Below are 72,089 nucleotides of genomic sequence, written 5' to 3' on the forward strand. Positions count from 1 at the left end.
GGTTTTTCAAAACCAAAATCCTGTGAAGGATTTCAAGGCAAGACTAAGGAAGTGATAGCCATTTTACTATCTATCTGACTTAATCAAAACAAACAAAAACCCATGTTCCTTTCCCAACAGAAATGCTTTCAGATTGCAAAAAAATCAGCTTAAATAAACACATCCCGAATCAAACAAGGCCTACCGGCAACAATCATAAAGGTTCCATCAAAATTTTACCCAACAACCCCAAACAAACCACAAGATTGAGAAATAATAGTTACAGGAAGAAACATTTCATTTCAATGTATGAGGGAAAATTCGTTTTAATCAGATGTTAACTTGTCATTAAGTGACATTTGAAAAAGACACAAATGCCCTTCGAGTGTCATTTAATTTTCTTTATCAACCATCTAAATGTTACAGAAATTTAACGGTCTCAAATCCTTGCCTCTTCCATTCAAGAAAGTTGGGGTTACGTTTGAGTGGTCATTCTAATGACCTCAACTCTCTTGAATATAAGAGGAAAGGATTTGAGACTACTAATTTTTTGTCAATATTTAGATAGTTGATAAAGAAAATTGGATGGCACTCATAGGGCATTTGTGTCTTTTTCAAATGCCACTTAATGGCTGGTTAGTAGCTAGTTAACGGTAGGTACTGGATTGTCACATTTTAAAAGCTCGGGTATTGAATTGTTGCATTTTAAAGTTCGGAGACCAAAGTGGCACTAAACCCAAAGTACAAGGTACTAATTGTGAATTTTCTCAAAAAAAATGAGACATTTCAATTGCATGTATAACACGTGTCCTCTCTTTCTTTCCCCTCTTTGTCTCTCTCTCCTCTCTCCCCCTTTCCTCTAATTGAACAAGATAACTTTGCTAGAAAGTGTGAAGGAAAACCCTGCAACTTCAGAGGTGTTGCATTTCTCTACAACAACCCCCACCTCTCTACCCCGTCTCCACCGCTTCTCTCTTCATTTTACTCTACAACAACCACACTTCCTTTTCAGGGTTTGTCCAGAGAACATAGACATGGTGATTATTAACAGTCTCTATGGTAGAAGGCACCAATGAGTTTATCTTCTTGCCATGACTAGGAAATGTTGGGATTTTGGGTTTTCTTACAAGTGAGAATAAAAAGGCTAATGGGTTTTATCCCCTTTTCCTCTCTTATCAATTTTCTTCTCTCTAATTTTCAAGTAATGGGTTTTATCACCAGTTAAATTGCAGTGCATATTGAGCTTTCCAATGTCCACCTCAATACCTAACCCTAATTCCACGCTCTTATTCATCATCTCAAAAGTCAGAACGGTGTCTCATTTTGGGGGATTTGGTCCTCCAGATATTAGAGACACCTATTATCTTTTTGTTCTCAACATTACATTTAGTAAATATCTCGTATTTCTCTTAATTTTGTACTCTGCCATCTCCATTTCAAAAATTATGTTTTTGAATACTTGCTTTCAATTTAGCTTCACTGGGAACCATTGCAGATGATCTTTTCCCTCTTTTAGATAAGTGCGGAAAGGGCGTTGACATCTTTAATGTGACAGAACCGGAGAATCACGTGGGTTGCATTTATTCAATATAAATATGCAGATGAAGCAAAGAAGGCGGTGGACAAGATGGTGAATTTTGCTCCCTCTGTGTGTTACCATCTTATATAAGTACCGTTTATATGACATTGGTTGGTGGGCTGTTTTATAGTTCAATTTGCAAATGCCAAACCCCATGTAAGTTTTCTGTTCTCAGTTAGGCTATTGTTGATGAATAAGTAGTTGTTAAAATAAGTATTTTTTTTATATGTATTTATTATAATTACTTGTTTTAACAACCATTTAAGGTTGTTTGGTGATCCACTTGCCAAATTACTTATTGTGTTTGTTAAACGCTTATTGGGGTGGAGATGTTTGGTGAGCTAATTTCCCCATAGGTGCTTATATTGACATAAATGACAATTTTAGCCCTCAGTTCACTCATACATATAAACAATATACATTTCAATGAAAAATTATCACATCATGACACCAGAGAGCCCATGTGGGCCCACATGTGGAGTGCCACGTGAACCTAATTAATAATAATGATAATAATAAGAAGAAGAAGAAGAAGAACAACAACAACAACAACAACAATAACAACATATAATAAATATTATTGATAAATAATAACAATAATTGCTAGATGGCTGGGTGAAATTTCAAAAATTTCCTAATCCTTTTGGGAATTAAATTCCTTGTGTTTTGAAAAACTACATTTTTCAGAATCAGTCTTGCACTGAACCGAACCAAATTTAAAACTAACCAAAGAGGGAGATGTACACTTGATATGGATACCACAAATGCAAATCCCAAGATGGAAGTTTATGCCCAAATCAGTCCTAAAACCAGCCTCCATTGAAGATGGCGCAATGTGTAGGTGAAGATGATTCAGTAACATAGTTTTTAGCAAAACCGCAACCCAACTGCTTAGATCGAACTGGGAAAGGTGAGCCTGAAATTCCTCTGAATTTTTCTTGAAAAAATCAGAAGAAAAACCAATCTTTATCAGTCCTTGGTAGCTGAGGTCGAACTGGGAGACAAAAGGGTGTAGAGAGGAGCGGAAACTGCAAAGATATGAAGCTATCTCCTAATTAGGTTAGGAGATAATCCAGATCTAAACCAGATCTGGACTCTAATTAGAGATATACCTTATCTTCTCATAAGTTTAGGTGCTCCATACCCAAATTCGCCCCGTATCACATGACAAATTCAGGTGACAATTTAATTAATCATATAAACTATGGGCCTTAGGCCCATCATCTATGAGGCTCACGACTCAAGGGTGTTGCATGGCCAACTTAGGCCTGATTTGTATGGCGTTGAATCCCACAATGACCTCACATAAGTTCACATGCGTTCGGCCCAACCTCTGTGAAAAGACTTAGCCGAATTCACTACTAAACGCAGTGAATCCCTGAACACATCACTATGGGCTTAATATGGGCCCAACATTTACACTTAAATGATCATTGAATTCAGCCATCCTATAAAGACCCAAAGATAATGGACTTAAGTAAGATAAAGCCCATCAGGTAATCAACCTTTAATGGTCTCTTACACTTAATCTCTCGGCCCATAATGATAACAACACTACCCGATAAGGAAAGACATCTCCCCTAGTTGCAAGGTATAATGTCACACTCTCTACTTGGATGGATCACAGGAATTAAAATCTTTTTGCAAACATTTTTCATATATATATATATATATACCTTGTCCAACAAAAGGGCCGATCCTATCACTATGATCACTCACTTAGATGAATTATCAGAATTCCCCAACATACCCAGGTTTTGATACTCAATGGATCTTACTAATTGGCATATCAAAGACAACCCAATCCAACACCTAGTGCAGTACCATAATCAAGTCTAGGGGTTACGTGTAACTTTCCAATTTTGCCCATCAATCTCCAAGGTCTAGGGCATAACTGGAAAATGGCCCGGGTTCAGTGTTTCAACCAAACACACACCAGACGTGCTTTGGGTCTAACCCTAGTAGTTGAAACAAACTACCCCAACTTCCTTGGCAGGATAAACTCCCCAAGTCTATCAAACAGCTGAGAACATTCTAAACTAACACGAGTCTCATAAGTGCTTAGTTTAAGGGGTAATTTCACAGAAACGTACCAATATCAACACGAAAAAATAATGTACTTTTATTCATTTACAATAAATGTATCTGTACATCAATCTGATTAGGGCTAAGGGCATACACTGTCTAACAATAATAATAATAATAATTTAACAAATATTGAATAGTATTTCTAAAAAGTGCTTTTTAGGCGCAATTTTCACAAAATACTTCTAGAAAGTGCTTTTAAGGCGCAATTTTTACAAAATACTTCGAGAAAGCACTTTTAAGGCGCAGTTTTCACAAGATACTTCCAGAAAGTGCTTTTAAGGAGCAGTTTTCACAAAATACATATTAAAAATAATGCAACAAACGAAAATTCAGATTATTCAAAAAAAAACACAAAAAGGATCACTAATACCAATGAGAATTTTAAAAAATAAAATAGGATAATACATATTAATAATAATGCAACAAATGAAATTTTGGATTATTCAAAAAAACACAAAAAAGATCACTACTACCAATGGGGATTTAAAAAATAAAATAGGATAAAATTTATTGTGTACACATTAATAAGATTGAAATAAGTGAAATTTTGGAATATTCAATTAATTATAAAAAAGCCACCAATATCTTATTTAAAATAGTAAAATAGGACAATATTAACTATACATATTAATAATAAACCAACATATTAATAAAAACACCAATACCAATGAGAATTTAAAAAAGTAAAATAGGAAAATTTAGGTTATTCAAAAAAATAAAATTTGGGTTATTCAAAAAATTTGAAAATTTGGGTTATTTTATTAAAAACATCACCAAAAAAATTCATGAAAAAATACAATGTGAATTTAACATCACCAAATAATATTTACTAACAAAACTTCACCATTACACTTAACAAATAAAAAATACAATCACAAGTTTCCAAAAAAAATCAAACATTTAACTAATTATTAATCACAATAGCATATGCAAAACATAACAAATATTCATATAAAAATAAAGAAAAATGCAATCGCAAATCAACAATACATGTAAACATTTTACTAAATATTAATCACAACAAAATATAAAAAAAAATCACAATTATACATATAAAAAATAAAGAAAAAATGACATCACAAATCAAGAAAAATATAAACATTTAACAAATTATTCATACAAAAATCAAGAAAAAAAAAACTACAACCCACATATTTCAGCATTTTTTTTGCATGATTTTTAACAAAAGAACACAAAAAATATTCTACTTGTGCATAAGAACCATCACATAAAAAAAGCAAATATTTCAGATTTCTCGCTTGAAAAATCTAAAAGAAAAAAGAATCCAGACAAATATTCACCCACAAATAAACAAGAAAATAACATTAAACAAGGAGGGGAGGAGTTTGGGTGAACTAACCTTCGTTCGCCGGCGACTGGATGGTCGGGTGTCATCGTTAAACTTCCCCAATCACAGATCTATGAATAGGGAGAATAGAGACATTTCAGTCGTTAAAAAATCCCTTTAAAGTGCTTCAAATTGAATAAAATATGCACAAAAATAGTCAAAACAACAAAGCGACAGGTTTGCCAACCATATTTTTTACACCGTTGATCATCGTCGGTGGACTTGTAACTAGAGTTCACCGCCCTCTATGTCTACTGTGTTCAAATAGGAGGAGAGGGAAGAAAACCCTCGATTTAGGGACTAAATTGTCCCATTCGATTTGAAAAAGCATTTTTTCATGAAGTGCTGAAAAAAAGCAACTCTCAGGTCACTTCTTGGTGACATTTTTACCAAACACACAAATACTTCTTTACCACTTGTACAAGCCCCACACATTTTTAGTGTTTACTTAGCTATATGCTTTTCTTGTAAAGTTCCCACCTTTTCTCGCTTTTTGGCCTTGGGGGGTGTGGTGGTGAATTACCTATAATTAACAAATTTGCAATCCAACTTCTTGCATATTGATTTGGATATTGGATGATTTGCACATTGATTTGTTCTTTTCTCAGTCACAAGGAAAGGATAGTTGAAGTATTTCTGAGGACAAGTGGGAGGTCAAGAAGCCGCAATCCCCACCGAAGGTACGAATCATTGTTCTAATAGCACCCAAATCCTTGAGTAATTTAGTAATGAAATCAAGAATTTATATACAAACATAGAACTCTTGAGGCACAATTTGTCTCAACTTTCTAAAGCTTTATTCTGTTGGGATGCACATGTGAGTAAGTGTATGGAATGAGGAATGAAAAAGAGTCCCACATTGGGAAGACACAAGAAGTGCAAAAGACTTATATACAAGAGTGACCCATAACTCCATAGCTTAGGCTTTTGGGTTGTAAGTGGTGTCCATCTCTTGTGTACAAGTCTTACACGCATGTACGTGTATGAAGCCCCCAATTGTGGCAACTCCTCATGGTCTGTGACCCCCTTCAAGGCCCAACAAGTGGTATCAGAGCTGAAGGTTCGGCTGGGTGCAAGTGTTGACAGATGAACATGATGATGATTCCCATGGCTTTGCTTCCTTTCCCCATGGTTGAGTAGTTTGCATGAGATGGCTCTCTCATGGCTCTACTGGTTCCCCATGGTCGAATGGATTGGTTGAGAGCAATTGGTGAGCGATTTTCAAGAGCATGTACTGGTTCTCAAGATACCACCCATGGTTACGTGTGTTCGGATAGGTAGCAAGAGGTGGTGGGCACCCTATGGTCGTGAACAAGGGCTCTTGGTGTTGTGCATGCAATGCAGTATGGTACATGTCAAGCTTGGTGACCGACTTCCATTCAAGGGGGAGTGGTTAAAGAAACTTACATGTGAGGGGAAGATTGTTGGGATACACGTGTGAGTAGGTGTATGGAATGAGGAATGAAAGAGAGTCCCACATTGGAAAGACACAAGAAGTGCAAAAGACTTATATACAAGAGTGGCCCATAACTCAATAGTTTAGGCTTTTAGGTTGTAAGTGGTGTCCATCTCTTGTGTACAAGTCTTACATGCATGTACGTGTGTGAAGCCCCCGATTTTGGCAACTCCTCATAATCGGTGACCCCCCTCGAGGCCCAACATATTCCTAGGGATTGGATACATGATTCCTGCTTAGCTATTTCTCTCTATGGACTATGGACAATTTGTCTATTCTTATTACTATAATGTTCTACCAAGATGAATGCTTTATGTATAATTTCTGATTTGGGGATTTTAGGGTTAAAATTATTAAGTTGACTTACCATGGTGTGTTACATTTCAAGAACATACAGATCTTAGAGTATGTGTTCTGTGCACTCGTGGGTGCACTGGACACGTGAAGCGAAAGGAAAAATGACATGTCGAACAGGAATGTTAACGCGCGTTTGAGCGTTAAGGTGGTCTAGTCCAGTTCACGCGAACACAAACACGAACTGGTCTAGAACACAGACAAGCCCCATTTCTTCGATTTCTTTCTTCCATTTCTTTCCCTACCCATACAACAAACCCTTGTCCATTGGCAGTGACAAACAACCCTCCGGTGGGTCATTGACAGCGACATATTCTTCTTATCCTCTCCATTCTTCTTCTCTGGCGGGTCATCGTGGACTCAGTCATACCACTGTTGGTCACGTAGTCCTAGATGTAAAGCCCTATTTCAACAAATTCATATTACTACTTAACTATAAAATAATGCATCAAATGTATTCCAGCAACTGTCATCTAATAGGATGTGTTAAACAAATTCTCTATTCAGATTATTTGACACCAACTTTGTGGAAACATCTTCCTTATCAGAAGTGCAACCACCTGAACCCACATACAATCTAAAAATTAAGGATGATTTGGAGGGTTCTAAGGCATTATCATGCTTGCTAATGAAGGGTTTTTTGGCAGCACCCTATTGTTCGAACTACTTCCAGGTGACCGATGACTTAGAGGCCGAAGTGGAGGATTTTTGTTAGATGAGGACTTGGATGCCAGGCTGACTAGGATAAGCCGGGGGGGGGGGGGGTTGATTGGGTACCGAGCTAGATTGATTGCCGAGATATGTAGCTTTTTCAGGGAGACCTGCAACATCAGAGGACTCGAGGTGGCTAACCCGGTGAGGTCACTCCGATGCTTAAGTTAGTACTCTTGTAGTTATTGCGAGCTAGAAATTAGAAAGTGTGAGAGCTAGAATGTACTTAATCGCCCGTACCCTCCTTGTGTCATTGGGGTTGGTGCCTTTATATAGGCATTGTTTGGTGTGGACTTCACGCACTGTATCCGAGATTTCCGGGAGGTCGTGCCTAACCAGTCCGAGATCCTCAGAGGTAACCGCCATGCATGTTGACCATTCTCCAGAACGTTCGATTCGTAAGCCAATTTTCGAGAAACGTGGGAGTGTCGGGATGTGCATGTCGAATTTGTCGGCGAGCACGTCTCGCAGGTTGCCACCTAGACCTTAATCAGGTTGGCACGCCCTTGAGTGAGGTTGCTCCTCGCGTCGAAGTCACTTTGACCAGTAACGAGGTGCTACAGGTCGGCCCTGGACAAGGTGCTTCTAACCAACCTGAGTTGTGGTCGAGGTCACCAAGTTGTTGGTAAAGTCAGGCCACTAGGTTAGGGCAAAGACGAACTACGATTTAGAACTTCAAATCATTGCCTAAGTGGCGTCTGAGTGTTGTCCAACTATTTCGGGATGCCATGTATCACAATGTCACTGGAGGACCAAATCCACCCTCGTCACTTACCAATAGCCTATGCTTTTCAGGTTGTTTTGTGACCGTTAACTAATGTCCCATTGACTTGGCTCCTCACAGATGGTTATACATTTCTATTTTTTTTTAAATGACAGATACATCTTCAACACCTTCAAAATGATGCTAGGGAAGGACTATTTTTCATATTTATTCAACGACAGAGACATCTTCAGTACCTTTGGGATTTGAAATTTTATTCATATTCCTTGTTTTCTTTCACATAAATGATGGACTCATTTCTCATATTTCATGTCTTCATCTTAAGTCAAAAGAAAAATGATTTGTTTCATTGTGAAAGAAAAAGAAAACTTGAGTTTTAGTGGGATCAGGTTTTATATTCTGTACATGTATGTTGTGACATCGGTTAGTTCAGGTTTGCCTTAGACTTTACTGAACAACAGCTTTTGCAATGGTGTGGGTCAGAGTATGATGGTGTTTTGGTTTCTGATGAGTTACTTGATGCATTTTGAGATTTAGTTGCAGAATATTTGACTGCCTTGTATTATCCACTCTTTAACTACTCTTGAAAGTAGTTAATGCTTTTGCATCGGTTGCACTCTTTGCCTTAATTAAATTTTAGATTCATGTTTGTTGTGTATTGGTGGTACTCTCATGGGGATCTTTTTCTTTAAGATCTCCCATCCGGATAAGGATCTAGGAGTGATCACCCAACAAAAGCAAGGAGTTCCTGGTCCCTTATTTCAAGTTTGCTTCAGTCAAGTGAAGGGGATAGTGGTCCATAGATATCTACTGATGGAGAAGTGGTTAGTTCCTGGTAGCAATATGAACTCAACCAATGATGGAGATAGGAAGAGAGAATCTCAACAGGAGGAGGAGATGTCGTTATTGCTTTACGTCTAGGATTGCAAGACCAACAGTGGTATGATCGAATCCGCGATGACCCACCAGAGAAGAAGAAGAATAATACGTCGCTGCTGGAGCTTTATCGCCATCGATGGAAAAGGGGTGTATGGGTAGGGTTCGGTGGAAAGAAATGGAAGAATGGGGCTTTTGTCTGTGTTCCAGATTCATGGCCGCATGAACTGGATCAGACCACGATAATGGTCAAACGCGCGTTAACATTGCCTTGGTCAACGTGTCATTTTTCCATTCGCGGGTTCATGCGTCCAATACGTGCACCCGGGTGCACAGAACGCGGACTCCGAATCTTAAGCCTCTTGAATTGTCAATTTTCCTTGGATGGAGCTTTAAATTTAGTGAATTTCGTTTTTGTAATTCTATAGCTGCAACTGTATGCATGGTAAAATATTGCCAGAGAAACATTTTATCACTCAAACTCGACTGATTGGCCTTGCTTAATGTAATTCAAAAAAACTTTATGCTTCTTTTGCAACATTCTGTTACTGATGATAATATTTTTAGGTATCTAGATGATTACAGGGACAGGGATTATAAGAGAAGAAGCCGTGGTAGAAGCAGAGGCAGATAGGGTCTGGTCTTCCCACTGTTGCATGCTCATTTTTAACATTTATCTCTTCCTTTTGTCGCACATTTTGGTTTGCCTGGGTTGCCCTGTTCATGAGTGGTGAAGCAAGGGAGTGGTATTTTGGGTCAATGTAAGATCACTTGCAATGTGAGAGGTAGGAAACAAGTAATCTCATTGTAGCCACAACTTTCTTTCAATTTCTTTGTTTTCGATTAAGACACTGAAAAGATAATTTTTTGGAGAGAAGGCTATGATTTTGACCTTTTGGGGCTAAAACTTGCCTCATTGATATGTTAGTGTTAGAGCCATTTGGTACCCTTGGGATCCAAACATATTGCTCCATACAAACATGTTTCCCATTCAAAAACTTTATTTATTTCAAACTTCACAATATAATCGCAAACGACAAATTTCATGAACAATAAGTATAAGTTGTGGACATCTGTCTCCAAAAGCTTTCATTTTGAGAATTTAGGAAATCTCTTTGGGAATAAAGGTCATTCAACTTTTGCTCATCCCTGAGACTAACTTGCTCAGTATAAAGAATTTGCTCATCTACCTTTCTGAGTTGGGTTTGGGGATCTATGAACACCGTTTTCCTCCATTTGATCAAATAGATTTTTATCCTATCCATTTTGGGGGCAAGCTTATAAGCAGCATATCCACTTATTTGCATGTTCCATAAGTGGATTCATGTTTACATAACTAATGATGGATTCACATTTGGGGAGGCTATTGCTCTATCCAGCATCCAGCTTAAGCATTACCACCGTTCTGCTTATTCGACCACGAAAGCCCCCCTCCTTTAATTCCTATCTCTGAGAGATTCTCTTAAGGCTAGTGATGAAGGGTATTTTGGTCCTCCCACACAAATAGTGATACATGAACGTTATCGACAATATAGTGCCAAGTCAGTGGACCAGCTCGACAGGTCAACTAGGAGCACCTAGCACAGACCGACCGTGACCTTGGCAAGGCGAGCCGGTGGTCTACTAAAGCCACGGCTGACCTGACCAGGGAGACAACTGAGCTGTGAGCTTAGGCAACTAGCGAGGCGGGCTCACCTAACCGTTCGCGCACCCCGCCCTCAAGGGTGCCAATGTTGTGGCCATTGGAGCAGCTCGCCAAACCGTACGCCGCAATCCAAGCAAGCGAGCCCCAACCGTCGTGGAAATCTCATAACTGACACCCTACACACCTCATTTTACGGAAACAGTACTGCTGGAAGCTCAGGAACATTACCAGAGTCCCCTTGAGCCCCCAAAAACCTATAAAAGGAGTAAGAATTCGCCTAGGGAGGTATGTGCACTGATATATTCAAGCTCTCTCACACTCTCAAGAGATTTCCATACCGTCTCTCTAACTTAAGCATTGGAATGTTCTCCCCGGGTAAAAACTACACAAGCACTCTCACCCTTCTTTCCCTACAGCTTACTTTAGCTCGGACGTCCAAACATCAGCTCAGCCACACAGCTCAGCCCAGCCATATTGATGCACAGATAGAATCTGAGTCACAATACACGAGGGAGTGTCCAGATCATGCATCATCAGCTAGTAATCAAATTCCTGTACTGTCTCGAGGTTCCTCTGTGCTCTCAGATCTAGGACCTCCACTGGAGCTCTGTCATTGAAGTCTCCTATTAAGACATAGGGGAGATTAAAAATCTCCAGCCAGGACCTCAAAATAGCCCAAAATCTATTACATTGGGCTTTAACAGAAGGGCCATACACAAAGGCAATAAGCTAATCTTGCAAGGGAGGAGACGAAGAGACCTTAAGGAAAACATAAATGACACTTGCCAAAAAATAGACACTTGGCAGCCACCCTTCCAAAGAACTTCTAGACCTCCTGCTCACCCTTTAGGAGGGATCAAATATGAGTTAGAGTACTTCAACATGTTACTAATTCTATCAACTTTATCATTACGGATTTTGATCTCGCTCAGAAAATGAAATCCGGATTGTGGTTCTTAACCAAATCACTAAGAACTTGAACTGCCTTGGAGCAAACTGCTCCATGGCAGTTCCAACTTAAAATTAATATTGGTAGTGCCGTGGATGTTCCGGGCCAGCCACCACCGTCCTTAACATTAAAATTGAATCAAAAAAAGGAGAAAAAATACTTATAGGAGGGCCCTGATTGGAATTGGAATCAGGGGTTACAGAATTTTCCAAAGCCACTAGACTCTCACTTTCCACATACATTGGACCATCAAGATCAATAACTCTATTAAAAGTAGTATACGTTGAAGTCTCCAATCTCTCAAAGATAGAGAGGTCTGGTCTCTCATCCTCTATCTATAACGAGGAAACCAGGTCGATCCTTGGCCTTTTCCACAACCTGGCGTTGGAATACTTGGGAGACTCAAAGAGAGCAAGTTTGAGAGAGAAGTTTGCATGTGTAAAGCTAGGCTGAACTCTTCAGTGGAAACCCTTACAAGAGAGTGATCAGGGGCTCTCTGACCACTCTTGTTGGTTCCTTGGGACGTAGGGGACATAACCATGTTAGCAGTAGATTGGTTCTGATTCAGAGGCGCCTCTCCTGTAGCCAAAAAGGATTTTGAGGGTTTTGCTGCGAAGGGTCTTGTTGCACCTGCTGATGTGGGGCCTAATCCATTATGTGAACAAAGTCCCAAAACTGGGGCCGCCTCCAATTTCTGTGCATAGCTAGTAGCTCTACACGTAGCCAAGGTTCAAGAAGGTTCTAAACTAATGACCTACTCAGCGACACAGAAAATAGACCCAAGGGAGATCTTTGTATATGTAGGTTACCTACTGGTTTTAAGAGGGGCCTCCACCGAAACTTTCACCTACACTCTTATATACTTTTTTTTTATAATCTAACGATCCATTAGAAGCATCAAGGATACAAAAGGATAAGACTGGTTTTTTTGAGGCAGAGGTCTAGAAACAAAAAGCTGAGTCCTATTTACATTTGCCCTTGTTGATATAGCATGGGCGGTGCTAACATCCTTCCTATTTACATACATTAAGTTCAAATCATCAAAAAAAAGTAAGAATATACTTAATGTGGTCAAGCAGTGACTGTTCATTCCACCTAATGCTTCCATTGGTTCCTTTGAGCTTCAACAAAAAGGAGTGGGCAAGGCCGATTCTTTTGACAATAGGTCTTCCCACGTCCTCCTAGAGGATTTCAAATGGAATGCCATGTAACTGGACGCAAACTACACTCCTATTGTGGACATCCAGGGACTTGGGGCTTAAGGATTATCCACTAGCCATTCAGCTGCTAGGAGCCACCATCATCGTCTTCAAAGAGAAAGTGCAGGCGAAGTGTCTTCTTTGGAACGGAGCTATGAATAATCTGTTTAGTCCCAACCTCTAGAGGTTATAAAGCCCTTGTTCCAGTTCATTGAACTAGTCTATAAGTCAAGGGTATAGGCAGCAAATGAAGAACTTCCAGAGGTCGTAGAGGTAAGGAGAAATATGAGCATGGATGTTAACAAGATCAACCCCCAGCGGGTTCTCAGCGTAAAGCATATTCTGGAAAGCTTCATTTAGGGTATTGAGATCCTCCATAGCTAAGAAGCATGGAAGTCGGGAGAAAGCGAGCACTCCGGATTCGGTGCATTTAGACTCGTATGGATTTTCTCTTTGAATCCACTAAAATTTTGACACGCCAATCCATGCTCAATTGACCATCACCTGATATCAATAGTTTTTTTAATAAAGAAATTAATTTTATAATAGAAATTTCTAAAACCCTCACATTCTTTCTTCTCACACGCAAACCTGCTCCCCCAACCCAACCATTAACCTCTCCATCAACACCTCAACGGTGTTCAAACTACAACTGTGAGAGATTCATCCCTTCACATTCAGATTCCCTAATGTCATGCCCCTCAAATCTAAAGGCCTACCACCATTTTTCTGTGAGGAAAAATGCTCCAAAATTCACTATGGAAAAGGATCTTTTGCATTTGAAGCCTTCTGAACATGATATACTAAGGCCATCCCATCTTTGTGTCCATTCTCGTTGACAAAGAGGTAAGAAAGCATGGCCGTAATGGGAAATATAATGTGTAAAATTCAACCAAGACATCTCCATTTGGAAAGAAGACAAAAACTCTGCCCCTTCATCTCCAACGACAACATATTTGCAATAACCTTCATAATCCTCAAATAGCAATACGACCATAGATTTCTATTCAAGCTTCACCGTCAACAAAAAACTGAAACCTCTCTGATCTGACCAGGATGGGTTGTACTTTGTCACAGAAACCCCTTTACCTCTATTTCCCTCCCAAGTTTTACCTTGAAAACCCCCCATCTTTGACCTCTTTCAACACCCTACCATCTCCGTTTCCACCATGAGTCTTACTTTCAAAAGCCTTGCCTCACTGAAGACCTGCCATTGAAGAACCGCCAGTACTAATTTTATTCTTTTTTTTTTTATTACAAAACTCCGCCAGGCAGCTATTCCATAACATTACTGCTTTCCATCTTCCTCAGCAAACACGCCTGATATATACCCTTTAATATGCCCGATATATTTCTGTTCAGTTGCGGCAGTTTAAACATCGTTGAAGGAGAGGGTAATGGTTGGGTTGGGAGAGCAGAGTTTGTATGCGAGAATAGAGAATGTGAGGGGTTTAAAATTTTTATTATAAAATATTAATTTTTATTAAAAATATTGTTATCAGTCATAAAGTTTCAATCGGTTGCAAGGGATGGCCAGTTAAGTATAGATTAACGTGTCAATATTTTATTGGACTCGAAGAGAAAACCCCTTTGGGTCTAAACGCACTGGATGGATGCGGTGTGAGCAAGAAGAGGAGAAGGATAGGAAGGAAGCATTAACAAGACGGTAGAGAAGCACCTTGAAATTGAAAGTCCAAATTTTACTGACAGTCTGACATAAGGCCGAGAATGGCCACCTCTTTCTCGCCAAGTGGCTAAAAGCACCGTAGTCCTCTAGCGAGAGGGCCGAGGTGAAGGATTATAGTGCTGAAAGACAACACCCCGACAAGACTTCTATCTAAACCCCACTCCCTAACACACGAAAACAAACTACTCGTCCAGAAGCTACCTAACCCAAAACAGAAGATAGAGAGAGATTAACCAGAGATGTACCGAGAAACTAACAAGAACAAACTAACTAAACTAAACTAGTTAAGATTAGTGGACTTTCCTTTCCAATCCGGTTGAGCTTCCTGTCCCTTTGCGAACTATGGACCAACTAATCGGAATCATGCATATTTCCCCTCCGGATGGGCTTCTCGCCCCTTTGCAAACTACGAACCAGCTACTCAGATTCATGCATCTCATTAGGATTTCACATCATCAAAGATCTTTGCTTCCTCCTCTTGGAGTTTGAGGCCTCGATCTCTACGGACGAAAATAAACCACCGATTTACCAATCAGTAAACACTTGTGCTAGTTCATGTTGAAGTTAAAAAATCTGAACTTGGTAGTGTTTAATGGAATAAAGGACACTCAACATCATCAAAAAGATGTGGAACTGGATTCACTGATCTTCAGTTAAGTGCTCTTTCTACTAGTTCACTTGAGTTGCTGATATAATTCATGTTGATGCTCGGATTGGACGAGGACAATAAAGAAAATTTGTTCTGCTTACTGGATGAATTGGCTAGTGGATGGATCTGAGGGCGTGCTGAGGCCGAGGGGTAGAGGAGCCCGAGGTGCGTTGTGATTGAGGGCTTGCCTGTTTTCGAGGTCGGGTGAGGCCGAAGTCGGTCTTGCAATAAAGGGGAACATCAGAGGCTCCGAGTGCTAACCCGAGGTGGGGACTCCAAAAGTCAAGTTAGTAGGGCATAGCAAAGAGGACGGACGGGGTCGCCAGAAAGCTAGAGAGCAAGGGAGTTTTGAGAGATGAGAGTATAGGGGCCTTTACCTTGGGAGAGTCATGCCCTATTTATATTTGAGGTTGCCTGAAGGCGAACGGATGTGGATGGTCAGGATGCGATCCGGCCCTGGGCGGGTGGTCATCCGGGCCCGCCGCGTGTGGTTGCACCATTGGTCCCGTGTTGGGTGCTGATCTCTACATTGCTAGATGCATTGATTGGCTCTACACTTGGCCACGCGTCAACGTGTCGGAGGCTTGCCTAAAGTGCCTACATCATTTTCCCTCCACTCCCGAGGCCGTGGTGGAGGTCTTAGTTGAGGACCTCAGCTTCAACCGAAGAGAGTGTCGTTCTTGCTGGGAGGTGTTGAGTGGCCTTCTATGGAGAGGACCTCAACTATATCTAGGCTTGAGAGAGCGGTCTTTGGGTGTGGAGGTGCAGGTCCCGATTTCGGAGTTGCTGATGATAGCTCGGCATGGGAGCATGGAGATGTCGGCTACGGCCGAGGCCTTGTTGGAGGTAGTCTGGTCTATGGGCGTGTGGATGTCGTCCTCGACTTCGAGGGGCTTCCAATAGCTGTCGTGTTGATTCTGTTCCTTGGGGAGGTTGTGAAGGGCCGAAGAGCACGAAGGTGTTGGTTTTGGCTTCAGAGAGCTTGGTACCGTGTTTTCTACAGGTACGAGGTGTGCGTGCCCCCAAGTCGTGTGCTTCAGATGAGCTGATGAGTTCGTACGTGGGCCAGGCATCGACTTCTGGCCGGTCACCACCATGTGAAGTGCAGACGACGAGTGGGTGTGTCGTTACCATGCATGAGATGAATTCCGACATCTTGTATTGTCCGCACGTGTGACGGGTCTCGACGTTGAAGGTCTGGACCGTGCCCGAGGTGGGCATTGGGTCGTGACCGTATATGAGACGGTAGTGGTGTTCCCTTGTATCTAGTGCATAGGGTTGGTCGTTTAGGTCAACTTGGTGAGGAGCCGAGCTGAGCCCTTAGTGGCGGAGGAAGCTTTGACACGAGCTGGTCTCGACTTTGCTGGCCTAGGTAGGAGCATTCTTGTTGTCGACCCGACACGTCGGCTCACTTTCTCGTTGATAAGCATCAGTTAGCTCGTGCTTGCGTAAGGGTGTCGTTGAACGCCAGGGACATGTTGCTTGAGTAGGCGAAGTTACTGGAGAGGGTCCTAGGCAAGGGCCAGTTCGGCGAACAGGTGTCAAGAGGGTGCCTCAGCTAGGAGGGCGCCTCAACCAGGTCAGCCGTAGGGTGGCCGAGGTGAATATTTGCTCTGTTGCATAGAGGACTCTTTTGTTGACGATTGCGCTTCCGCTATGGGTTACTTGTCATGCCGTCAGCTTGCTGCATTTGCGCGAGGAGGGCGACGGACGTAAAGCTGTCAACGTCTGAGGTGACGCTACCCCGAGATGAGGAGGGTGTGTGTCCGTCGAGAGGTAGGCAAAGGGGGCTGCCAAGGTGGGGTTGTCGCCCGAGGTGATGAAGTGTTTGTGCCTGTCGAGGAGGTGTGACCGTCCGAGGGTCTGTTTGCCGAGGAGGAGTCTACAACAGCTGAGGTGTTCGTGCGTATCGTGTGCCGTAGAGATCAAGGCCTCAAACTCCAAGAGTGTGAGAGAGCTTGAATATATCAGTGCACATACCTCCCCAGGCGAATTCTTACTCCTTTTATAGGTTTTTGGGGGCTCAGGGGGACTCTGGTAATGTTCCTGAGCTTCCAGCAGTACTGTTTCCGTAAAATGAGGTGTGTAGGGTGTCAATTACGAGATTTCCACGACGGTTGGGGCTCGCTTGCTTGGATTGCGGCGTACAGTTTGGCGAGCTGCTCCAATGGCCACAACATTGGCGTCCTTGAGGGCGGGGTGCGCGAATGGTTAGGTGAGCCCGCCTCGCTAGTTGCCTAAGCTCATAGCTCAGTTGTCTCCCTGGTCAGGTCAGCCGTAGGGTGGCCGAGGTGAATATTTGCTCTGTTGCATAGAGGACTCTTTTGTTGACGATTGCGCTTCCGCTATGGGTTACTTGTCATGCCGTCAGCTTGCTGCTTTTGCGCGAGGAGGGCGACAGACGTAAAGCTGTCAGCGTCTGAGGTGACGCTACCCCGAGACGAGGAGGGTGTGTGTTCGTCAAGAGGTAGGCAAAAGGGGCTGCCAAGGTGGGGTTGTCGCCCGAAGTGATGAAGTGTTTGTGCCTGCCGAGGAGGTGTGACTGTCCGAGGGTCTGTTTGCCGAGGAGGAGTCTACAACAGCTGAGGTGTTCGTGCGTATCGTGTGCCTTTGTTGCAGTTGCATTTCTTCTATGTAGGGGTCGGTGCCCCCTTCCGAGAGGTTGCAAGTTCCAAAGATTCATCGCTCAATAACCCATCTACTCAAGCACCCAGGTGGGCAAGGCCGAGGCCGAGCTTCGCCGCCGAAAACACGGGGCCCCTATCCTTAGCGAGAAGGAAAGGGAGGCACATGCCATAGCTCTCCTGGCTGCCCTTCCCATGGGGGACAGGGTGCGTAAACCCATGCGCAACCAAGGCTACGTGGAGCTCGGCCGGTGCTGCGGACCACTTTGGTCTAAGCGAGGTGGCGTTGTTCCCTTCAACATGTCTGTTCTGCCATAAATTGTGCCAAGCAGAGGGTCGATGCCACCTCTCGAGCATGGATGATAACTCGCTCGCTTGGAGGGTCTCTCTGAAGTTGAGGCAAAAATCAAGGGCAACCCCGTCAGTTGCAACTGAGGTCCGTTAGACTCCCTGTCAAAAGGGGTGAGTAGGCATTTGACCTCCAGAAGGCCGTATATCTTGGGCCGACATCCGGTCCGGGCATGTAACCTTGGTGAAGGTTGTATGCTGCAGCCAGTCAATCGTCCAAGGGCATGTGGTCTCTAGAGGGTCATATGCCTTGGGTCAACGTTCGATCCGAACATGTAACCTTGGTGAAGATTGTATACCGCGGCCAGCTGGTCGACTGAGGTGAGGGACCTGGAGACTAGGCATATGACCTCCAAGGATCATGTGCCTTGGACCGAGGTCCAATCCGAGCGTGTAACCTCGACAAAGGTTGTAAGTTGCGGAAGGTCACTCAGTCAAGACAAGAACGTATACGCTAAGGGTTTGAGGCGAGGTAAGAGAAACTTGTTTTATTACAAAATGTTTACATGGTCTGCCAAGGCCGAGCTCTTGTGGTTACATGGTCCAACTGGTGAGCATTCCCGAGGCCGAGGTGTCAATAATGAGCAACTAACTACAACCGTTGCTACTGGGGTGAGGTGATGAGGTTAGTGTCAATGTACTACTTTAGATATCCGCGGCGGATGAGGGACTCGATCTTGTCCTAGAGGTCATAACAGTCCTCAGTGTCGTGGCCGGCACCGCGGTGATATGCGTAGTATTTTGCTAGGGGTGGTCACCCCTCTTTGGGTTCCTCTTTCTCTTCCTAGGCCACTTCATATACTCCTCCCCTCCTACTTGCATGAGTATGTGTGCTCGGGTGGAGTTGAGTGGTGTGTACTAGTCGTAGGATGAGGCCGACAGCTTCTTGTTGTTGTCGTCACCGCAACTGTCTTCATGTCAGTGGTCACCATGGTCGCGGTTGGTCTCTCCACCTTGGTGATCACCAACCGAGGCTTCATCGGCAGCAATGTACTTCTGTGCCTTTTTCAAAAATTTCACCTTGGTTCTGGGCGGTGTCTTGGCGACAAAACACTTAAGGGCCAAACCGGGGAGGAGGCCTTCGATTGCTACATCCATGGAGACCAAGGGGTTAAGGTCGTGGACCTTGAGTTCTTATTTCTTGAAGAGGTCAATGTAGGACCGTAGGCTCTCACCATGTCATTGTCAAACGACAATGAGTGAGGCGACGCTCTTCTGGCATCGTCGACTACTGATGAAGTGGGTGAGGAAAAGGTTGGCGAATTGGTTCCATGAGCTGATGGAGCAAGGCGGGGGCTCGGAGAACCAGCACTGAGCTTCCCCCTTGAAGGTCACCAGGAAAGCTCAGCACATCAATGCATCGGAATACCCGTATAGGAGCATGAGTGCCCGAAAGCTCTCAAGGTGTTCGTCTGGGTCCGAGGTGCCATCGTAAGTCTCCAGTGCAAGAGCTTTGAAATGATGCGGAAGAGGTTTTGAGGTGATGGTGGCGGTGAAGGTGTCCCTCCTGGTGGAGGGGTACTGACTTGCCGAGGTGTCACCTCGGCTCTCCTTGACTTACCGAATTTCAACCTTCACCACGCCGAGTTGCACTTGCAAGTTGGTGATCTGCTGGCCGACGGCTACCTCAGCTTCGTCCTGACCTCCTCAGCAATGGGACAGGCCAGCTGTGTCTCGGTTCCTTTTGGCCCGTTGGTTGTCGAGGTAGTCTTGGAGGTCCGAGGTGCAAGGTGGAAGTGGCATTTCTTGTCGACGGTAGTGTCCTTGGCTTCGGTGTCAGTTGCAAGACCGTACTGATTCATTCTCCCGTCAGCAAGGAGGTTGGAGGGTTCTTAGTGGCTGACTTACACTTTGGCCACTTCCGCTGGACGTTGAGGGGTCAGCTCAGTAAGGTCCGACAAGGTGCTTGGCCGGTGGAGCCCGCGAAGGGCGTACACGGCGATGCCCTAGGTTTCAGGCGGGGCGGTTGCCCTACAGGCGGCCTCCTGCCAGTTGCCCCATCTCATCCAGCCTCTGCGCGAGGTGGTCAAGTCGGTCGAGGACTGTTTGGAGTTGGTCCCTGGTGACCAAGTTCTGTGTAGTTTTCTTGTTTCTTGCCATTCCTTTGGAACCTGAGTTGTAGTGTTGGGGGAAAGGCTTAGCAGTCATTCCCACAGATAGCGCCAATTGTTGATGCTCGGATTGGCCGATGACAACACAATAAATTTGTTCTGCTTCCTGGACGAACTAGCTAGTGGATGGATCCGAGGACGTGCTGAGGCCAAGGGCTAGAGGAGCCCGAGGTGCACTGTGACTATGGGCCTGCCTGTTTCTGAGATCGGGAGAGGCTGAAGTCGGTCCCGCAATAAAGAGGAACGTCAAAGGCCCCGGGTGCTAACCCAAGGCAGGGACTCCAACGGTCAAGTTAGTAAGGTATAGAAAAGAGGGTGGATGGAGTCCGAAGAGCTCAAACAAGGTCACGAGAAAGCTAGAGAGCAAGGGAGTTTGGAGAGATAAGAGTCTGGGGGCCTTTACCTTGGGGGAGTCATGCCCTATTTATACTTGAGGTTGCTTGAAGGCGAACGGATGTGAACGGTCAGGATGCAATCCGGCCTTGGGCAGGCGATCATCCAGGCCTGCCGCGTTTGGTCACGCCATTGGTCCCGCGCTAGGCGCGACCTCTACCCTGCCAGACGGCTCCGACCTTGGCCATGCGTCCACGTGTTCAGATTCATGCATCTCGTTAGGCTTTCACATCATCAAAGATCATTGCTTCCTCCTCTTGGAGTTTGAGGCCTCGATCTCCACGGACGAAAATAAACCACCGATTTACCAATCAGCAAACACTTGTGTTAGTTCATGTTGAAGTTAAAAAATCTGAACTTGATAGTGTTTAATGGAACAAAGGACACTCAACATCATCAAAAGAGATGTGGAACTGAATTCACTGAACTGAAAACTTGAGTTCAGTGTTCTTTCTACTAGTTCACTGAACAAAGGACACTCAACATCACCCCTATGTGCAACTCTTTTTTTCCCATGTCGTTCTGAATAAAATTCTTTCGCAAGACCGTGGGAAACAGCCAACCAGGTTGGATATCATATCACCCCACATGGACAGCCTATAAGCTATGTTTGGTGAAAAATCTGAATACCCAAAATTGGCCGTCAATTAGTCATTTGAAGGGTTATTTGCTTCAACCTCATTGAATAGCTCATCGGGACACTTTCTAACCAGTTGAATCAGCTTAGCTGAATCTTCATAACAGCCCTTCCAAACGGATCCTATTTTTTTTTTTATTCCTTTCTTCCGGATTATCTGTCTCACCCCCAAATTTAGTGCTCTGGCTTGATTTTAAGTAGTTTAGTTTGATCAAGCAGAAAAACCCTATATATAAGGGCAAAAAGAAAACCCTTTTCAAAAAACAAAGAAAAAAATAGCCATTGTAAAATCCCAGTAGGCTAAATTGGATTGGTGGACATCTTCCCTGGCCCTGCAAAACTGATTTAACAATTAGTCCAAGGCCATCAGTCCGTGGTCCGTGCCTATGGCGTGTTATTGTTAGCTATAAAAATTATTAAAGAGATAAAGCACATCACAAGAAAGGTGATTAAGATATCATCGACAAGAAAAAAAAAAGCCCTTAAAACACCCCAAAATCATAATAAAAAATAGTTAAATTTATTTGAACAGGGCATTTGAGAATTGAAACAGAATTTTCATTTAGTAAATGCTGAAACTTTCTGAACCATGATCATTTTACATGTACTACACAATTCAATCACTCTGAACCACGTTTAGATGGTAGAACTTGAGACTCAAATGATCACATTATCAAGCACTCTGTACATTGAATCGTCTGTTCAAGTTATAGCAGATCAGGAATGATAGAATCATAAATGCTGAATGCTTAGTTGATTAGATGTGGAACTTAGAAGAAACTATGTCATTATCAAACCCTCCATAATCTACCAAAGCTGGGCACAATTTCTATTCTTTCACTACCAAATTCACTTATTCTTCATGCCTTAGTTCTTGATAATTTTGCCACCTTGTGCTGTTTAGATAGTATCTCCGCAATAAGTTGACGCCCAAATAGATGCGAGTTTTTCAGGATTAGGTTTCTTGAAGATGAATCCACAACATAACCTTGACCTGGCATCCATTGCAGCAACCTTAAGAGCAGCTCCTTCTTTTCAGGTTGCCCTATATAGCGCAATATAGCTTTCTGGAAGACCTCCTGCGACAATACAGATGACTGAAGTCTAACTTTGAAATGGTAAATGTACACATTTATGTATGCATGTATTATGTAATTGTATATATATATATATATCCTGGAGTGTGCGTTATCTGGAGATTCAGATAAAAAATAGTTCATGGAAGGCTAAAGAGTGACATGTTTCAATTACAGATTTGCTAATATAACTGTGGCTCCTTAACTGAGTAATTGAATCAAACCTCTCTTTGTTCACAGGAAAGAGAGAGAAAACCGATTAACAAGTTTATTCACTGGGGTGAGAAGTTCCAAAATGATGAGGAAACAATGGTTGATGTGGAGAAGATGAGAAACAAACCCAAGAAATTAACTAGTTTGAACAAAACAATTAACAGCTCTCTGTTTGAAGCACTTAGAGCACATGAATGGACTTATCAAGCAATGCGCACATCTTAAATCTGGATGTAGAATAGTTTATTTCATTCACTTCCCAATACACACTGTGTTTTCTCTCCCTTATTCTATTATTTTCCCCTTTTTTGGTTGGGTGGGGAAGGTGTAGAGTGGGGTGCAGGATGTACATTAAGCCTTTGCTTCAGTGGAATTCAGAATTCTGCAGTGGGCTGCAGTGTACTTTTCCTTATTTGGGAGAATGACTGTTCAGCCCACTGTCAGAATCCTTAGTCCCACTGTACAGTTGGGGAAGGTGCCAGCTCAGAATTGATGCCAATACACGGGCGGGTATTGGTGTTTAGGGTGGGGGTGCTTGACATTTTGAATTGTTGTAGGTCTGCAGTGGAATTCAGAATTCTGCAGTGGGCTGCATTGTACTTTTCCATATTTTTTATTCAAAGCCCCAACTTCTTTGTACTTCTTTGATAATGTTAGATGTAAAGTCACAAGAATAAAAGAAAAAAGAATGTTTCAGTTAAAACTTTGTTACCAAAAAGAAGACCTAAACCATACCTGGTCAATTTTGTGCCCAGAACTGTGCACAGCTTTCACAACATCATTTATCAAGTTAATATTACCCGATTTCATAAATGCCACAGCAAACTTCTTTAAAGTTGCCTGAGAGATGAACCTTGAATTGTCCTGGCCAGGTAACATATGTGAGAAGTGATAATCCATCACTGGCAGGATAATAGCCAAAAGATGACACTAATGTCAAAACAAAAATAGAAAAGAAAGACTATGTAACCTAGAGGAGAATTCTCAGCAAAACATGACTTGTGTACCTTTGCTACAACATAGGCATCTTTAAGAAGCCCTCCTGCTACTAAGATGTCCAAAACCTTCCCATGAAGAGCTTTACACATTGTTCTCTTGCTATACCTCAACATGTTGTAAACAGAAAGCGCTTCTGATGCAGCACCAACTTTTCCCAAATGTAAAATTAAGGATGAACACAATTCCTGAAAAAGGTAGAAAATGTCAGGCTTTCGTAGTTGTTTCTTCTTTTTTATTCTTCTTAGTTGACAATGAAAACTTTAATATAAAGACAAGAGAAGGAAGATGAGAGGAAAATGTGAAGAAAACCACCACACTACACAAGGATTATAGCACCAAAAGAATCCTACAAATGGGATCCTCAGATAACTCATCTCCCATGTTGTTTTCTCAACCTTGGCACATAAGAAAATGGAATGCTCACAGAATAAGCAATGGCTTGGACCTCCAAAATGACGTAAAATTGTCTCCAAGTCCCCATCTTGGAAACTTTTGGATTAGGTATTTCCAATTAAACTCTAGTAAGATAAATTTTATAATTAGAAGAGAAAAAACATATAGAGGAATCCTATTAATCAATCAAAGGGGCCAGATTGAATAAGAATTGCAACGTTGCAAGCAATCCTTGCATTTGTTTATGTATTATAATCTCCAAGGACATTATTGCAATTCCATTTTTTTACAAGAAATGGTAACTTTCATTGATTAGATTAAAAAAAAAAAGAGTATAACTGTGACCACCCAAAGAATGGATGGAGAAGCCTAAAAAATAAGCAGTCTTACAAACAAGCCCAAAACATGGTCTCCCTATTGACTCCTTGCTTAGCCAAAGCATCAGTCCATTTGCTGACCTTCTAGTCCATCTAAACTGCACTCCAAGCTCCCTTCTAAGCACATAAATTCTCTTAGAGGTTGTCTGAAGGACCACGTTCCCAAGCTTCCTATTTGCATCTAACCTATGACCAGCTTGGAGTCTCCTTCCACTTCTAACTGTTGCAAACCCCATTGTTTTGCCACTCTGAGACCTTGAAGTAAGGCCTTTATTTCTGCCCGTTAAAAACCTCCCACCCCAATTGGGCCCGAGTAAAGGGCCAGCACTCTTCCTCATCTGAAGACACCTCCGATTCCTGAATGACTTGGCTTCCCTATGAAGAGGAAACAACTACAACACTCCAACCTCTAATAAAATCAACATAAGAGAAGTCATTGAAAAGACCCAAAGCCTTCAGCCAATGAATGATCTTGATGGTAATGCCCTCGACAAGTGCTTATTGGATTTTTCTTGCCCTTAGAAGATCCTGTTATTTCTTTCTTCACAAATCGATCATAGGACAGCAGCTCTTGTTGTTATCCACATCACCCTACCCCTCTTCTTTGGTTATTAAAAGGTCGAAAAAGGTTCACCACACATGATGGAAGATTCTACGTGCAACCAAAGAGAGAGGAGAACCATTCCCAAACAAAAGAAACAAAAGGATAGGAAATTAAGTGATGAGTCACTGCCTCACCACTCCTCAAGAAAAGGCTACAAACATGTGGGAAAAGGCACAATTTGGCCTTTTTCCTTGAAGCATGTCCATAGTATTGATCTTTTCGAGAATCATTTCCGAGTAGAAAGCCCTAACCTTTGGTGGAACAAGAGTACACCACACTTCATTAGCAAGAAAATAAACTAGCACATTAGCAAATTGGAGTAAAGCATTGAATAACAAAGAGAAACAGAAGAAACCTGAGGACTCTTACCAAATTCTATTATTCAAGCAAGACTGATCTAAGATAACTTAACTTAAAAGAGAGAACAACCTGTCTACAAAACCCACTTTTGAGTCCCTCAACCCTCTCCTCAGGCACAAATCCCAAGAACCCTCAGAAACACGAAAGGAGGAGATGACCTTGAATTTATTTAAAGAAAGGGAATACATAACTAGGAACCTATCCTTAAGGAGAAAATTCCCAATCCAAATATCCTCCCAAAACAGAATTTTGTTACCCAAGCAAGCATCATACCTGATGAAAGGTCGAAAGGCAGGTAGGACTCCAACAATGGCTTTCCAAGGGGAGAAGTGAGAAGCCCTAGGGTTCAGACCAGCATCCCATCCATTTGCTACCATTCTGTGAATACTTACTACTACCATGTGCCACAAACTTCCCTACTCCAGGGGAAATCTCCATAACTACTTCCCTAACAAGGTTAAGTTTATTAACCTAATATTACCAAATGCTTAAGCCCACATGTTGCCTTTTCCTAGAAACTACTTCCCACTTCACTAGATGGTCCTTTTCTTGAGTCTCCTAGTTCCCAAAGAAAATCTCCCATAAGCTTTAAAATCTCATTTGCAACCTTAACATGTAGTTTGAAGGTGGACAAGAAACACACCGACAGGTTGGCCAAAGTATACTTGATTAAAGTAATTCTACCCCCTAGTCAGATGTAATTTCTATTCTACCCAACTAACGTCTTTGCGAATCTTTCCAAAACTGGGTACTAGAAGCTTCTTGACCTAGGATTTCCCCCAAAGGCAAGCACAAGTAAACCATAGACCAACCGCTTAGCTCACAACCTAAAGATCTAGCCACAAAAAAACACCTCTTCTTCCTACCTATTTACTCCTGCCACACAACTCTTACTCCAATTGATTTTCAAATTCGAGACCCTCTCAAAATGTATCACTAACAATCTCAAATTATCCATCTCCTTTGGATCCCCTTCATAAAGAAGTATTATGTCATCTGCAAATTGTAAGTGAGTGACAATTACTTCTTGCCTCCCAACACTCCAACCTCTGATTAAATTCCTTGAGGTAGCCTTGGAAATCAAGACACTTAAAATATCATCTACTACCAAGGTGAAAAGGAAAGGGGATATAGGGTCTCCTTGTATAAGGCCCCTCTTAGACATATCTAAGAACAAATGACTCAAAGCAAAAAAAGACAAATGACCAAACCAAAAGTGACATAACATGACTTTGTCAACAAACTCTGACAAAACTGACTCCAAGGCAACTCCATGAGGTGGTCTAAGACTCTATCAGGTGTGTCCAGCAAGTATATTCCATTCACCTCATGGCCACTCCCAATCATCCTTTGAGATTGCAGGTCCTGAAAAACACAATGAGTGTGAAAGAAGGTTATGCTACAATTCATGGATTTAGTTAAGCTGCTAACAGATAAAAGATTTATATTAAGTTTAGGAACATTAAGGACAGAGGATAAATAAAGGGTGTCAGAGGTCTTGATATCCCCCTTGCCAGAAATGGGAGCAGGAGACCCATCAACAAGGGAGATTTTCTCTCTACCAGAGAGGAGGTGGTATGAACAAAAAAGATTAGACAAGCTGGTCATATGGTCTGATGCACCAGAATCAATGATCCAAGGGATTTTATGATTACCTGAAACTGAAGCATGTTTTGCAGAAGCACAAATACCTAAGTGAGAAAATGCTGATGATGATGATGATGATGTGTCGCCTGAAGAGTGAGATGTAGAAACAATAGCTTCCAAGTGATTTAACAACCTTCCATATTTTTCAAAATCTGCCTTCATTGCTGCCAATTGTTCCATGGTTGACTTCTCTTCACTCTCCTTACTTCCTCCCTTAGGTACTGTGGCAAGATTAGCTGACTTGGGCTTTCCTGTTTGACTGGTCTTCTTAAAATTGTTGTTATTCTTAAACTGGTCAGGTAGAAGATCAGGATGAAGCTTCCAGCAAGTGTCCTTAGTATGCCTCGGTTTCTTGCAATATTCACATACCTGCTCCTTCTTCTCAATTGGACACTTCGGCTTTATTCCATCATGTGCAAAGTGTTCCGTAGGTGGACTCTGTAATTGAACCTGCCACCTACCCTCCTCATTGCTTACCATAGCATATGCCTGGGCAAGAGTAACCTCATCTTTGGCCAGAATATTCTGCCTAATGATATCAAACTCAAGGTTGAGTACTGTAAGAAACTCAAAGACCCTGTTTCTTCCACCAACTTCCTAAAAGTTTCTACATCCTTCGTACTCTACCATACAACTGTCTCCAATAACATCAATTTCTTGCCATAGGGATTTCAACATAGAATAGTAGATTGCCACTCTCTTCCCCCCCCTGTCTTAGGTTCTTCACATCACTTTTCAGCTTGTAGACTCTAGCCATATTCAACTATTGTGAATAGGTTTCAGTAACACTGTCCCAGATCTCCTTAGATGAGGACATCTAGAGATAGTGCTGACTGATATGAGGCTGCATAGAGTTGACCAACCATCCTATGATCGTATAGTTCTCCTGCATCCATTTCTCAAATTCAGGGCCTGTCTCTTCGGGTTTCACCTTACTACTTGTGAGATACCCTAATTTTCCTCTACTACAGACATAAATCCTTATAGACTATACCCAAGCAAGATAATTGGTTCCATCTAGCTTAATTCTGGTCACACCGGTCAAAACGGAATCTACCGAGCCAAGCCTGGAAATAGGCACCTGCTTAAACTCACTTCCGTATTGCTCCATTAATCAAACGAAAATAAAAAAACTAGAAATCTGATCTTTATAAACTTACTTGAAGTCAAATCAGTACCCAAATGCTTGAAAACTAGGGTTTCACTACGCCCGACTATCGAGGAGAAAGAGAGAAGATGCAACCACTCCTATCAGAGCTTCCCAATCTCTTCCAAAACTGAACTGCCCTCTTTTAGAAGTCAAAAGGCACCTCCCAAGCACAGAGCACCACACCCAATGCTTCACTTTTATCTGTAACTTCGAAAATCGCTAATCGGCTAGGGTTTTGGGCAGAAACAGTACAGCATCACTTCGTGGCAGTTTCTGGCCAGAATACAACTCTCCAAACCCTCTATCAACTAGGCAAAAGGTCCTCTGAACTATAGAGAACCTATCTCTCCATACATTCTCTTAATCGAGAGGTGTATGGGAAAAAGAGAAAGAAAAAGAAGGAAGAAGAAACCTGCTCTGATACCAAGATGTAAATCAGTCCTGTAAAAGTGATATAAACTTGGTAAAATTTAGAGAAAAAGAAGAAAGAAAAATAGAGAACAGCAGCACAAAGGAAGAAGATGGAGAAAAGAAAAGGAAGAAGAGGAAGAGTTCGAATATCTCTTTCCTCCCTTCTCTAATCCTTCTGTTTAACTTCAATCTTAGGTTAATTACAAGTATACCCTTAAGTGGGCAGCCAGCTAGGCAGCAACATAAAAAGAACTAACAAAAAAGAAATAATAGGCCCATAAAGATAGGCTCTTTAGCTAACAAATAAATAAATAACATACTACAAGAAAAGATACTAGGGCCCATTCGGCTCAGTCTCTCTACATAATGGTATAGTGATCACAGGTGACTGGAAAGTTGAAATTCGAAGGCTAAAGGACCTCTTAGCCACTCAATTTGAGGTGAAGGATCTAGGTCCCTTACGGTATTTTCTTGGAATTGAAGTGGCCCGCTCATAAAAGGGGATCTTCATTTCTCAAAGGAAATACATCCCATATCTGTTACAGGATTCAAGAAAACTAGGGGTTAAGCCAGCAGACTCCCATAGATCCAAATCATAGACTAGGTGACTATTGTGGTGAGATTACCAAGGATGTAAAGCAATTCCAAAAGCTTGTGGGAAGGCTCTTGTATTTTTCCATGACCTGGACAAACATTGCTTATGTCGTGAGTGTTCTTATAGTTCATGCATGCTTCTAAGACCACACACTTAGAGGCAATTGAGAGAATCATCAAGTATCTAAAGAAGTTTCCAGGAGTTGGTTTACTATTCTAGACGAATGGGCATTTGAAGGTTAAAGTATATACAGATGTTGACTGGGTCGAATTAGTCAATGACAGAAAGTCCACTAGTGGGTATTGTACGTTAGTGGGAGGAAACCTAGCCACATGGAGAAGCAAGAAACAAAGTGTTGTGGACCTTGTGGTTAGGTCTAGTGCTGAAGCTGAGTATAGAGAAATGTGTCATTGAGTGGCTGAAGCTATGTGGATAAAGAATCTATTAAGCAAATTGGGTTTTCCAATTGATAGCCCCATGTTCTTGTATTGTGATAACAAGGCTGCCATCAACATTGTACTCCATATGTTAGTTCTAAGGAGCAATTTGCAAACATATTTACAAAGGGCTTACATCACTTGCGGCACAATGACCTATGTGACAAGTTGGGCATGATTGATATCTATCTCCCAACTTGAGGGGGAGTGATGAATCTATTAGTTTTCTTTATGTTAGTGTCATAGGGGCACATATGTAATTTTCTCCTCTTTTATTATTAGAGTGGGTTGCCCTAATATAAATACCAAAAAGCTGGCACCGCCAGCTATAGATCTTGATTCCAAAACTTTCTTCTCTTCTCTCTTCTTCCTTCTCCCTTCTCTTCTCTCACTATTCTGATATTTTACTGTGTTTTTACCAAGAAAACACAGCCCATAAATATATGGCAGCTTGAGGCTGCCTGAGGTTAGAAAGATACCAATGCAACAGATAAAAAAAGATCATTACTCAATATTGATCCCAGATATATGGGGTCTTGGAAGGGGTGGACTGGATATGGTCCTAATGTTTGGCCACACTTATTTATTTATTTTGCTAGTGGCTGCTCTCGGACTTGAGCTTGCGCTCTCTCAGCTTCTGGCCTGAGATTTTACAGTCAAACTAAGCAATAACCCCATAAGTTTTAATTTAACAAGTTATCATTGTTAAATTATCTACTTAAGTTTTGAGCATTTCTAGATACAGGAGATAAAATATAGTTCATATGCATAATCCAGAAATGTCTATGATAAAATAATGTATTGATTTGATATATCACGACTTATTTAATGTGTTTTTTATTAAATAACACAGGCATAAACTATTTAAGAATATCCATGATGTCTCCACATTTTGTTAATTTACTTTATCCAGACTTTAATAATTTATTGATAATATATTTAATATATCCATCTATCTTTTATTCTTTGAATATTATTAATACAAAAGAATATTCGTCTAGTTTGTGCCTTAAAAATTGCACATCCATCACCGATTTGAAAATAATGTTGTCCAAGGCATTGATTTTGAATTATTAAGATAAAATAGTGTTTAACTTTTTATATATGGAGATAAAACAGGATAAATACCTCATCTGGTTGATGACCTTTACTGTGCATATCCTCCATTGTCCGATACGCAAGGTGGTAGAGCTTCTCCTTACAGAAATACTTGATTAGGATGTGAAAAGTATTCCAATCAGGAGATATTCTCAATTCATCCATTTTTCGCAATATCTGCATTACACTCTCCATCTCACCTGCTCTGCAGAATGCACGTAGCAAGGTATTTGACATAACCAAGTCATATTTATCATATCTGGCTTCATAGTCCCTTGCAAGCTGTTTGGCTTCCTTAAGTTGTCCAACTCGACAAAATGCTGAAATCATGATGCTATGGGAATAACCCTCTGCACGCAAAATGATAAAAAATAATTATAGTAACTAGGTAGTCAATAGTCATCACACTCCTAATGTGCATAATCAACACACATCAAGCAGCAAGTGTTGCAACACAAGAAGATGCACTTTGTATCAGAAAAAGGAGCATAGTAACTGAAATCATGTTATGCTTATATAGTCTCGCAAACTTAGCAGTTTGATCTGAATTGAATAATTAAAAGCAGTGCTAAAAGGCAAATATATAGTGCAAAAGGTAACAAATTATTATTATACAGGAATTCTGCTTAGGCAAAACAGTCAACTTTCTAGTAGCAGAGGGATTATTCTCTCCCAGAAGTCAGATGAGGAGGGTGTAGCCATATCCAAGGCCACAAGTGGGAGTAGCTGTAAATAAGTCCTTTTGAAATCTAATTTTCAAAACAATCCCTTTTCATATCATGAGAATGTGGATTCGAGCCTGACAGCAACTACTTTGTGCAAAACATGGCATAGGTTGGGTCTGTATCCAGTCCACACGACCAAGACTGGATAGTGGCCTTTTGTCCTCTAGTCTCTACTATATGGATGAAAGAATGTGGTAAAACATGGCCAGTAAAGGGTTATCATCTTAATCACAAATAACATATTTATTCTAGCCCAGTAGCCCATTGCTGCTGTTAGTAGTTGAGAAGTTTGGAAGTCAAAAAATCCATCAAAGTTTGAAAGTCCAAAATTTAGTAAAAAGTAAAAGGAGGTTATTGATATTTGTCCAGAAAAGCACAAGACAGCATATGTTACCTGATTTCACTTCTTTTTTCCTCATTTCGTCAAAAACTAATATAGCTTCATCTATATGTCCAGCCTTTGCAAGGCCATCCATTAATAAACAGTAAGGCATCTACATGTTAATTCATATTTGGTTAGATAAGAACAGATATTACAGGAAAGATACAATAGAAGAAAAAGGAGGTTTCCCTTAATCAATCTTACAGAAAACAGATATTAGTAAATATAAGCTAAGTGTATTATTAGCTTTGGCCATAGACCATTATATTTAAAATGATTCTTATGTGTGACTAACACATCAGAACAAGAAACTCAGTAGGTTGTTCAGCCACCAGGCACCTCAGCCAATATAAAACAATATTACCTAAGAAAACCACTGGTTCAGGATGCATGTGATATAATTTGTGAGTACCATTATAAGAAAAAAGAAACAATTTGGAATACAACATGCATATTCCTCTTTTGTCTATACCAATACTTGTATTAGTGACCAAGAGAGATTTTATAAAGGGAAAATAAGGACCCCTAAAGAAAAAGACCCAACCAAGAGAAAACAACACCTGAAAAGAAACAAAGCAAACTAGTATGGACTTAGAAACCAATGATATAGACATTCCTTTTGAGAAAATATGAGCTAAGCATTTCACTAGTACAATGATTCAATCATTGTAGTAGCAAAAGAATACATGGAGTAAAAGTCAGTTTTCTCTCGAATTCTTATCCAGTGACAATTTCATGACTATTTATTAGGTTTTTTCTAATTTAAGTCATTTTTAGATGTTTAGGAGTTTTCCTATCTTATGGGTACAGTAGGAATAAGTGTAAAGGATCAAATAGTTTGTAGAGTTTTTATAAGAAAGTTATTAAACTTCTAAAAAAGTTAAAGTTACAGGTTCATAATTTTTTTACAGCCTAAATTTGAGAGGTGGAAACTAACCAGCAAAAAGGGTGCAATACACAAGATCACTGCATCATCATCATCCAAACCTTAACCCAACTATATAGGGTTGGCATACAAGATCGCTGCATAAAATTCTTTTTTAACTTATTGATAAATTCCGTTGTTCACAGTTTAAAAAAAAAGTGGAAATTCATTCTCTTGGTTTGATTTTGATTTTACTAGATAGGTTTTCCAGTTACCTATCTAAAGAGATGAAGATCTTGTGAATCCAATTATAGCCATTGTCATGGGATTTGGGTACTTATATTTTCTGGTATATCTTGAAATTGTTTTTTTTATTTAGTTGTAGTTGGATTAGTAGTGGTTATTTCAATCATTTTTCAAGTCTAAGGCAATATTTAAGCATCTTTATTGGCTTGTCTTTGTAACAGAATTTATAATTGTTTCTGGTCCATTTTGACACCAAAAAAGAGTCTATAAAGGGAAGGTGGACAAGATGGTGGACTCAAATGACATAGAGAAGACTGCTGAGCTTAGCAAGAATAACAAGATTTTTTTTTAATTGGTCAAGAAAAATAGGATTTTCTTAATAGGAGAAGATGAACAAACTTGTATTTTTTAGAAGGCTTGACAAAAGGGACAAGACTAAGAGGGAGGAGAGATTGGATACATTAGTTTCAAGCAGAGAGTATGAGGTGGAAGATGTGTTTTTTATTTTTTTATTTATTTTTTATATCTTCTGAAAGGGCTACACAATGGGGGATAGCCCATCCCCCAACCCAGGTGCAAGTGGGATTCGATCCCAAGTCTCCGCTACGACCACTAGGAGACCTTACCAACCAGCTGGTTGGCACCTTGCGAGGTGGAAGATGTGCTTCACTATTTGTTATATTGAGAAGGGATGAAAAAAGTTGTAAATCACACCTGCAATAATCTGAATTGAAAGAAATATCCCATTCACCTCATGACCACTCTCACTCACCTTCTGAGAGTCCATGTCTAGAAAAACACAATAAGAAGGGGAAAAGGTCACACTGCAATTCAAAGATTTTGTCAAATTACTAACTGAAAGCAAATTAGTATTTAATTTTGGAACATGAAGGACTGAGGATAAGGTGAGGGTGTCTGAAGCTCTAATGTTTCCCTTGCTAGAGGTAGGAGCAAGAGAGCCATCAGCAAGGGTGATCTTATCTCGGCCAGATAAAAGTTGGTAAGTAGAAAATAAATGGGACGAACTAGCTATATGGTCAGAGGCACCAGAATCAATTATCCAAGGGATCCTACGATTACTTGAGATAGAAGCATGATTCGCAGTAGCATGAATACCCGAATGGGCATATGCAGATGAAGAGGGAACTGTCTCTAATGAAGTAGGTGCTGCAACAGTAGACTCTAGGTGACTAATTATTCGGTCATACTTCTCACATTCAGCCCTGGTGGCTGCTAGTTACTCTCCCATTGACTTCTCACCACTATGCCCTTGTTCGCTCTGTGGGGAGGTGGTTACATTTGCATTTCCACCCTTCCTGTTCCCATTCCTTTTCCATTGTTTGCATTCTTGAGTCTGGCAGGTATAAGCTTTGGATGCAACTTCCAATAGGTGCTTTAGTATGTTTAGGCTTCTTATAGTATTCACAAACAACATCTTTCTTCCTAGTGCTGACCTTCGGCTTCATCCCAACATTAGCATAGTGATCCATTTGTGGCTCTACAAACTGAACCTATCTCCTGCTCTCTTCACTACTGACCATAGAATAAGCCCGAGATAAAGTCACCTCATCCTTTGCCAAAACATTATGTCTCGCAATATCATACTTTGGGTTGAGTCCGATAAGAGACTCAAAACCCCAATTTCTTTCCACCAACTTCCTATGTGTTTCAACATCTTTTATACACCCCCAAACCATAGTCTCCATCAAATTAATCTCCTACCAAAGAGATTTTAGCATGGAGAAGTAAATAGATAAGGGTTTCTCCCCCTGTTTTAGATTATTCACATCATTCTTCAATTTGTAAGCCCGGGCAACATTCAATTTTTGGGAATAAGCCTCCATGACACTATCCCACACCTCTTTTGTAGTTTCCATCCAAAAGTAGTGTTGGGTAACATGTGGCTGCATAGAATTCACTAACGAACCCACTACAGTGTAATTCTCCTATATCCACCACTCATAGGTAAAGTCATCCTTGCCCGGTTTCTTCTTGCTCTAGGTGATGTAACCCCATTTCCCTCTACTACACACATATATCTTAATAGACTGAGACCAGACTAAATAATTGGTCCCATATAGCTTCATAGTGGTCATTGCTCCAAAAAGATTCTCCATTGACCCCTTATGTCCAACCCAGAATCTATGGGATATTTCGTTTCTCCTCTAATTTGCTCCATTGAATGAAACAAAGATCAAAATAAGTCTCAACTAAGCTAGAATTGCTATCCCAAGCAAAAAAAAAAAAAAAACTCTTCAAACAACCAAATCTAGATTTTCACAAGACCTGCTCGAATGAGAAAATAGGAAAAAGTTTCAATTGCTCCTACCAAAGGTTCCAAAACCCTATACAACTCAAATCGCCCATAATGAAAATCAAAAGGCTACCCTTTGATCCCCAAGCGCCAGCTTCAAAGTGTCTCTAGGACCTATAACTAGTTTTCTCCAATTGTCTAGGGTTTTCAAGAAAAAAAAAAAACTCTAAGAACTTGCCTTGGGCTTGGGGATGAAAAACTTCACAAAACCTCTCCAATAACCCTCCCAACTAGGCTACATAAGCTACTCTCTAATCAGCCAATCACTTCTCCATACACACCGTGTATAGGCAAAGAGAGAAGAAAGAAAAGAAGGTGAAAACATGCTCTGATACCAAGTTGTAAATCACACCTGCAATAATCTGAATTCAAAGAAAAAAAACAGGCGAAAAGAAGGAGATTGAAGAGAGAGAGAGAGAGAGAGAGAGAGAGAGAGAGAAGTGATGGGGGAAGAAGATGGAAGAAGAAGAAAGAGTAGTTGAAAACCTCCCTTCAGCCCCCCAATGATCTCTTTTATTCTTTTGTTGTAAAACATAAGGACAATTACATGAGTGCCCTTAGTAGGGCGTCCATCACTAAAGACAGCAATAAAAAACAATAAAAACAAGAGAAAACAGGCCCATAACTAAGGCCCACTACCTACTAACACAAGTCATAAACATAACTTAAGAAAAACAAAGAAACTAAGGCCCATTTGGCCCATTATCTCAAAAAAAAAAAAAAAAAAAAAAAACTCCATTTCCAAGATGAAAGAAAAAAGGAGATTCTGACATGGAGGAAATGCCATCTTCAAACGGAAAAGATAAGAGGCAATTGCTTGACCATAAAATGCATTGGTGGATTTGGGGATGTAGAAGGTTAGAAAGAATGATCGAAACATCCAGACCAGGAAAACAACAACAACAAACATAATAACTAGGGATATGGATGTTAAAATACAATGGGTGCAAAGAATGGCACACAGCATGTCTGATTCTTTGGCAAAACAAGGGGTTAGGAGAGATCATCTATCTGGGCTCAGTTGTAAACTCATAGGTTTTGGAGATAAGCTCTTTTATTTCCAAGTACTTTTGTACTCTTTGTATTTACTGTTATTTTACTTTTAATGAATGTTACAGTTATTGATAAAAAAACAGCATAATAACACCAAAAAGAGATGAACCAACATTGATCTTAGATCTGGTGACTTCAGTGTAGACAATATTAAAATAATTTTTTTGATAGATAAAATATCATATTTGCATTAAATCAGAAACAAATTACATAATCAGTCCCTTGGGAAGGTGCAAGATGTCGCCTCTCCAAACATGAAGCAAATAAAATCTTAAAACACAGAATCTAAAGCAAAATGTACATGTGTACTAAAACACAATTACAGCTCAGCCCAAAATAGTGTTTCCTGAGTTGTGCCCTGTTTTGCCAAGCTATCAGCCAAGGCATTAGCTGATCTCCTCACCCACTGTACTGTAACAGTCATATTCCTTGTCAACCATTTGTATTTCTTTAGCTCATTCTTGTGACCCCACACAACATTCTCCGGATTATTTAACCACTCCACCACTACCTTAGAGTCCCCTTCAATCAGCAACTACTCCACACCCAATTCTTTTGCAAGGAGGACCCCTTGCATAGCAGCTAGCAATTCTGGCAAGACACCTCCCATCCCAGAGGGCTCCGGGTTGCCCTGGCTACTCCCATCAAAATTCAGCTTCAGAAAACCTTGAGGAGGGGGGGGGGGGGGAGCAGTTTGTAGAGACCCTTTCCTTTGAGGATGAATAACTTGCTACTGCAAAATTGGTGAAACAGTTCCATAGTCTTTAACCACTGTATTGCCCTATTCAAAATGCAGTCTTTTAGAGCCTGGCTGCTGCTCCCCTTCTCTTGGAAGATTCTTGTGTTCCTTTCTTCCCAAACTGTCCATATCAAAGCAGCTCTCGCACACCTCTACATTCTTCTTCCTCTTTTATGGGGCCAAGAGAGAGTAAACGGGTTAAACAACATGCTTACTTCTGCTGGCATCTCCCACCTGCACCCAAACAAGGAGAAAAGCCAAACCCAAAGCTCTGCAGTGACACTACAAGATAAAAATAAATGGTAACAGTCCTCACCATGTGATCTGCAAAGAGTACACCAGTTAGGTGAGATACAAAGAAAGGGTCTTCTCTTTTGTAGGTTATCCATAGTGTTAACTTTCCCATGGTACACTTCCCAACATAAAGCCATAACCTTAGGGGGAACTGGCCTACAAAAAAACTTCTTTGAAAGGGAAAACCTGTTGAGAGGGCGAGTTGCAAAGTGACTTATGAAAGGAACCACAGGAAAAAAACTCTTTTGGATGAGGGGCCCAAATCCTCTTATCTGGCTTTGAGGGGTCCAACCAAATCTTTTCAAGGAGACAAAGAAAATTAGACAAACACTGGATTTCCTCATCCCTTAACTTTCGCGTCTATTTAAATGAGATATTAAGTCATGAAACCAAGGCACTAATTGATAATAGAATATCTGAGAATGAACCATTCATATCATCTTCTTCTTTTTTTCTGTTTTTTTTTTATTTACGGAGGACCAGGAGATTTTTCCTTTTTTTTTCATTAGTTTCAACAGAAAAGACTTGTAAACCCTACAAAGTACAATCTTATGACCTGAATCCAGAAATTGCAGTCTGTTTTGATTTTGACAAAAACATTTCACAAACACTTGGCTCATAAATATAACTCCATAGAAAATGGAACTACAATAAGAGTGAAAAGCCCAGATTTTTTTTTCTATACTCAAAGAAAGAATTTAAATATACCTCATCCCCAGCATATCCAAGAGAATCCAGCTTAACGAGTAATTCTCTTGATTTTTCAAACAAACCACCTCTTACATAGACCTTTAGTAAGGTAGTCAGAATAACCTGCAGGAATTTGCAGTAATTTGGAGATCAGAGGTGCTATAACCACAAAGCTTGACAAGCGAAAAAACAGCTAATAGTAAAGCATCAAGGACATATAACAAGTAAAAGAAACGGGATCATACAAGGATCCTAGTCCTTCAGTTCAAACATCTGGAAAGCCATCATAAAAAATAGATATATGTTATCACAGTTTACTTCAAACCTAGAAATGGTGAACAGATCTACTTCTGAAAGGATATTCGATATGGGAGAAGGTTATTGTGTGTCCCTTATCTCAACATGTTTCATTCACACAGGATAAGGATGCAACAATAAAAGATTGCTATGATATTGTCAGGGACCAAATTGTCTAGTCTCCAAGATTAAGGAGGAATCTGGCTCATTGGGATGCCAATGATTTACTATCTATGTTGGAGGATATCAATCAAATTACTTCTCCAGCTATCTCTTCTAGATCACAGAAGGTGGACTGGTGATAAATCAAGTCTCTTTTAGTTAGATCATTTTATGAGAAGCTGATGGTTTTGAGTAGCAAATATATCCTAGGGGTTTTCAGATTTGGTTATCAAACCGAAAACCGAACCGAACCAAACTGAATAAGCTAATTTGGATTGGTTAATTCAGTTTTTGGTTTGATTCGGTTTGATGATTTTAGAAATATTGGTTTTTGGTTCAGTTTGAGACAAAATTCAACTGAATCGAACCAAAAACCAAATTAACCAAAATAAATACATATATTTATATTTTAAGTATAAATATTAATATTAATATTAACATTAATATCACTATTTATATTAATAACAATACATAATATGCATTTTAATTATAAACATTGATATATTTTAATAATAATTATTAATAAAAACATAGCATACATATATATTTTATATAACCAAGTTAACCAATTTAAAACCGAACCAAACTGATATATATTCGGTTCGGTTTGGTTCATGAAAATGGCCTAACCAAAATGTCAGTTAGGTTCTATTTCCAAACCAAATCGAGCCAACCAAATGAACACCCCTAATATATCCCATGGAAATGGATTTGGAAAGTTAAAAATACCTTCTAAAGTGTCATTGTGGACTGCAATCAAGGATAAATTTCTTACTATTGACAATACGTTGTCTAAACTCTAAAGGAATGGTGATCAATAATAAATGTTGCTTGTGTGGTGACAAAGAGAAGTCAGTTTGACACGTACTGATCCACTATAGGTTTTCTTATAGCATCTGGTTACATCTGTTGCAGTTATTTGGAATGGGTGGCCCCACGAGATTAATCAATCCTAATATCCACCTGGCCCACAAAAGGCATTAGTAAGCATCACAATATCCTATGGAACCTTGTACCACTTGCATTAAGCTAGCCAGTTTGGTGCAAACACAACAGAATATTTGAAGGTAAGTCTGACACCAAAGAATCTGTGAATGATAAAGTGGAAGATATCTAACTCGGTGGGCTAGCATCCTCAAGGTGTTTGTGGGAATCAAATATCATTACTATAGTAATCAATGTGATAAACTAATCAGGATAGACAACTTTGATACTTGAATGGTCTTGTGAACAGAATTGAGCATAGCTGCAATTTTTTGTTTTCAACATTCGTTTTTTATACTCAGAAGCCATTTTTTTTTTTGATGAATTACTCAGAAGCCATTTTGAGAAGATCTTTTATACTCAGAATCAAATATCATTACTATAGTAATCAAATATCATTATTATAGTAATCAATGTGATAAACTAATCAGGATAGACAACTTTTCTCTCTTTGAGGGAACCTCTCCCTCCTATTAATATAAATGCTTCTCAAAAATATCAGGGGAGCTTAACAACCTTCATGATAACGATGCAATGATCCAAACAATTAAGATTTTTTTTTTGGTAAACAACAATTAAGCTATTAAGATTTTGAAATATTTTATTTTTTTCAGAATTTAGACTTGGATTTTCTTATATATTAATATTTTCTTATTTTTTGCAAAAGTGGCACCTCGCTTTGTTCAGGAATGCACTTCACCTTGTGCCTCTGGCCTCAGGCTCAAGGAAACCTTGACAATCTTTGATTTTAAAACACCAAATGTAAGCACAACCTCAGCCCACCTGAAGCCCTACACAAGGGGGGAGTCCAAACTGATGTCATGGAAGCTTTAAGGATTTTCACAACATAAACTCAGCTAGTCAATGTAAAATAGAAAAAAAAAACAAAGTAAATAAATAAGAAACTTAATGGATTTACAGAAATTAATGATCTTTTAATACCCCCTTTTTACCATGGGATTGAAACAGAACCATTATTTTAGTAGAGAGATTGGGCCAATGGGCCTTAGTTTTGTTTATTTATTTTCTCTCTTTATTTCTGCTGTTGTGGGCTGCCTATATGGACCTTAATACCTTTGTGTGTGTATGTATGTGAGTGTGTGTGCCTTGGGTCAGCCGCCTAACTAGGGGCACCCATGTAATTTTCCCTCCTTTTTATTTCAGCATATATAAAGTAATTAAGGGATAGAGAGAGAAGTTCAATTCAGCTCTCCTCTCCTCCCTTTTCTTCCTCCTTCTTTCTCCTGAACAGCTTCTTCTTCCTTCTTTCTTTCTTTATTTTTCTGTTTTTATAATCAAGATATTGTTGGACTGTATTTCTTCTATCATACACACACACACACATATATATGTATGTATATGTATATATACTTGTGCCAGAAGAAATTGGAGAACAATAATAGATAAACAGTTAATGACAAAATCTATAACTCTTTTTCAAGAATATTCAAGAACAAAAGTAGCTCTACTGACTCAGTTTTTAAGAAAATTGTGGGCAAAATGTGTTCTTGGCTCTCTGTAAACAAGTTGGTTGAGGACAGAAATTATATCTCTTTTTTGTACATCATAACTTTTTTGTAAAACAGGATTGGAGGGTATAATACTGCATGGGCAGTGTTTGTAAATCCCTGTGTACAGAAGCTCGTTGTATATGTTTATCTTCTTTTCTCATTAATGACATTAAACTTTACCTGTTCTCAAAAAAAAAGACAGTTGAACATGAAAACAAACCTTGTTTGGTACTAACCCTTCAGATCTCATATCTTTGACCAACTCATCAGCCTTCATATAGTTTCCATCCGCTGAATATGCATTAAGCAAAGAGCTATAATGGAAAACATTAGGAGAAAAACCTTCATATTTCATCTGCTCAAAATAGGCCTCTGCTTCTTTGATTCGATTGTTTGTAGCACAAATGGCTATAAGTGTTCCATATATTACATCATCGGTGTGCAAACCATTATATTTGATTTCCTGAACTAGCTGCATCGCTTTTGAGAAGCCATGTTTAACTTTAATGCAACCTGCAAGCAGCTAAAGTGACGATAGACAATAGTGATGAAGGTGGACCCAAAAGGAAAAGTATGAGAATAAATCAAAACAGAAAATTTTCAATTTAGTCCTATAATAAATTTTTCTATTGTAGGTAAAGAGTCATCATACAAAACAAACTGATCAGATTAGTTACTGTAGCTTACAGAACTATATGTTACGGCATCTGGCTGTAGACCACTTTGCTTCATCTGATCGAACAACTTGATGCTACTCTCAAATTTCCCATTCTTGATCAGACAGCCAAGAATTGAATTGCAGACAGAGACATTTATTTTGGTCGATTCATCTTGAATGCTATTGTAGACTTCTATAGCTTTTACTGGATTATGGCTCTTCCCCATGAACTTGATATAACTGCTGTATGATGCAACATTTACTTTTCCATGCTTCTGCATCCAATCAAAAAGCTGCAGCAACTCCACCCATATATGTCATGACAGTCATTATCAGCAACTACAGAAACTGGAAATAAGGAAATTATACAAAACAAAGAGACAAAAGGCTGGTAAAGAAGCAGTAGTACTGATGCATCAAAAAAGAAAAGAAAAAGAAATTTAGAAACGTGAAAAGCTAAGAACATATAGAAATTTTTGGCCCAGAGTGTATCAAAGAAACACGCAAAGGAAAAAAAAAGGCTGATAAATAAATCCATATTCTTAAATTATGTGCTCCACTGGAAAGGTTTCAAGTAATGTTCTATCTTGATGGGATATATAGGGGCATCACTATAGAAATTTATTCTTCTTTTCAACTTCTTTATCAGTAAGTAGGTATTCTGCCAAATTTTAGTTCAGTAGTTGAGTGTTCAAAGTATCCAATCAAAATTGTCAACAATGACTTCGTCCACGAAAAACTATAGTTCCATATAAGAGATTTTGGTTTTCAACATTGCAATGAGATAGGTAACTTTCTAAAAAATTCTCCAAACAATAAAATACCAATATGCCAAATTGACAAATGAAGCATGGATTCAATAATTAGAAGCATCAATATTTAGTATGCTGGTCTATCAACAAAAGTAAGGCAGCTTTCAAGAACAGGCACCTGAGAGACATACTGCCATCTGTCTAGCTTTCCAAAATGACGCAAAATAACATTCAAATCCTGCACTTGCAATATCTCTCCTGACCTGTAGTTCAATGAAGTGTCTCAATTCTCTGATGCTTAAAACAGTTAGAGACTATCATATATAAAGAATAATCACAAGTAAAACAGAAGATAGGAAATTAATTTTCAAATATTCAAATAAGTTGAATAAGAATTACTATAATATCAAGAGAAACTGATTATAAGGTACACAAATAGAAAATGCAGTTAAACATATTGAGACATCTAATAACTTCTAACATGTGGTCCAAATAAAATTTACAGTCAAAAGCACAACAAGTTGCTTGGAACCTGCATAAATTATACTGAAACATGTCTGTAGGTGCTAGATTACTTAAGAGTTTTTTTCTTCCCCATGGTTCTCAATTTTTGCTTTCTTTATTGATCAATTCCTTGGAAACTTGCTGATATTTCTCACAAGGTATCACACTTAAAGGGAGTCACCAAACTTGCTGAATTCCTAGGATTACATAATTTCAACAGAATATTGCCAATGTCTCTGCTAAAATAAGTCAATATTTTTGCAAAATATTTCAAGAAACTAGGAAATTACATGGTAAACTAGTTTACTTTTGGTGGAAACAGGATATATGTTGACTTAAATCACAATAATAAGGACATTATTTTGAATGCCGAACGGATAAAGCTATAAACCTGGTTCCTTGTCACGCTCCATTTGTATTGTCATTTTGTACTATTTTGGCTGTTAGACGTAAGCAAATTAACAATTTTTTAAGTTATACAAAAGAAGAATCTAGTTCCCTAAACCCTTGAACTGGAAAACTATATGCCATCTCAAAATTCACCACTGCACTTCCCATTTTCAAAATATTGAAATTTCCACTTCAATCAAGGTTGAGAAACTATTTCAAAACAAAATTAAAAAAAAAAAAAAGGTATTTGGAACACAAACTTACCTTCCTAACCTAAATATGAAAAATTACTCATGCAACCAAAATGTATATTTCCCTCTTCCTATATAAAGAAAAAGAAGGGGAAAAGGTAAAAGAAACAAAGACAAAATGGATGTCACCGGGTATAATGATTAAGAACGCAGGGTATAAAAAGATTAAGAAACCATCGAGTAACCATCTTCTCAAGCATCTCTATCTTATCCACCGGATATAAAGATTAAGAACGCAGGTGATGAAGCAAGTTATGAAAGCATAAATTAGCAAGTGAAATTGAAATCCTTGTCGTGCACAGGAAATGTTTGTAAAATTTACCAATCCGTTCAGTCTATGTAGATTAGTCAAAGAAGAAACAATTAGTGAAATAACTAAATAGAACTGTAATGTTGAACTTGGCAAAACTATGTTCCGAAAATTATAAAAAACCAACCCAGCAATGGAACCCAAAATATAATAGATATGTTGGTTCAAATTAAATGGAGAGAACCTTGCTAGTGCAGAATCCAAATCGGTACAGTTCTGTACATCGACTACCGCAGCTCGTCTAGCCGAGTAGAGTGTCGAGTTGGTCTTTCTGACTGTTGTGGAAGCAGGGGAGACGTGAGCAGGTTGCATATCCAACTCACTGAGAGTAGCGCTAGCACAGACGAGTTGACGATTTTTCTTGGCATTGTCATAGTTGCTGGTGGTGGCATGAGAGTTGATTATGGGCGACAGGCGAATGTGGTAATGCTGAAACCCAACGCCCACTGCAGAAATCTCCATACCTCTCTCTCTCTCTCTCTGTGTTATCGATTACCCGCCAATATCTACTGTTTGGGTGAGTGAGGATGGTGAATTATGATGGCAGGACTTGGGATATTTGTGGAGGAACGACAGACCGACAGTAAAAAGTCTCGAAGACGAGGAAAACTTTATCAGATTGAAGTGGATAGAAGGAAAAGGCCAAAAGCCCAAAAGGGATGATTCAAACGGAGCCGGTGAAGAGAAAAATCGGTTACTCTTCCGGTTTCATGTCAAAACCGGAAGAATGGTGAAACCGGTGACCCAATAATATTATCAAGCCTGTTATTTGACGGATTTTATGGGTTTTAACAACCAAATAGTCTAAATTGCTAAACCAGTGAATCGGTGGGCCTACTTTTCCGTTTTACGCCAAACCCCGGGTCTGACAAATTGGTATGAACCGGCGGTCTGGCAAACAGGGATTACTGTTCAAATGGTCAGCATGGGTTTAATATAAATCCCGTGAAACTCCAATACATTACGGCCGGCAATTTTGATCCAACCCATTTTACCCACCCACTTGAAAACTCACCAATACCAACGAGTGGTGACCAGTTGGTACATTAACAGGATAGTCTCAGCGGAATTTTGGAATGGGTAAGTACCCGTAAGGATCAGGGTGAGGGTATCACTGGATCGTGAACTTTGTTTTTCTATAAAAGGTTGTGAGGACTTAAATTGAGTTAAATTTGAACTTTAACCATATGCTTTGGATAAGCAGATCACTATGGGCAGATAAAAGTGAGTGAGAGTTGGTGTGGGTTGGGTTATAATACTCACAAGTATAAGTGTCTATGGGTGGTTGTTACTCAACCTGCCACGGATTCCATACATGTATAAGGTGATTGAAAATTATATTGTATCTGATGTAGTGCGATTCGGTCATTCCTATCCGGCATTCACGTGGCTCCTGAGAGGTACCTAAAACGAAGAGGAAGAAGAAGAATCCCCGAGGGGTTTGCCCGGCGGGAACGCTACGACGATTAAGTCAGTATTCTGTGTGAGAAGCAAAGGCAAGACGAAGGCTAAGAGTGCAGATTGTGCAAGTGGTTCGAAGATACCTTGTTCCTTGATAATAAGCCTCTTATAACAGAATTCCGTTGCATCAGGCCCTTTGGCTTCTGACAGGGCAGGTATAACCGCCACTGTCAGTCTGCCACAGCCGTTACAACCAAGGCTGAGGTGGCACACGCGGGGCCGTCGTCGCAGGGTACGTGCCTGTCAGGTGTAAGGCACCTTCTAAAAGTGGCAGGCGCGACGATGTCTGACGAGGGACATGGCTGTTGTCCTCAGATTTGTCGGGTACGGTGGTCGGGCAGGAGATCTTTTGGCGGTACGCCGAACTACCCTTTCGCGAGTTACCCTGTGCCGAGCTATCCCATAGGCGGCGAGCTGCCTGTGGCAAGCTATGCCGAGCTGTCTGGCCCGAAGTGTTTTCACCCCGGGGTGTCTAGAGGTGGGTCAGTGAGCTCCCGTCGGGGAGTGGCCTGAAGTCCATCGGGAGGAGCTCGAGTATCGAGAAAGATCAGGGTACCCCGACCTCGGGGCACCCCAAAGTGCCTTAACCCCGGGGAGGAGATGCAGGTAAGACGGCTTCTGGCGAGTAGTTTATCCGCCTAGTTGCCGAGCTCAACTTGGTGAGATCCTCCCCCGAGTTGTGGTTATGACAGTTATGCAGTCACGCTGAGTCACTGTTTGAGCAAGGTCACGCCCACGTGTACCCATGCTGCGAGGTCGGGCCAAATCACCCTCCATCAATTGCCCCCCACTCCCTGCGCTGGCGGCAATGACCCAGCGTGGGAGGTCATGACGCACCGGGTGGATTTGGCGTTAGTATTTATGCCGCTTTGTCGCGCGCTCCATCCAGCTGGACTGGCCTAGCGCCCGGTTCGATCGAAAAAAGACTCGAGTCGCGTCCAGGTCACGCACGGACTTCACGCGACTTGGACTTTGCGGACGTAAAAAATGCAGTAAATCGTTTTCGCCTCGATGAACCCGCAACTGTGGCTATAAATAGGGGGACCATTTGCCATTTTCTTCGCCACAAAGCTTTCGTCGTTAGCGTTTGATCTCATGCCAGAGGTCTCTTAGCTCGGGTCTTCCAATTCGTCCTGTTCTCCCGGTCCGGTTGCGTTCCTTCGATGAGTCCTCCCAAGCTCCCTTCTCTCTTCTAGTTTGTTTCTTTCCCTTCAGTCTGCTATGTCGTCTAGCGTAGACAATCTCATCAACGAGCCCGAGGTGGGTACCTCGGCTCGGGGTGTCCCTTCTGCCGCCCAGCCATCCGATGTACGGGTGGCTTCGGGTCATCTGGAATCCACTTCCCACCGAGGTCGGGTGTCAAATCAGTTCGGCCCTTCCACCATGACTGTGGAGAGACTCCAGGACCTCATACAGAAGTTCCATCTTCTTGGGGAGTACTCTTACGGTCTTCCTACCGGTAGTTTCCCATGGGAGCACGGTCCTGATGAGATCGTGATCTTCAGGGAACAATTAGTAGTCAGGCTCCGACTTCCTCTCCACCACTTAATTTCTGAGGTACTGGTGCACTTCAACATAACCTTGGACCAACTTCACCCGAATTCCATACGGAATATAGTTGGGACCATTTATCTTTGCTTTGACCGTTCTCTTCCTATTGACCTGGACATCCTTAGCACCATTTTGGCCATAAAGAATAGTGCTTCGGGCACTCTCCCCGGGCACAGACGGTCTTACTACCTGTCTCCCCACCCGGAGTTCAAGCTTATGCACAAACTCCCGAGTAAAGTCTCGGCTTGGAAGTGGGACTACTTTGTAGTTCGGAGCAGCACGGGGTGGCCCTTCCCTACTAACTAGAGGGTTGCTGTTCAAGACCCCGGTGTCATCTTAGATGGGAAGACCAAGAAGGCACTCCAGACACTGGCTCAACTCGGGTTAAATTATAAAGACTTCACATCCAAAGAGAAGCTTGTCCAGGCCGGCTTGAGCTCGGGTAGGTTTTGCTTTACTTCGGCCTTTTGTATGTATGTTTGCTTCGGGATTGCTAATGTTGAACTTCACTGCAGGTCCCATGGAGGCAAAGAAGATTGACAACCAAAGACTCTTCTGCCAGATGAAGAGGAAGAAGCACGTAGCCAAGAAGGCACACGTTGAGTCTCCCCAAGCCTCAACCGAGACTCAACCTCCGCAGACTTCAACTCCAGGGCCCGAGGTGGTAGCGGAGCCTGCCGTTAGACCCACCAAACTTGTTGCCAAGCCCACTGAACCTGCTGCTGAGAGCGATGCCGAGGCTTGTGCTGTAGGGGCTGCTGTCGGGGCTCATCCTGCCAAAGCTACCGCCGAGGCCTCTAAGAGTTCCACTCGCGATGTAGAGATGACGACGTCTAGCTCGGAGGGTCAGGGGAGTCAAACCATCCTGAACCCCCAGTGCAGCCTGGAGAAGAGCAAGCTGGTTGCATACCCGGGGAAGTCAGCGAGTGGGCTGATCTCACTCCTGGTCAGCTCGGTGCCCGAGCTGCCACCCATACTATGGTGGTGAGTCTCTTCTTTTTTTTTTTTTTTTTGGTTTCCCTCTTGACCGGTTTCCCTTTTGCAGGTGAATACCGCCATTCACGCCTTGACCCTTCAATCAGATCGGCACTTGTGGCAGGCTCTGGAGGCTGAGAAGTCATCCCGCGCAGCCCATACTGAGTTGAGGGTAGCTCGCTGTCAGGTCCACCGCCTGGAGAGTGACGCCTCGGCTCAGAAGAGCTTCATCGAGGTGTTAATGGTAGAGAAGGGGGAGCTGGCCCGAGGCAAAGATAAGTTGAGGGCCGAGGTAAACGGGCTCAAGGTCGGTCAAGAGGCCTTAGGGCTTGAGGTGAATAGCCTCAAGGCTGAGCGGGATGCCCTGAAGCTCAAGATGCAAGGCCTCAAGGAGGCAAAGGGGAAGCTGGAGCACGAGGTGGAGTACATCCAAGAAGATATAAGAGAGAAGGCCGCGATCTTCGAGGGTGCTCTCAAGGAGGCCAAGACTCAGGCCGTCATCGACTATGTCAAATCTTCAAGGTTTGACGACGTGATGACCGAGGCCTACTGCAAGGACTTCAAGATCAGTCGGTGGCTAATCAGGCACCTCTACCCCGACCTGGATACGAGCGCCATCACCACTTCACGGATCACTGATGACATCGTGCGATAGTCAAAAGATGATCCAGACTCTGAAGATGAGGACGCCGAAGATGAAGCAGAGGATGCTAACCCAGTTACTGCCCCCGAGCAGATCCCTAACAGAGGCAACGAGCTTCCGAAGTAGTTTGCTCCCTGTATTTGTAAACTTAATCTTCTCCATCTTTCTTTCTTGTAATCAAGATGTTCTTAATGGAATTCATGTAATGAATCTTCTGCAATGAAGAGATTTTTTCTTTTTGTCAAAAGTTTGTGCAATTTATTTTTGTTGAAATGGTTATCTCACCCCAAGTTGTTAACCTATCGAGTTGAACTTCCGAAGTGGGTGTTCCTTAACGGTCATCGTGGCCCCGAACTGTTTAGTAGGGGTAACCTTGTGTACGCCGGGGTGAGGGATATAGTAGGGCGCTTGCTCGACCTGTCTGCACCCGAGGTAGGTCGCCGTCTGTTATCCTTAACGGGTCCAACCCTTTGCATGCCAAGGCGGGCTATTCGTTGTAAGGTTCGTGCCCGAGCCGTTTGCACCTCAGGCGCTGCAAGTACTTAGTTCATGCTGATGGGGAAACTTAGTTTTGTATGCTACCGAGGTTTCTTTATTAGCTCGGTGTTTCAGCCCTTAGGCTGGAGGAGTGACTCGTGGCCCACTCTCGGAGTCTGCCCATGCCATAGAGGCGACTGGGTCCTGTTGTGCCGAGGTCATATTAGCTCGGTATTCTGGCCCTTAGGCTTTGGGAGTGGCTCGTGGCCTACTCACTTCTTACAAATAGTATTGTCTTAGGTTGACAATATTTCATGCCCGAGGTACTTGTTTCCCTTTGAGGGTTCCGAGCTCGTACGTTCCTTCCCCGAGCACTCGCTTCACTCGGTAGGGACCTTCCCAGTTGGACCCGAGGTTGTCAGCGCTGAGCTCAGGTACCATAACTTTATGAAGGACCAGGTCGCCAACGCGGAGGTTCCGCTTCTTGACCTTGGCGTTATAGTACCGAGCTACTCTCTGCTGGTAGGTTGCGGTCCTGATGTACGCGAGGTCCCTTACTTCGTCAAGTAGATCGAGGTTGGTACATAGCTCATCTTCGTTTGTCTGATCACTGTATGCTTCTAGTCGCAGCGTAGGTACTTCGATCTCTGCGGGAATCACTGCTTTGGTGTCGTAGGTGAGATTGAAGGGTGTTTCTCCCGTGGCGGTCTTCTCCGTGGTCCGGTATGCCCATAGAACACTAGGTAGTTCATCTGCCTATGATCCTTTAGCTCGGTCCAACCGTGCCTTTAATCCACGGAGGATGGCTCTGTTCGTTACTTCTGCCTGACTGTTTGCTTGAGGGTGTGCGACTGAAGTAAAATTCTGTCGGATTCCCATGTCTTGGCACCAGTCTTGAAATTTGATGTCCTCGAACTGCTTGCCGTTGTTGGAAATCAATACCTGAGGTAATCCGAAGCGGCACATGATGTTCTTCCAAAAGAAGCTTTGAACATTTCGGCCTGTGATCGTTACGAGGGGTTCGGCTTCTACCCACTTGGTAAAGTAGTCCACTGCTACTACTAAGAAATTCCTTCCACCCGTTGCTAGCGGGAATGGCCCGAGTAGATCGATGCCCCACTATGCAAAGGGCCACAGGCTGGTGAGATACTTGAGGTCGGCAGCGGGTTGGTGGTGAATATTGGCATGTCTCTGGCATTTGTCACATTTTCTAATGAGCTCAATAGCATTTGTCTTCATTGTTGGCCAATAATACCCCTGTCGGAGTGCCTTCTGGCGAGGGCCTTGCCCCCCACGTGTCCGCCACACAATCCCTCATGAGTGTCGCGAAGTACGAGCTCACCTTCGGTAGGTCGCAAGCAACACAGGTAGGGGAGCGTGTAAGATCTCCGGTATAGCCGTTTGTCTATCATGACGTATTTGGCTGCCTCGCGGTGCACCCTTTTGGTTGCATTGTGATCTGCAGGGAGGGTCTCGTGTAGCAAGAAGCTCGCAAACGAGTCAATCCAGCTTGGCTCTACTCAGACGACGGGAGAGACCTCCTCTACCCCCCCTCCCGAGAATGCTAGGCTAAGGCAAATCCTCTATGTACACGGTTCTCATGGTGACGCCGCTGGTGCTGGCTAACCTGGACAGGGCATCGATCTCAGCGTTCTCCGACCTTGGGATTTGCCTGATAAAGTGTGACTGAAAGTTGAGCAGGGCCCCCCTGACTTTGGCTAAGTAGGCGATCATGGTTGGCTCGTGAGCTTCGTACTCACTGGTGACCTAGTTGACCACAAGCTGGGAGTCGCTGCAGATAACGATGTGCTTGGATTTTACTTCCCTGGCTAGAGCTAGTCCAACTATCAACGCTTCGTACTCCGCTTCATTGTTAGATGCCGCAAACCCGAAACGTAGCGCGTACTCCATTTTCGTGCCACTTGGGTCGTGTAGAACTATTCCGGCTCCGCTGCCCTGTTGGTTCGAGGAGCCATCTACGTGAAGGATCCAGGGCTCCTCATCCCAGCTTGCGCTTGGCCGAACTAGGAGAGATGCCACACTGGCTGCTACCTCACGGGACTCGGACTTGACCGGCCTGGGAGCCTCGGGCTCACCCAAGTTGGGAGCCTCGTGCTTAACCGGCCTGGGGACTTCGGAGCTAAATGTGCACTCGGCGATGAAATCTGCTAAGGCTTGGCGTTAATGGCAGTTCGCGGCTTGTACTGGAGATCGTAGTCGCTGAGCTCAACGGCCCGCTTCGTCAACTGACCAGAGACCTCGGGCTTAAGTAAGACTTGCCTTAGAGGTTTGTCGGTGAGAACGATAACAGTGTGAGCCTAGAAGTACGGGTGGAGCTTTCGAGCTGCAATTACCAGGGCATATGCTAGCTTTTCTATCTCCGGATATCTCGTCTCTTCTCCCTACAATATTTTACTAACATAGTAGATGGGTGGTTGGACCCGATCTACTTCCTTTAGTAGTATCGAACTGACCACTTCGTCGCTCGCCGAGAGGTACAGTTCCAAAACATTACCCTCCTCGGGCCGGGTTAAGATCGGTACACTAGCAAGATATTTCTTGAGCTTGTCAAACGCGAGCTGGCAGTCTTGGGTCCATTTGAACCCTTTGCTCTTAATTGCCTTAAAGAACGGCAGACAGCGGTCCGCCGACTTGGACATGAAGCGGCTCAGGGCGGCTATGCGGCCATTCAACCTCTGAACCTCCTTCAACTTCCGGGGTGGTCTCATATCTAAAATGGCCTTAATCTTATCCGGGTTGGCCTCAATACCGTGCCGGTTAACGATGTATCCTACGAACTTGCCCGATGTCACACCGAATACACACTTGTTTGGGTTCAGTCTCATATTAAATTTACGCAGAATTTCAAAAACAAAATGCAATTCTTGTATTAATTCTTGTGAGAATTGAGTTTTGACGACCATGTCGTCTACATAGCATTCTACTTTTCTGCCAATTAATGGCGCAAACAACTTATTTACAAGCCTTTGAAAGGTTGCCCCTGCGTTTTTCAACCCGAAGGGCATAACCTTGTAACAGTATAGACCGAACTCCGTGATGAAGGCTGTCTTTTCTTCGTTCGTCGGGTCCATCTTGATTTGGTTATAGCTTGAATAGGCGTCCAAGAAACTTAGCAACTCGTGCCCTGAGGTCGCGTCCACCAAGCGATCAATTCTGGGGAGCGGGAAGTAGTCTTTTGGGCAAGCCCGGTTTAGGTCGGTGTAGTCGACGCACATGCGCCACTTGCCGTTGGTCTTCTTTACCAGGACGGGGCTGGCTACCCAGCTCGGGTAATGGACTTCCCTTATGAAGTCAGCTGCGAGGAGCTTCTCGACCTCCTCGTCGACCTCTTTCCACCGCTCCGGGGCTAGGTTGCATTTCTTCTGTCTAACGGGCCTAACTACAGGATCAGTATTCAGCTTGTGAGTTATAAGGTCGGGGTCTATACCGGACATCTCTGCCGCGAACCATGCAAAAATATCCAAATTTTGAAGTAAGAAACTTACCAGTTCGGATCATAGAGGTTCCTGGACGGAAGCGCCGATCTGAAGCGTCCGAGCTGGGTCTGCTGTTGAGGTTGGAACTGCGACTGTTTCTTCCGTAGGTACGGCTCGTTCTTCGCCTTGCTCCGTAGGCCACTCCAGTTCGAGGTTGTCGGCCACCTTGGTCTTTCCCTTTAGGGCGACGACATAGCACTTGCGGGACTCAAGTTGGTCGCCCCGCGCTACTCCCACACCGAAGTTTGTAGGGAAATTCATTGCCAAATGGTAAGTGGAGACCACCGCCCGTAGGATATGGGTGATCGGCCGACCTATTATGGCATTGTATGGGGAGGGGGTCACGACCACCAGGAAGTCGTGGCTGAGTCTGACTACGTAGGGCCATGTGCCAGCTTCCACAGGTACTGTTATTTTTCCAAGGGGCCGGACTTCTTCTCTGTTGAAGCCCACTAAAGGAGTGTCCGCAGGTTTCAAGTCACTTTTCTGCAATTGAAGCTGGTCGAACGCAACTTTGAAGAGGATATCTGCCGAGCTGCCCGAGTCAACGAGTACGCGCCTGACATCGAAGTCGTTGATCCTCAGCTTTATCACAAGTGCGTCATCGTGGGGGTAGTGGACCCCTCGCGCGTCATCTTCTGTGAAGAAAATTGGCTCTTCTGTCCTCGGCCGCTTCAGAGGATTCCGTTCTTCCTGGGCGGGTTCGCGAACTGACGTCCGAGCTGCTGCTAAAGTGCAACCCGCGACGATCGAACCTCCCACTATAACATGGATGGTGCCCCGGACCGGCCTCTCTTCCGGAGGCTACCTCTGTGACTGCTCGTCTGGCCTGCTGTTGGACTCGGGAGCATCCTTACCGTGCTCCCCTTGCCGACCTGCTTTATTATTATTATTTTTGTTTTGTACAAAGTTCCTTAAATATCCTTGACGGATGAGTTCTTCAATCTCGTCACGGATTTTTTTATAATTTTCGGTACTATGACTGTGATCTTTGTAAAAGTTACAATATAGATTCTTATTTCTCTCATTGGAATTTCCCCTCAAACGGGGTGGCCACTTCACATACGGAGCGTCCTTGATTGCCATCAGGATTTCTGCCCACTTCGTGTTCAGTAGGGTGTAATCAGTTTGGTCCGCTGCAGGAACTCGGAACGACTGACTTGGCTTTGCCCCCCGAGCTGCATCCTTTTTCTTTCGGTTGTCCCCTTGGCTGGAAGGCTCTCCTTCCCTCTTCCTCTTTTCGGGTGCGCTCTCGCCCTTCTGGTTGATCTCCTCTTCGGTGGCTATGAACTTGTCTGCGAGCTTAAGAAATTCAGTTATGGTTGCTGGTTGGTTGACGACCATGTGCCATTTGAACTCTTTGTGCGTCACGCCTTTCTTACCTGCAGCGAGGCACACGGCGGGGTCAAGGTGCGGTATCTGCATGCAAGCATCGTTGAACCGCTTGACAAAGCCCCGGATGGATTCTCCTTCTCTTTACACTATGTTTAGGAGGCTTTCTTCAGTTCGCGGGCACCGCTTACTGGTAACAAAGTGGGACATGAAAGCCTGCGCGAACTGCGCCCAACTTCTTATTGATCCGGTTACCAGGTTCCGGTACCATGTGCGGGCTACTCCTCTGAAAGTGGTGGAGAAGGCCACGTACATGCACGACTCACTTGCTCTTGCTAGGTGCATTTGCGACTGGAAGGCATCTATGTGATCATTTGGGTCGAACGACCCGTCGTACTTATCAAGAGGGGGGAGCGTGAAATCTTTAGGCACTGGGACTGCCAGGAGCTCGGGAGATAGGGGGATGAACTGAAAGGATGGGTGCCTTGACCTCGCCCGAGCTTACCTCTTCTTTGCCTTCGAGCTCGGGTAGGTCGTGGGTGGCAGACCGGCGAGCTCGGCGGCAGCGTCTCTGCTTCTTGGCGGGCTCGGCATTCGTGCTGCTCACTTCTGTACTGTCAGGAATGGTGTGTGCAGGAAGTAGCTCAGGCCGCTGGTGATGGCTATAGACAGAGGGCTCCTGTTTGGAGCCTACGGCCAAGATTTCGAATCGGTTTTCCAGGAATGGTGTACCAGGCCTTGAGGACTGAGGCGACGTGGGCCTGGCGAGCTGAGGTCCTCCCGACCTGACTGCCCTTGGTGAGGTCAGAGAGGCCGGTCTTTCTTGTCTGCCGTGGGATGAGGCCTGGCTCCTTGGAGGGTTCTGGGGGGCCTCTCCTTGGCGAGATGGGTGCTCCTCCTAACGGCGAGACTGGGTGCCAAGGGGGAAGCTGCGATTGCTGAAGCTGAGGTTGAGGTAACTGGGGAAACTGCTGCTGATACTGATACTGGGAGACCTGGTGCAACACATGTTGTTGATAGAGCTGAAATTGTTGGAACTGTTGCATTTGGGTCTGCATGGCCCGCATGCATTGCATCAAGTCCTCCAATTGGTTCGGGCTGGCCGCTGGGGGCACGACTGAAGGTTCGGTGAAGGTCACTCCGACTGTAGCAGGGAGCGGCGCGACGACGGGTGCCACTGCAAGAGGCACATTCAAGTTGGGGATTCCGTCCGCCGAGAGGGGGACGGTGAACTGTCCAATGCAGACAGTAGGGAGTTTGGGTTGTTCCCTGGTGTTATCCATCTCCGTGTTTCGTCCGATGTTGCTAGAGGAAGCCATGAGTGTTGAGTTTCAGGAGAGTAAAGAGACGTGAAAGTTTGGAGAAAGGCTTTTCGAAGCGTTTACCACAGACGATGCCAAATGATGTAGCACGATCCGGTCACTCCTAGCTGGCACTCACGTGGCTCCTGAGAGGTACCTGAAACGAGGAGGAAGAAGAAGAATCCCCGGGGGGTTTGCCCGGCGGGAACGCTCCGAGTGCAGATTGCTTCTGTGTGAGAAGCAAAGGGAAGACGGAGGCTAAGAGTGCAGATTGCGCAAGTGGTTCGAAGATACCTTGTTCCTTGAGAATAAGCCCCTTATAACAGAATTCCGTTGCATCAGGCCCTCTGGCTTCTGACAGGGCAGGTATAACCGCCACTGTCAGTCTGCCACAGCTGTTACAGGCAAGGCTGAGGTGGCACGCACGGGGCCATCGTCGCAGGGTACGTGCCTGTTAAGTGTAAGGCACCTTCTAAAGGTGGCAGGCGCGACGATGCCTGACGAGGGACATGGCTGTCGTCCTCAGATTTGTCAAGTACGGTGGTCGGGCAGGAGATCTTTTGGCGGTACACCGAACTACCCTTTCGCGAGTTACCCTGTGCCAGGCTATCCCATAGGCGGCGAGCTGCCTGTGGCAAGCTATGCCGAGCTGTCTGGCTCGAAGTGTTTTCACCCCGGGTGTCTAGTGGTGGGTCGGTGAGTTCCTGTCGGGGAGTGGCCCGAAGTCCATCGGGAGGAGCTCGAGTATCGAGAAAGATTAGGGTACCCCGACCTCGGGGCACCCCGAAGTGCCTTAACCCCGGGGAGGAGATGCAGGCAAGATGGCTTCTGGCGAGTAGTTTATTCGCCCAGTTGCCGAGCTCAACTCGGTGAGACCCTCCCCCCGAGTTATGGTTATGTCAGTTACACTGTCACGCTGAATCACTATTTGAGCAAGGTCACGCCCACGTGTACCCGTGCTGCGAGGTTGGGCCAAATCACCCTCCATCAGTATCTACATTGAATTTGATCCGAATGTTATATTAATCTGATGGGTAATATTTGATTTGAATCAATATACACGATTCAAATTTGGATATTGGTATATCTGGCTGGATCCAATCCGCTGCAGCCCTATTACCCCGATGATCAGATCTTATTGGGCCAGACCCGATATTAATAATGGGGATAGTTTAGTGTGTATTGGTTATAATGCTCTCTATGGTTTAGGTAAGTGAATCCCTACCAGTACCAACCTCATATCCAATCCCTGACCCATTCACACTCCCTATTAGTACCAACCTCATATCTTTCTCGGCATTTAGGGGTGGATTCAAGTCGAGCCAAGCTGAAGATTTGGCTATTCGAAGTCGGATTACAGAAATGGTGTTAGGCTCGAGCTCAATTAGAGCTAGAGATTTGATTTCGAGTTCAGCTTGGTTTGAAAGCTTGCAAGTTCGAGTTTGGCTCGATTCGAGCTCAACTGCAAGCCAAGTTTTTCTAAAAATAAAATTATAGATATAAAAATAATGTTTTATTTTACATACAAAATTAAGAATTATAAAATTTATTTACTATTATACATAAAAAACAAAATTATTATATATAATAAAAATTATTTATTATATGTATGTGTGTATGTATGTATGTATGCATGTATAATAAAAATTATTTATTTATTATATTAGGCTCGCGATCCTCATGAATCAAGCTTCACTAGGCTCGATTAACAAACGATCTTATATATCGGGCTCGAACTTAGCTCGAATCTCAATTTAAACTGAATCAAGTCAAGTTTTTCACGAGACAAGCTCAAATAGCTCATGAGAAACTCCGCTTGTAGCCACCTTATGGGCATCCATTCTTTAGGAGATAAAAAAATTTTCCTTTTTTTTTCAATTTTTTACTCAATTGGAATGAGATAATTGTTCCATTTCTAGATGATCTATAAAATTGAATATGCTGTACACAGGACTTGTACTTAGGGGGTGGTAATGTTGACCCCAACCTACTACACCCACCCAACCTACCCGCTTAATTCCATATCCACCCATTCTTGAATAGGGTCAGTATAGATGATTGAAAGAGTCGGGGTGGAGTTGGGTTGAGGGTACCATTGGGTTGTAAAGGGTCAAGGTCGATTGGGTTGAGGGTCAAAACAATCAAATGATTGTTTCAAACAAATATGTATAAGAATGACAGAAATAGAGACCGAGTAGTTGGCACTTGGCAGTCTTTCCCTGTCTCCTGCATCAGTCATCTCTTTCCTTCTCATCATTTTTGTCTTTTATAGTTCAATGCAATGGCGGCCAAGAATTGATGCAACAATGTTCGTCTTCACCAAAAGAGCTTGTCGATTTTGTCTTCTTATCTTCTTATTCCGTTCTCTCTGTTGTTTGTTGTAGCTTGGATCTGAACAAGATAGTCCACATCGATCGAGTGTTCTGTTTTCATGGGGCATTTGCTGTTTCAAGGGTTTTGTTGTCGATGAAGAACTTTGGTAAGGCAATTCTTGGATCGATTGAGTTTAGCCATTATCAGTGGCATATGCAACACTTGTTCAATTTTCTGCAATTGAACAAGTATGAAAATATTTAATGTTAAATTTTCTTTTAAAATTTATTCTTTTCTTTTTAATTTGTTCTGATTGTTCGAATGTAGGCTTTTTTGTTTATCAATTTCTTTGAATTTCTTGCACTCTTTAGATTTTTTGAAATTTTCCTGTAAACACTTTTTATATTTTTTGAAAATTTCCTGTAATTGTTTTATGCATTTTCATGTTTTTCTATAATTTCTAGTGTTTTAATAATTTTTATTGTTTTTTGCAATTTATACATTTTCTTGTATTTTTTGTTATTTATTTACAACTTTTTGCGTTTTTCTATAATTTTTGTTGTTTTTTACAATTTCTTCATTTTTTTAAATTTCTATTTTTCAATTTTTATATTTTTCTAAAATTAAGCATTTTTTGAAGTGTTCGTATTTTTTTTCTACAATTTTCTGTCACTACAAGAAAAGTGATTTTTAGCAGCATAAAGATAGGTAAAAACGCCACTAAAGGCTATTGCGGCGTTTACAAATTACGTCACCGATAGCTGAATCGGTAAAAGTTTTAGTGGCGTTTATCCGATTTTTAGTGGCATTTAAATAAATGCCAATAAATCTTACTTTCAATGGCGTTTATTCAAATTTTGGTGGCACTTATATAAACGCCTTTATTAATGGCATTTTATTCATACTTTAGTGACAATTTCAAATGCCATTTTTAAATTTAGTAATGGCATTTATTGGCACATTTAATGGCAATTCGTAGTGCCACTAAATAGGAACTGGTATAGTGGCATTTATAATTGCCGCTAAAAGCCTTAATCATTCTATTCATTTAGGATTTAGTGGCATTTACAAGCGCCACAAAATGTCATACATGCATGCTAAAAAATAATAAAACAAAGCAACAAAAAAGATTCTGCTTATTTTATAATGGTAAATGGACATGTATTAATAAATATCAATTTCACCATGTGTGCCCTTTAAATCAAATGCATATTATATATTTAATTAAAAAATCAAATAATTATGAAATTTAACCAAATAAACCATTTTCATATAAAACAAATTTATCATAAAATGTTTATATATACAACTGTCACTTTCAAATCATAGATCCATAATAGATAGTCCAAAAACCAACAAAAAATATAACAAAAAAATCATTTCGCTCTATGATCTCCAAAAGTCTTATACATCTTCAATACCCTCCATGTTAACAATTTCCTGAAAAAACAAATACATCTTGCTAATAAAAACTAGATATAATATTATATCTTTGGATCTAATAATAGATGGTTGAGAGATAGATAAATAGAGAAAGATCTTACATAACAGATAATATATCTTTGTTACAATTGGACTATTTTGTGTGCTTTCACTATTTGTTTTTTCTAGGACAGAATACAAGTTTATGGTTGTATCTTTAACAGTTCTCACCTGATTTAGAGAGTAGGGGTGTCAATTGGACTGGATTTGGTCCATTCTGATCTAGTCCATCATTGGTCCATTTAAAAATAGACTGGACCAAATCCAGTCCAAACCCCATACAAACTGGATCCAATCCGGTCCAACTGAAATGCAAATGGACCGGATTGGATCCAATTCGGTCCAAACAAAATGAAACTTTAAAATTTACACAAAAGCCCAAAAAATATATAAAACTCAGAAATATACTATATTCAGAAGCACTACAAACAGCTACAAATTGGAAAAAAAATCACTGTTCCAATCTGGTTTAGCTAGCTAGATAGGTCTTTCTTTTCTTCCAAGTTCCAATCTATTTCTGCTCTACCAATTTTCTTTTCAAAAATGCATTTCCATTTTTTCTATCAGAAACGATAAAAAACCCATTTCCATTTAACAAATAACTTTAGCGTAAGCTAGATGCTTTGTAGTTTGCAATTTGCATTGCTTGGGCAGCTCTCACTCTAGCAGTAGGTAGCCCTTTTTGTGAAAGCTTTCACTCTTCTCTAAGGAGCCCTTCTCCCAGGTAGCCCTCACTATGGTTCGAACTTGGTAGGCTTTGATACCATTTCTTATGTGCTTGACCAACATGCTAGGTGAGGCTGTTTAGAAGTTTCTAGATAGTTTATTCATATGGTGCCAAATAGAAGTTGTCAAATAGTTAGTAAACAGCCATTCCCACTGTTGATTTTGTGTAACATGATTTCTGTATACTGATGATTTGGAGATTTTTAATTACTTATGTTGGTCTATACCTCCAGCTTTTGTCCAAACAAAGTACAATGCCAAATTGCCAATATAACCACTCTTCCACAACAATTCCAAGAGTAGGAAAAGGATTCCAAGCATATAACTGCACCCACTTTTCTTTAAATGTTGTTTTTTTTTTTATAATTATGTTTGAATGTTGCTATTAGAGGACAAGGAATGGATTTAACAGCTTTGGCAGTAACTGTTTATGGATGGTTAATGAGCCCATATTACTGTTTTGAAGACTGAACCTAACCTGACAGTTGAACTCTCAAGACTGTGAACCAATACCCAGAAGGGCTTCATTTTAACTTGGCTCATAATTTCTAGTCCAGCCTTGAGAAGATGTTGACAGTAAATAATCACTTAAATTAAAGGTTCAAAATGTAAACCCTGGAGTTACTAGTTCATAATTTCACTTTTCTTTCTAAATGATACTTCTCTGTCAGTCATGTGAAAGGAGCATAAGTTGCTACCAATTTATTATTTCCGGATTAACATGGAAAATGGACCAATGGCAGTCACTCCCTACTTCCCTTTAATCAGTAGTCATACGACTATTCAATAGAAGAGAAAACCAGTAATGGGTGGAATCATAGAGAGATCCCAGATGCTACAATCAGTTGACACGCAAAAATAGAAGGAATGAGAATGGCTTTAATATTGTTGTGTGGATTTTGCTTAGCTATGAGCCTATGGCGCACTTTGTAAAGCCAAACTGAACCTAACAAGCATTCTTTTGTTTTGTTTTTTGTTTTGTTTTTTGAAATTTACCCAAGTTCACAAATAAGTTAAATGATGCCTTCTTGCATGTTCAAGAAAACATTCTCATCGAGTAACGCTGAAGTCTTCTCCATTGGCATCCAACTAATGTCGACCAGAAAAAAGAAAAAAAAAATGTAACAAGCAAAGCATGACATAAGAAATTTCACAAATACGTTGAAGAAATGAATCAAGTAATTTCCAAGAAGAGCAGTTGGATGTTTCTATACATTTGAAATAGAGAAAAAGTAAAAAGAAAAAAGTTTGGTACGAGTCAAGGCAGGTTAGGGTGGGTTATGATCCACTAAATTATATTATATTTAAAAATGGAGATCTAGAGTGGAAGTTATTTTGGATTAAAATTATACTTTATTTCATTTTTTGAGAAAGTGTATAAAAGTTATTTCATTATAACTTTAATGCCAAATATAATGGTCACTGAAATGTTCATATTTGTGTATTTAGTCTAACTCTAATTTTAAGGGTTGAAAATATAATTTTAATTAGGAAAAATTTCCAATAGGTACTCGCTACTTTAGGCCGAGTGCCAATTTAGTACCCGAATTTAAAACGTGGCAATCTAGTACCTAGACTTTTGAAATATGACAATCTAGTACCTATCACTAATGGACCGTTAGTTATGTATATTATGTGACGTCATGTGCGATTTAAAATTTTTGAAATACCAAAATTACCCTTGAAAATAAAACACTCTTTATCATCTTCTTTCTCAAGAAAAGGAAATAGAGCCCAAGCCAAGCTCTCAACAGTCCAAACCGATGAAAACACAAGAGCCAGGGTTCGCTGCTGGCCGCCACCATGGCCAGTGGGAGGGGTGGTATTCTCAGTTCACTACCGTAGCTGCCACCATGGCCCGCACTTGACGCTCCTGATCAAGAGAGAGAAAGAGAATTATGATGAAGGCGGAACAGGAACTATGGAAGAGGAGAGAGAAAAAAGGGCCTTCGTTGACCATGGAATGAAACAAAGGAACACTTGGGCAAAGTCTTGAATCCTGAGAATATAGAAGTAGCAGATGAGGCAGAAGAGAACGTAGACGAGGAAGAAGATGGAGGTTCGGTAGAGCCACGAACACAACTCCAAGGAAGCAGGACATCAAGGCATTCAGTTGTCCTACACTTGTATCGGTTGCGTTCAGTTGTCCTACACTTGATGCATGATGTCAAGGAAGCAGGACATCAAGGCAGCAGAAAAAGGCTTGTAGTTGATGAAGAAGAAAACTCTCTGTAATGACCCGCCCCTCAGGACATCAAGGCGCTTCGTTAGAACCGCCCCTCAGTTGACGCAGTTGACGCAATTAGTCAAACACAAGCCGTTAGAAATACAAACTACAATTTTCTTCTTGACGCAGTAAAACGCCCCTCAGTTGATGTCCTGAGTTTTCTTCTTCGTCAGAACTTGAGTTTTCTATTTGTATTTCTAATGGCTTGCAGTTTGACTATTTGTATTTCTAATGAACCGCCCCTCAGAACCACCCCCATAGCCCATAGCCCACAAAGAAAAATCAGGACATCAAGGCAACATTTCTCAGTTTGACTATTTGTATTTCTAATGAGCCCATAGCCCATGCGGAAAACTCTCTATTTCCATTTCTCTATAACTTAGAGGAGGGAGGAGGGAGGAGGGAGGAACAAAGGAGAGGGAAGAAGAAATGGAACATCAACGTGTTCCAATCTCATTAGAAGTGCGCCTCGGCACATATCAAACGAGTGCAGGAAATCCAATCTTGGTTTGGTTAATGGGAAGTTGGGATCGTTTTTGCTTTATTAATAGAAGGTTGTTAAAGAAAATTAGATGACACTTGAAGGGCATTTATATTTTTCCCCATGACACTTAACGACTGATTAACAACAGGTACTAGATTGTCACATTTCGAAAGTTCGGGTACTAGATTGTCATGTTTTAAAGTTCGGGTACTAGATTGTCATGTTTTAAAGTTCGGGTATTAAATTGGCACTCAACCTAAAGTACAGGGTACCTATCGGGAATTTTCCCTTTCAATTATTACTTTCCACCTCATTTAATCCCCTCTCATTAAGTCTTACACTTAAAGGTATTAACTCCCATTTTCTCTTATTAAATCCTATATTTAAGTTATTTTTTACTAATAAATGCTATTAATTAGATATATGTCAATATTTTTAATAATATAAACTACATATTTTAAAATTGACTAAAAACCCCATTATTTATCAAAGAGGTGGCTAAGCAATTCAACCATCCAAATCAAATTGACCAACCTACTTTGAAGTTATAATTAGGTAATAAAAATTTTAAAATAGAAACAAATATAAAAATTACAAAAATGTAGAAAAAATTAGACACATTTATGATATTTTCATTAATCAATTTAAAAAAAATAAGTGTAATAAGCAAGAATTATTTTTATTAATAATGAAAATGAAATGCATAATTTAGAACTGACCAAAAATGAAATTATTTCACTGTTTGGCAAAGATCAATAGTTCAACTCTTGGGCCAAATGTGTTAACATTTAATGTCATAAATAAATAATAAAATTTAATAAAATATAAAAATACAAGAATGAAAAAAATATAAATTTTGTAAAAAAACATTCAAGCACATGTATAATATCATATATTTATCATATTAACCAAAAAGTAAGTTGACATATCAAAATTATTTTTACACAGAAATACAAAATAAATATAGAAAAAAAAGAACACTTCTATAATTCTATATTTACACTACTATTAAAAATTTGACTAAAGTACTTATTAATGATAAATGAACAAAAAAATGAACAAACATTATATTTAGGCGAACAAAAAATGAACAAAAAAGAACACTTCTATAAAGTACTTTTAAATCTTACATTTTTTTGATAAATGAACAAAAAAATGTAAAACATTATATTATAAAAAGAAGAGTCTAGCCAGGCAGGTAGCCCTATTAATGATATTTGAAACTTCACAACTCCATCCAATTATCACATATTTGGATGATGTGTTTATGTAATCATATTTGAATTTAACAATCTACATCTAATAATAATAAAAAACAAAAAATACAAAATATAATAACTTTATAGAAAATTTTAGATACATCATCTAGAATTGCCACATGCTTTGGTACTCAATCCACACCCAACCCAACCCAACCCAATCCATCCATTTGCCACCCCTGCTTATACTTGGGGCCATGCCGCCTTTGTATTTAGGCGAAGCTGCTCTTCTTTCTTGATGCTTTCATAATATGATTTATAATACTAATACTTAAACATAACTAATAAAAAACAAGTACATTGGCAAAATTCTTTTCTGACATCCAATTTTTCTCAAATTATTGATAGACTTCCATTTCAAGGCTTAACTCTGCCTCAATACAGTCTGCAATCCAGCATTTTTTTTCTTTGACATGTAATGCTTTTCAAATTGTTGATAAACCTCCACAGAAAGTAAGGCAAATGGAAAATTTCCAGGCTTAGTGTTGGACCTTCTAGCTTACTAGTCTCTACAAGTTTTTTATGACATGCATTCTCAAATTATTGATAGACTTCCACAGGGAATAGCAAGGTAAATGGAAATTTCCAAAATGATTCCTGCCTTAGTAGCCTTCTAGCCTTCTAAATGCACCAACACTTTTCTCTTACATTCAATGGAATGTAATGCTTTTCAAATTGTTGATGCAAAGAACACAGAACGCAAATGGCAGGTTTCCAAACTTAACTCTGCCCTACCGGCCTCTAGAATCAAGGACTAATTCTGCTTAAGGTCATTCTGTTGGAGGATGTTCAAATGCACATTCGAATAGTCTTCTGCTACATCTTCCATCAATTTACTTCCGTGATGCAGTAGGATGAACCCTTCTCCAGACTCCAATACAGACTCCAGAGATAGATCAGCATCTTAATTTCTTTTCAATCTTGTGTTCCTTTGGAAACACTGCTCCATTAGATGACCACAGTCTGATGCAGTTCTGGGTATATATTATCAAGCACAAGTAAGAATCTGTTCCAATTTAGTATTTCTCGAAGGCAGATGCATACCCATATTCTGAATCAGAATGCTTTTTGATCAACTTGCCTTTGTGGGCAAATTGAACAGCTTCCCAAGGCCGCCCATGCAGCCATGCCAATAATTACAATGCCCAAAACATCTTCATGATAACCATGACTAATCAACTCCTCAATTCCCAACACTTGGTGAATGAATCACAAAAGTTAGAGTTAGAACTTTGACATTTAATTTTAGTGCCCGTTTGGGAGGGGTAGAAGTGCAGCCGCTTCTGGCTTTTTGAGGTGAATCATGCACAGAGAGAGTATATGTTACATTTGGTGAAAAGTTTAAAGAGCCCAAATTGACTATCAGTCATTTGTAGGGCTATAGGCTTCAGCCTCTTTAAATAGCATATCCGGAATGCTTCAAAGCAGCTGAATAAGCTTAGCCGAATCTTCAGTTAAACCTTTGGAGGGCTGAAACACAGCGGTTTTTAGCTTTCCGAGATAGACCCCATATGGATAGCCAAGTTATATTTGGTGAAAAATCCAGAGATAGGGTGGTGCAACTTGAGGCAGGCTTAGATTGGTTTTTTGTCAAAATTTCAGTGCCCCAGACCAAAGGCCCAAGTCCAAATCAGTGTATAATGCTAATTCGGACCAACCAGAGTTGCACGCCTATTTAGGCTGTATTTAGCATTTAGGCTGTATTTAGCATTCATTATTTTAAGGACTTATCACCTTTTTACAATTAAAATGTTCCTATTGACACTGAGTTTATAATTGCGAAAAGGAGATACATACTTAAAATAAGGAATGCCAAATGCAGCTTTAGAGAGCCCAAATTAACTGTTAGTAGTCATTTGAAGCACTGTCCGCTTCAGCTTCTTTGATTAGCTTCCAGGTGCTTTAAAGCAGCTGAACCTTTAGCTTAGCTCTCCAAATAGGCCGTGAATTGGTAGAAAAGGTGATGAAGGAAGATTTGGCCGGACCTCGTAATCACTCAACACGTGGAAAAAGCAACAACTCGGCATAACAGCTCGCCAAGGCGCGAGCTCTAAAGAGAGGAACCAGCGGTCCGAACTCTCCGCAAAGATCTCCCTTAGGCCCCGAGCCTTATGAACACAAAGGGCAACAACCCGAACTGGCCTGCCCTATGGCAGTTCGGGCCACACCTCTCCGAACTCAAGACTTCGCCTCACACACCACTCCAGCACTTTGCCCAGGACACCGAACTGAACAAACCGTACCTGACACCGAAAGAGTCCGTATCCAGGGGCGGCGCACCTGACTGACTTGGGATCTGACGCTTGACAGCCACATTCCAACGGCCACCTGCCACCGCCACCTGACCCCGCCATCTCCAGTTACAGAGACGGCTCCGACAAGGAGCAGTGGCGGTTCTATCCCAGCAGAGGGGATGACACTCGAACTGGCAGAAGCATAGAAGTAATCATACCCGACCTGACAGAAGCCTCGGAGTGAGTGCACGAAGTGGTTATAAAAGGCTCCCTACCCCCCAAGAACAAGGTATGTGAACTTGGCGCCATCTGGTTTTATCTTGCCTTTGAGAGAATACTAACTTGAGCTTCGGAGCAATCTCACCGGGTTCCCCCCCGGAGTTCCCTCATCTTCTCCGTTTCAGATTCCCTGTAGTTCCGTTCAGAGGCAAGGCCGTTGACAGCTAGGACCGGCCGGATTGCACATCATCAATTGGCGCCGTCTATGGAAACGCTTCTAAAAGCCTCCCTCCAAAACTCTCATAACCTCTTCTTTTTCCAAAAACCCCAACACTCAGGGCTTCTTCCAGCAATGTCAGACGTGGCTCAGAGATGAACACCACCGGGGAACAACTCCAAGTCCCCGTGGTGTGCATCGGACAGTTCACCATCCCCCTTCCGGTGGATGGGATCCCCAGCTTGAATGCGCCACAAACAGTGGCACCCGTAAACCTTCCTGCCATGAGCATCTCCCTTCCACTCCCTGTCGAAACAACTTTTGCTGAACCAACTGCTGTTCCCCTGGCGACCCGCCAGAACCAGTTTGACGACCTGATGCAATGCATGGAGGCAATGCAAGCCCAAATGCAACAATTCCAGCAGCATCAACTCCAGTAGCACCAAGTACTGCACCACCTCTCTCAACATCACTATCAGCAGTAGTTTCCCCAACTGCCCCTGAACCAATCACTGCTTCCACCTCGGCACCCGGCTACGAAGCCGGTTAAGGCTTCCCCTCAGGGTGGACGCCCTCACCAAGGAGAAGCCTCCCAACTCCAGAACCCCCCTAACAGCCAGGCCTCATCCCCAGGCCGAAAGGAAAGAAGAATCACCCCCGCCTCGCAGCTCGTAGGCGGGTCGGGAACCTCGCCCACAAAGTCGGCACCTCGGCGCTCCATGTCTGAGTTCCCGCTCACAGAGAACCGATTCAGCGCCCTAGCAGTAGACTACCAACATTCCGGGCCCATCAAGCTCGGCAACACAGAGGCCAGCAACACCAGTACCAGGCCCACTCAACAACGAAGGTGCCGGCGAAGTCGCCGAACTGCCGCCCGTGTCCTGCCCGAGCTCAGAGGTAAGGAAGAGACGAGTTCGGACGAGGTAAAAGCTGCCCCAATTCTCTCAGTTCCTTCCCCCCTCGCATCAAGATTCCTGGCAGTCCCCATGCCCAGAGACTTCAAGCTCCCACCTTTGGACAAGTATGACGGGTCCTTTGATCCCAACGACCACGTCGATGCTTTCCAGTCCCAAATGCACCTCGCTAGGGCCAGTGAATCATGCATGTGCATGGCCTTCACCACCACCTTCAGGGGGGTAGCCCGCACTTGGTACAAGAACCTGGCCCCCGGGTCGATAAAATGTTGGGCCCAGTTCGTGCAGGTCTTCACCGCACACTTTGTCACCAGCAAACGGTGCCCCAGAACCGAGGAAAGCATCTTCGGAGTAGTCCAGAGAGAAGGAGAATCCATCCGGGGCTACATCAAAAGGTTCAATGAAGCGTGCTTGCAGATACCGCGATTAGACCCCGCGGTACAGCTCGCGGCGGCCAAGAGAGGAGTAACGCACAAGGAGTTCAAATGGAACATGGTAGCCAACCAGCCCACGACCGTGGCCGAATTCCTCAAGCTCGCGGACAAGTTCATGAGAACAAAGGAAGAGATCAACCAAAGGACCGAAGGCAGGGTCGAGAAAAGGAAAAGAGAAGGCGAGCCCTCCAATCCAGGTGATAGAAGAAACCCGGCCCGGGAGGCGAAGCCAAGCCAGCCGTCCCGAGCTCCCTTAGTAGTTCAGACAGATTACACACCGTTAAACACGAGGCAGACCGAGATCTTGATGACGATCAAAGACGCCCCATACGTAAAGTGGCCACCTCGCCTAAAGGGGAATCCAAACGAGTGGAGAGGAAGTCAGGCCCCTCAGGAAAAAAACAATACCTGTGGAAGTCGGCACATGGCCTTGTGCAGTCAAACTCAACCACGATTTCCTGGTGGTCGCGACTCCCTCTCCATACAATGCCATAATAGGGCGGCCAATTACGCATATCCTGTGGGCAATGGTCTCCACCTACTATTTGGCAATGAAGTTCCCTACAGACTTCAGTGTGGGGGTAGCGCGGGGCGACCAGCTTGAGTCCCGCAAGTGTTATGTTGCCGCCCTGAAGGGAAAAACCAAGGTGGCCGACGACCTTGAACTGGAGCGGCCTACGGAGCAAGGCGAGGAACGAGCTTTGCCCATAGAGGAAACGGTCGCGATCCTGACTTCGGCCACGGACCCAGCTCGCACACTACAGATCGGTGCTTCCGTCAAGGAACCTCTACGAACCGAACTGGCGAGTTTTTTACTTCAAAATTTAGATATTTTTGCTTGGTCCGCAGCCGATATGCCCGGTATTCAGCCTTATAACTCACAAACTTAGTACGGACCCTGTGGTCAGACCCGTTAGACAGAAGAAACGCAACTTAGCCCCAGAACGCTGGAGGGCAGTCGATGAGGCGGTCGAAAAGCTCCTCGCAGCAAACTTCATAAGGGAAGTTCATTACCCGAGCTGGGGAGCCAACCCAGTGCTGGTGAAAAAGGCAAACGGCAAGTGGCGCATGTGCGTCGACTACACTGACCTGAACCGAGCTTGCCCGAAAGATTGCTTCCCCCTCCCCAGAATTGACCGCCTACTGGATACGACCTCGGGACATGAGTTGCTAAGCTTCTTGGATGCCTACTCGGGCTACAACTAAATCAGGATGGACCAATCCGATGAAGAAAAAATCAGCTTCATAACCGAGTTCGGCCTGTACTGCTACAAGGTCATGCCCTTCGGATTAAAAAATGCTGGGGCGACCTTCCAAAGACTTGTAAATAGGCTGTTTCGGCCCTTAATAGGCACGAAAATAGAATGTTATGTAGATGACATGGTCGTCAAGACGCAGTTTTCACAGGAATTAATACAAGACTTAGATTCTATCTTCCAAATTCTGCGTCAATTTAGCATGAAATTGAACCCAAACAAGTGTGTTTTTGGTGTCACCTCAGGTAAGTTCCTAGGGTACATTGTCAACCGGCACTGTATTGAAGCCAACCCAGATAAAATAAAGGCCATCCCAGATATGAGACCACCCAGAAAAGTAAAAGAGGTTCAAAGGCTAAACGGCCGCATAGCCGCTCTGAGCCGCTTCGTGTCCAAATCGGCAGACCACTCCCTGCCTTTTCTTTAAAGCAATCAAAGGCAAAGGGTTCGAGTGGACCCAAGACTGCCAGCTCGCGTTCGACGAACTAAAAAATTACCTCGCTAGTGTACCGACCTTAGCCCGGCCCAAGGAGGGCGAAGTCTTGGAGCTGTACCTCTCGACAAGCGACGAGGTGGTCAGTTCGGTACTAGTAAAAGAGGTAAATCGGGTCCAACGACCCATCTATTATGTTAGTAAAATTTTGCAGGGAGCCGAGACAAGGTACCCGCAGATAGAAAAGCTAGCATACACACTGCTAGTAGCAGCTCGGAAACTTCGCCCGTACTTTCAGGATCACACTGTCATCGTCTTGACTGACAAACCTCTGAGGCAAGTCTTACTCAAGCCCGAGGTCTCTGGTTGGCTGACGAAATGGGCCATCGAACTCAACGAGTACGACCTCCAGTACAAGCCACGAACTGCTATTAAGGCCCAAGCCTTAGTAGATTTTATCGCTGAGTGCATGTTTAGCCTCGAAGTCCCTGGGCTGGTCGAGTCCGAGATCCGAGTGAGCCCGGAGCTCCCAAGCCAATAGAGTCTGAACCCCGTGAAGTAGCAGCCAGTGTGGCATCTCTCTTGGTTAGGCCAAACGCGAACTGGGATGAGGAGCCCTTGATCCTTCACGTAGATGGCTCCTCGAACCAGCAGGGCAGCGGCGGGGCTGGAATAGTGCTACGCGGCCCGGGTGGCACGAAATTGGAATACGCACTATGCTTTGAGTTCGCGGCATCCAACAACGAGGCGGAGTACGAGGCACTGATAGCCGGGCTGAACCTAGCGCACAAGGTAAGAGCAAAGCACGTAGTTATCTGTAGTGATTCCTAGCTCGTAGTCAACCAGATTACGGGCGAATACGAAGCACGCGAGCTCACTATGATTGCATACTTGGCAAAAGTAAAGGAGGCTCTACTCAACTTCCATTCACACTTCATCAGGCAAATCCCGATGTCAGAGAACACTGAGGCCGACTCCCTGTCCCGGTTAGCCAGCACGAGTCACAACACCATGAGAACCGTGTAGATAGAGGACTTACCTCGGCCTAGCATTCTCGGTGGGGCAGAGGAGGTCGACCCCGTCCTTGAAGCAGAGCCGAGTTGGATCGACCCACTCGCAAGCTTCTTGCTAGATGGAAGTCTCCCTACAGACCGCAATGCAACCAAGAGGGTGCAGCACCAGGCAGCCAAATACGTCATAATAGACGAACGGTTGTACCGACGGTCCTACACATTCCCCTACCTGCATTGCTTGCGACCTGCCGAAGCCGAGCTCGTACTCTGCAAAACTCATGAAGGTCTGTGCGGCGGACACCTGGGGGGCAGAGCCTTCGCCCAAAAGGCACTTCGACAAGGATACTGCTGGCCAACAGTGAAGGCAGAGGCTGTCGAGCTCGTCAGAAAATGCGACAAGTGTCAGAAGCATGCCAATATCCACCATCAGCCTGTTGCTGACCTCAAGTACCTCACCAGTCCATGGCTCTTTGTGCAATGGGGGGTCGACCTCTTGGGGCCATTCCCTCCAGCAACAGGTGGGAGAAAGTTCCTAGTGGTGGCAGTAGATTACTTCATAAAGTGGATAGAAGCTGAACCTCTGGCAACAGTTACAGCCTGAAACATACAGAACTTCTTTTGGAAGAACATAGTATGTCGCTTCGGGCTACCGCGGGTACTGATCTCCGACAACGGCAAGCAGTTCGAGGATATCAAGTTCCAAGAATGGTGCCAAGATATGGGAATTCGTCAGAACTTCACATCGGTCGCACACCCACAAGCAAATGGTCAAACAGAAGTAATGAACAGAGCCATCCTCCGCAGACTAAAAGCACGACTAGACCGAGCTAAAGGGTTGTGGGCGGATGAGCTACCAAGTGTTCTATGGGCTCACCGAACTACAGAAAAAACTGCCATGGGAGAAACCCCCTTTAACCTCACCTACGGCACTGAAGCGGTAATCCCGGCGGAAATCGAAATACCTACACTACGACTAGAAGCATATGACGATCAGACAAACGGAGACGAGTTACGTACCAACCTCGACCTACTAGATGAGGTAAGAGACCTCGCGCACATCCGGACAGCAGCCTACCAGCAAAAAGTAGCCTGGTACTACAATGCCAGAGTAAAGAAGCGGAGCTTCCGCGTCGGTGACCTGGTTCTCCGTAAGATCATGGTGCCCGAACCCGGCGTGGGCAAACTTGGACCAAATTGGGAAGGGCCCTACAGAGTAAAGAGAGTGCTCGGGGGGGCATACGAGCTCGAAACCTTAGAGGGCAAACAAGTACCCCGAGCGTGGAACATCGTCAACTTAAGGCGATACTACCTATAGACCGCCAAGCGAAGTGGACGAAATCGCTACCAGAGCCTAAGGGCTAGGATGCCGAGCTAACGAAGGAACCTCGGCATAGGCAAGCAAAGAAAAGTGTTAGCCAAAGGCTCAGGCGAAGCGGGGACTTAACTATTAAACATCAAAACAGGCCGTGCGAGTGCAGTAACCCGGGCAAGAAACGGAACAACCAACACTTAACCAAAAGAGTCATTTCATTTCAAAATAAGTGTACATTTCAAAAAAAAAAATATATATATATATATATATATATCGAGCTCGCAGGCCTGGAGTTACTTATTCTTCATTAGAAGGCACTTCAACAACACCCGAAGGTCCTGCCTCGCCCTCAAAGTCCGGCTCACCATTAGCAGCGTCGGCCATCTCTTGAGTGATGCGCGAAGTGGATATCACACTAATATCAAGCTCGGGGTATGTATTCCGAATCATCCACTGACTTAGTTTAAAGCCCTTTATGTACGAAT

General features: G+C 42.4%; 1 protein-coding gene and 1 long non-coding RNA gene across 3 annotated transcripts; one reads left to right on the forward strand and one right to left on the reverse strand.

The window, feature by feature from the left end:
* Positions 1 to 873: 873 nt before the first annotated feature.
* On the forward strand, positions 874 to 9,827 carry LOC148791489 (uncharacterized). Of its 2 annotated transcripts, none has more exons than XR_016075910.1 (3): positions 874 to 1,714; positions 5,603 to 5,674; positions 9,691 to 9,827. It is a non-coding gene; the product is annotated as an uncharacterized LOC148791489 (long non-coding RNA). The 2 variants fall into 2 exon arrangements; XR_016075909.1 differs by having other exon boundaries at positions 9,683 to 9,820.
* A 12,031-nt stretch (positions 9,828 to 21,858) lies between these two features.
* Positions 21,859 to 44,557, reverse strand: EMB3103 (Pentatricopeptide repeat (PPR) superfamily protein). The gene is made up of 10 exons (XM_010244467.3): positions 44,029 to 44,557; positions 42,568 to 42,652; positions 41,667 to 41,930; positions 41,200 to 41,502; positions 38,044 to 38,148; positions 31,837 to 31,936; positions 30,748 to 31,067; positions 23,654 to 23,830; positions 23,382 to 23,510; positions 21,859 to 22,436 (listed from the first exon to the last, which is right to left on the reverse strand). Exons 1-10 carry the CDS (start codon positions 44,304 to 44,306, stop codon positions 22,218 to 22,220), a joined length of 1,980 nt encoding a protein of 659 aa, XP_010242769.1. The 5' UTR covers positions 44,307 to 44,557; the 3' UTR covers positions 21,859 to 22,217.
* Positions 44,558 to 72,089: the final 27,532 nt, after the last annotated feature.

Source organism: Nelumbo nucifera, chromosome 5 (assembly GCF_055504915.1).
Source record: "Nelumbo nucifera cultivar China Antique chromosome 5, China Antique-T2T, whole genome shotgun sequence".
In the NCBI taxonomy this organism is placed as follows: domain Eukaryota; kingdom Viridiplantae; phylum Streptophyta; class Magnoliopsida; order Proteales; family Nelumbonaceae; genus Nelumbo; species Nelumbo nucifera.

Coding starts and splice junctions, on each gene's coding strand:
- EMB3103 (XM_010244467.3), bottom strand. CDS start 44,306: ATGGAGATTTCTGCAGTGGGCGTTGGGTTTCAGCATTACCACATTCGC. Junction 41,931..42,567: donor GATGGCAGTATGTCTCTCAG/GTGCCTGTTCTT, acceptor GAGTTGCTGCAG/CTTTTTGATTGGATGCAGAA. Junction 23,511..23,653: donor ATGCCTATGTTGTAGCAAAG/GTACACAAGTCA, acceptor TTACCTGGCCAG/GACAATTCAAGGTTCATCTC.